Source organism: Agelaius phoeniceus, chromosome 3 (assembly GCF_051311805.1).
Source record: "Agelaius phoeniceus isolate bAgePho1 chromosome 3, bAgePho1.hap1, whole genome shotgun sequence".
Lineage (NCBI taxonomy): Eukaryota > Metazoa > Chordata > Aves > Passeriformes > Icteridae > Agelaius > Agelaius phoeniceus.
This window is the reverse complement of record NC_135267.1, coordinates 71,094,677-71,156,423: the sequence shown is the minus strand read 5'-3', so window position 1 is coordinate 71,156,423 and position 61,747 is coordinate 71,094,677. Positions and strand designations below refer to the sequence as shown.

At 39.7% G+C, this 61,747-nt stretch overlaps 1 protein-coding gene across 1 annotated transcript; it reads right to left on the bottom strand.

Moving 5' to 3' along the window:
• Positions 1 to 16,970: 16,970 nt before the first annotated feature.
• Positions 16,971 to 60,356, bottom strand: NID1 (nidogen 1). Its single transcript, XM_054629504.2, has 20 exons — positions 60,119 to 60,356; positions 53,345 to 53,644; positions 52,000 to 52,229; positions 50,932 to 51,359; positions 49,861 to 50,010; positions 48,366 to 48,617; positions 47,046 to 47,246; positions 45,072 to 45,317; positions 43,969 to 44,112; positions 42,753 to 42,881; positions 39,796 to 39,939; positions 38,946 to 39,068; positions 30,917 to 31,141; positions 30,138 to 30,310; positions 28,040 to 28,166; positions 23,985 to 24,156; positions 23,032 to 23,189; positions 21,603 to 21,726; positions 20,302 to 20,414; positions 16,971 to 18,831 (listed from the first exon to the last, which is right to left on the bottom strand). Exons 1-20 carry the CDS (start codon positions 60,323 to 60,325, stop codon positions 18,710 to 18,712), a joined length of 3,768 nt encoding a protein of 1,255 aa, XP_054485479.2. The 5' UTR covers positions 60,326 to 60,356; the 3' UTR covers positions 16,971 to 18,709.
• Positions 60,357 to 61,747: the final 1,391 nt, after the last annotated feature.

Sequence of the window (61,747 nt, the reverse complement as noted above, 5' to 3'; positions counted from 1 at the left end):
TTTTTACTGGTTAACAATCAACACGCCTCAAAATTACTTGGGAAAACCTTGTCATCAGACATTATCTGGCCACATTTGAAGAACTCCATATCCTATCAAATATATACCACAGGCTGCACTACTGTATTTATAGAACTGGGATATAGAAAGATTTAATCAGGGAAAAAAACCCACACTCTTATTATGGCTTGACCAATTCAGAAATGACAAAGTCTATACTCACACTGCTCAAAGGATTGTCTGACGTGCCCTGTTTAAGGGAAGATGCTGCAAGATGAATTTCCCTTTTTGCACCAGTTTTTAATTTTTTTTCCCCTGCAGTTTGCTCTCTCAGCTGAATGAATGTAAAGACATAGGACACTCAACTGAGCTGGGCATGCCTGTGATGATGGATGAAGGGACTGGGTGCCAAAAGCTCGTACGCAGTGCAGCACTCTTGGAGAAAACCCTTTGTGAGAGTGCCACGCTGTGAGGCACTGCCTGGGTGAGGCTTTTTCAGGACAAGGCAGAGCATAGTGGATCCCCATGTTCAGAAAAAAACCCAACTCATGTTGGAAGGAATGCAGAGAAAGATGCTGGGGGTTTAAAACTATCTTATAAGAGGAGAGTAAACCAGCTAAGCTTGTTTCATTTTAAAAAGTCTGTGAGGGCATATGATTGATTTTTGTAAAAACACTGAAAAGGGACACAAAGAGGGGGAAAGAAAGGCTTAAAAATGGCATAATATTGGCACAAGAACACATGGCTGTAAACCAGTCACATACAAATTCAGGCTGGAGTTTGGGGATTATTTCTACTCATCAATAAAGTGATGCACTGGAACAGACTTCCTGTCAGGAACAGTAACTGGAAAAGCCCTAATCAGTTTTAAGATGAAGCTTAATAAATCCTTTAAAAGGATAATATGACAAGGCTGCCTGCAATGGTAGACAATTGGATTCAGTTTTGGAAGATTTCTCCAAGTACTAAGCTCCCAGACAATTGCTAAATGCTATATCAAATTTGCTAAAGTCCATGCAATATAAAGCCTAGAAATGTGTACTTAATTCAGTTCGTGGCTTAAAAACATTGCTATTTCAAAGTGTCATATATAAAAATTATTTTGCACAGAGAAGGAAATTGAATGGTGCAATAGTGTAGAGACAATCTTAAAAACCTCTGATATTCTCAATTTGTATCATCCCTTATTTCCAAATACTTAGATGATCCTATTATTGTAGTGAAACCTTACATCATTATTTTTGCAAGGTACTAGTAACTATCCTCATTATTTTGTGACTATAATAGAAAACATAGAGGGCTCAATTAATTCATTAATTAATAAAGCATGTTGTAATGCCCTGAACTACTCCATGAGAAAGTTCTTTCAAATCACTATGCTCAGAATTTGGAACCTCTCCCTGAAACACTGGAGTGGAAAAACAGCTAGGCCATCTACCTCAGAGTTTTTCAAACCCTGGCTCAAGGACCAGGCATGACCCTCCAGAAGAAGATGTTTTCAAATATTTTGGGGTTTTTTAACCACATTGCCATTCAATTGGCTCAGCTACATCAACAACCTGACTATCCCTGCTTGATGAAGGAAGGTGGATGAAAATCCTAGGAGACTTGAAAGGCAAAGGCTCTCTAAAGGTGGGACAACATTCATTACAACAGCTTCTTGATAGGCACAGTGGTCAGTCCTGAAAAGGTAGCCTAAGGAAGATTTTGGAGTTTTTTTCCCCTATGATTGGAAAAAATAATAGGGGGATAAACACAAGAAAAATACATTTTACAAAGTTTCAGTGATATCAGATGAGTCACAGACCTGAACCTTCTCCCACAGTCCATTCCAATGGCTCCACTGTGGTGTGGCTGGCTGATGGGCAGGTGCTCTAGGCTCTGCCAAGGCTGGGGACACATTGGTAACCCAGGACACTGGTGGCCTTACATGGCAGCTGGTCCCAATGGGCAGCCAGGCAGATGGACTGACTGACAGTCAGGAGAGTGTGCTAGGAGAAAAATCAACATTTTGGGGGTTGTTGAGCATTTACTGGAATCCATTTTCACAGCAATTTGCTTTGTTGGAACTTTGTTTCCACAGGGGGCTAGTTAATGAGAGAATCACTGACTAGTCCCAATGTTACTGCTGGCAGTGGCCAGTATAGAGCAAAACAAAGTTTTTTTTTCACAGGTCTGAGCTCCTTTCTGTCTGAGTCTCTCAGATTGTCAATGTTGAGGTTCATTTGTAACATCTTTGTTCAAGAAAACTAACAGCAAGTGCTGCAATATATATTACTGATAGAAATGAACTAAACTTTAATTCAGTTCAGCTTTTCAGAAGACTTTTTGTGAAGCACAGGGACCCATAAAGACTGCATAGGGCCTAGATGCCTTAATGCAGAGTCATCTCAGTAGCATGATAGCTGCTGAGAGCTCTAAGACAGATTAATAAACTGATAGCAGCTTCCTCAGAACAGCTTTTTTGCAACCACCCACAAAGTCTGTTTGGGACAGTGCCAGCCCAAGGGGTGCCTCATCAGCATCTTTGGCCAGATTATGGCTTGTCTCTTTTTTCTGCTGCTCTTTTATTGGCAATGGGGAAAAAAAAAAAATCCCAGCTGGTAGTTAATCTTTCTTTTGTTCCATACTCTACTAACATTTTACTTTCTGAACCCGCTGTACTTCCCGATGTTACCATTCAAACTCACGATCACCACAGGTTCTGCAGGGAGTGTGCAAAGTTACATTCCTTTGCAGTCGAGGAACCACAGCAGAAGCTCTGCGGGTGCAAAGCCTGCCCAGCTTCTCCCTGCTCCAAGCTCAGCCTGGCTGCCCCTGCTGCAGGTTTGGCAGGATCCCAGCTGCGGAAGGTATTCTGTGTCCATACGCTACCACCTAGTGGTACCTATGCTCCCGCACTGAGTGCCGTGGGACAAACCCCCGGCAGCCTGCTGGGCTCCCAAACTTCATCTCACGGCTTCTGGGCAAGTCTGGAGCAAAGGCACTGCTCGTGCTCTACCCAGGCATGGCTCCTGCAGCACCTTCGGGCTAACAGCAATGTTTCCCTAGGCTGCTATGAGCAGCAGCATCGATTCTCACCATTGCTCTTTTATTCAAATTGGCTGTCTGTCCCATGGAGAGCTCTGCCCAAACCATCCATCCCTCCTGCAGCACACAGGGCTAAATCTGTGTCTGAGCAGAGACCTTGAAGGACTGCCTCAGTAAAACTTGCTGCCCTCTCGAGCTCAGCCTCCCCTTCCAGGGTTAAGTAGCCAGCTGTGCTGTTGATCTGTGAGACAGATCCAAATTTCAAAGTGGCTCAGGTCCTTTTGGGCAAACTACAGCTGTGGCCATCAGCTGCCTAGGCAGACACCCTGTGCCTGCCCTCAGGAGCAGGACCCTTCAGCCACTGTACACAACCAACACAACCCAGCTTGGGGAAAGGAAAGAAGGAAGGGAAAAGCAGACACTAGGGCACACCTTCAGCTGAAGGGTTTCTTGTTTAACACAGCACCATCAAAGTTGTTCTACCTCTGTTCTTATTTTCAGGCCCTGGACTAGAAGGTGTGGAAAACATATTAGGCTAAAGACACTAACATTTTAACCAATACACATTTTTGAAGATTTGAGAATGTTACATTTTACTCTGATGCTATGCTTGCCCTGAGAAACCAGACAACAGGGGGTGCTTAAAAATATTCCCCAAAACACAGAGATGAAGAACATCCCACAAAAAGTGCTTGCTGTAAGACAAAATATTACATCTGATTCTGCTCCCTGCTTTATCAGTGTGAATATTTATCAGTGTGAATATGTGTTGTCATCATATTGCAAAGCTCCCAAACCTTCTTGGTGATTTCTCACAGGCAGCTCCTCACAGCTCTGACTCCTTCTTCCTCACAGCACAACCAACAAACTCCAACTCTCCCCTCACTCAGCTAACCCACTCTTTTGTAGCACTCCGCTTCTTATTGGACACAGCTGTAGCCTATTAAGGGCAGGCCTGTTCCTAATCTTTGGTGATTGGTACAGCTGCAACTCCTCAGGTGTGAGACTACCTTCTGCACTGTCTTTATTTTCTTACATTCTATCCCACCACTAATATGCCATTGCAGAGCACTCATATTTCATGCTGAGATGAGGCATGTGAGTACTGACCTTAAATATTTCTCTGACTGAAATTCCCCCTTTGCTTTTTGTTTGCTAGTTAGCAGATTTTACAGTTGAAAATACAAAAGAAATGTTAATTATCCCACCAGCTTAAATATGTAGTAAAAATGTGCAATAGTGCAAAACTCTATCTAACCTCAACTTTCTTTGGAAGAAAACTTTGGAAAAACTCTTGACATTTTGTTTCAGCTGATTTTGCAACTTAGCAGCTTTTCACCAACAAAGGATCACAGCCCACTAGCTGGGGATTGTAGTGAGGTATGGGATGATTACTGTTTAGCAGTTCTTTATGTAATGTATTTCTAAAACTTCCTGTTGCCTCTCCTACGTATTTCTTGTCCTTGCTCCAAAAACATTCACAGGCTAGTTCTATACTAGAAGAAGACTGATTTCCTACTTCTCTTCTGGTACTTTCACACTGCCTCCCAGGTTACCTCAGAAAAACCGTCCTCTTGCAAGTCACCAAACTCACCACTGGTAAAATTTAAAAGAAGGCTGTTCCCTAACGCATCCTGCTAACTCTGACCCAATAACAGAGATCTAAGCACCAAAGACAAGGGACACAATTTTTACCTGGTTTCTGTTCATCTGGCCCAGCTCCAGCCTGCTGTATGATACCTACCTATCATACATCTTGTTTAAGCCTGTAACCCACCATGGATGATGCTGTAATTTTTCTGATGTATTTATCTTACATTCATATGGGCTAGAATTTAAATCAAACCACATCAGACAAAGCTCCTCATTGCCTTAAGTTTGAAAACCTTTTTTTAGGCAGCAAAGTTATGCTGACAAAGCCTTTCCCCAATCATTAGTTTAGAGAAGGGCTGTGAAGGGTCCCATTTGTTTAAAATGCAGAAGTGCCCAAAAATTTCCCATCTCCTGCTCCTCCATCTTCATGAGTCAGGACTTAGCCCCAAAACCTGTGTGAGAGCTTGTTCATTCAGGAGTCTCTTGTGTCTAAGTGAGGAACAGACAGACTCACTGAGCAGGCAGCAGAGCTGTGGCTCATGACTGTCCCTGCCAGTGGAGCAGCCATCATGGGCAGGTTTATGCAGCCTTTCTCCTCCTGCACCTCCTCACATAAGACCAAGGCTGCATCTGCCCTGTTTCTGACAATTGGCAATTCTGTAGCCCTTCTCATATTCATGGTCTAAATTTGATCTTGGCAACAAACCCATGGGGTGAGGAGCTCTTATTTTCCCAATTTCTGAGCAAAATAAATGAGCAAGTCACATTGTCTTTCTGTCTCAAAACTATCAACAGAAAAGGTTTGAATGCAGAGCCTTGTGCTTAAGCTTGGAATGTGGCATGCTCAGCAGTCTCTTTCACACTTGACTTGCATAAGAACTAAGATAATATTTCTGAAACTGCCAATTATTTCTTTTCAAGCCTGTAAAAGTTTCACCATGCACAGCTTGCAATTCTGCACACCATTCAAGCAGAAAATGCACCCACAGGAGATCACAGAGCAGAGGCATCAGACAGATCCTTATCCAATCCCCAACAAATGCTGCAAAACTTTAACCCACGTGATGACCCCCTGACCTCTAACTCTAATAGGCACTAACCACCAAACCTTTCTCCTCTCTAACAACTTCTGCTCAGTCAGTGCTAATACTCTTAAATTCAGAGTGGCTACTTTTAATCCATAATTAAAGTATGCTACTCATATTTCACACCTGTGCCTTAAAACTGTTTCCCCAGGGCTGTTAGCTCTATCAAATCACAGCTTCCCACAAATCTGAGTTCTTTCAAAAAACAGGGAATGCCAGCAATTGGGCTTCTCAGCCAAAAGCAGCATCAAAGACAACTTTGCTAGAGCTGCACAAAACCAGGCAGCTGCCAGTGAGATTATGAAGGGAGGATGGGTTTGGGGCAAGCTTCCTGGGCTGGAAAGAGAGAGAGAGAGATGGTGGTGGCTGGGTGTGTGAAAACCTGCAGCTGTGTAAGACTGCTGGTGTATTGACACTTCCCAAGAATGTAGAAAAGGTCATTCAAAGTGCTGGCAGCAAGTCTGGGCACAGTGCTGATGTGGCCCTGGGTGGTCCCACAAGGACTGGCTGAGGATGGGCTTTCACAGGTGCCTTGGGAAAAAGTGAAGGAGGAAAAAATTCAACATTGGGATGTTTAATACTTGATGCTGCAGATATTTTGTTCCTAGTGCTAATGGGACTGATTAAACCATTTGTGTTTCCTGTGTAAAGGAATGTAAAGCTATGTTTTAAGGCTTGGAATTTTTAAAGTTATGCTTGAGCTATACTTCATAAAGGTTTTAAATTTACTTCACGAGCTACATAGATCTCAATTTTACTTGTGGTTCATTTGAGACCCTGGATAAAGCAGGACTACATCTACTGGGATTTCTCATACAGGATTGTTGAAGCAAGATCCCTCATTCCTTCTGCTTTTATGTGCATAACCTGCCTAAAACATTTACTTCAAGACAGAGGTTAGTGTCTCAAATTTTCTGTGCAAAGCCTAAAGCTCTGGTAGAAGTTAAGGGTCTTTTCATAAAAGAGAATGAGATCCAGCTGTGAAGTTTCAAATTTCAGCTCCTCTTCAAACATGGTATTTGGACTGGAGTTCACAGTTCCTAAATTGCACTTCCCTGTTTGGATGGTCTGAATTAGCTGGTCTGTTCTTTAGGACAGCTCTTTTTTGTTCTCAGCAGCTTTGCTATTAAATGCCAATTTAAGACATTTCCAAGCAGTGACCTTGCCTTTCACTTAGGTCTTGAAGAGAAAAGGATTGTCATAGAACGAAGTCAAGGAAATACATTGCTAACAGGCAACATCTATTTCTGTTGGGAGACGGGTCCAGTGAGAAAGGCACAGGCTTTGTATCAGCTTCCTGTGCTTGCAAGAAATACATATTTTAGAGAGGAAAGGGATGAGTTTCAATTTTACTATTCTTCAGTTTTACCTTATTTTGACAAATATTTATCCCTGAGACCTTGCAGATCTCAAGAGAAGAAAGTACTAAGTTCTCAGCTTTAGTAACTACTAGCAGTACATTACAAGTCAATAATGAAGGCTGAGATTTGTTCTCTATTCTTAAATTAGGCTTTATTATGCTACAAACAAACCAAGAAAAGGAATCTACACTATCAGCCAAGAACCTCCACAACTCATCCATCATGCTGTGCTAGCCAACAGAAAATGAGTTACTCAATATCTTATTTGCAGTGTAGAAGAAGAAAAAAAAAATAGTATTTTGTTTACAAAAAATGGGGAAATGGCACTAAAGCCTTAACAAATGTTTGCTTGCATAAACCATATCCAAAATAAACACTGAATTGTCTTTTGCTGTTTTAAGACACTGCACTCTCCAATAACCTCAGAACAACCAATACATGAAGTTTTAAGCAAATATTAGGTTAAACACGTGTTGCAAATACTAAGCAGTATTTCCTTGCTGAGTTGCTCTAAATATTGCACTCAAATAGTTCATGCTTTTAAATCGGAACTGACAAAAGGAAAAAAAAACAAAACCCCACACCAAACCCAACACCCAACTCACACCCAAATAAAAATCCTATGCACACTTAGGAACCAACTGGCTTTAAATGCTATACTGAATTCCACACATTGGACTACTCCTAATCAAGATATGGATTGATCACATGCACTAGAAAATCATTTCAAATGGTAAATACCCTCTTGAGGGCTGCAAATTACTAATAGATTATTTGACAAGAAACTGACATTTAATTTCCTGAGTTTTTGAGTCAGTACAACAAGGAAATTTTTTGTCTGTGGACACAAAGATCTTCAGAAAGAACCTTCAGAGCGCTGTAAGCATTTGAATAAACCCCAGAGGAGGGATCGACGTGATTGTAATCAGATTATTTTTGATGTTCTGCCACTAGATGGTGTCCGGTTACCCGAGCTGCAACCACAGCTGCATTAATCAAAAAACAAACTTCAGACTCACTGAATTCTCAAGCTTACAAGCTTTTGCTGATGTTTTGGGTAAGGTATTTTCAAAGGAGGTTTGGCTTTTCAAGTCTTAGTTTTGATCTCTGTATGGTCTTTTAAATGGGAAAAGATGAAGTCTTTGATGAGGATTCTTGCATAAACAGAAACAACAAACTACAGAGCACCTTGACTGCAACCAAGGGAATGTGAGCCAGGCTTGAGCAATGCAAAATATCTTTCCTAAAAGTAAGGGGGAGAACAAAAAGGAGAGCAATGCAAAGTCCAGAGGGCAAAAACCAGCACCACTGTCCAACTTAGCAAGCATCAAAGGACCATAAAAGTCAGTTTGAAGAAAAATGAAACCCTTCCTGTGTGTGCTGTGCAGCTTGGTATTTGTGGTGTTTTACCTCTCCTTTGAGAGCTACTTCAGAGTTGTTGAGAGGAAAGCTGCAAGAAAAGGAAAGGGTATGAGGGCACGGAAGAAATGTGGGGTCCAGGCTTGAATGTGTAGTGGCAAAGAGCATTATCTGTTTTACCCATGTAATTAAACACAAGGACAGAGAGCTGCAATGCTTCTCTCTGCTCCCAGATCTGCTAATAAAAAAGGCACCAGGGGGCCTCAGTCATTCACGGGCAAGGAAACCACATTAACTCTTTACTTGCTGAATTAATACACTTCCAAGACTTCATTTAAGCACGAGAGAAGTAACAGAAAAGGAGCATTAAAATTCAGCTACGTGGAAAATTGCAGTAAAATGACTAGAAAAGTGATTTGAGCTCGGTCCTTATCTGTGCATTGCAAGTTTCAAAGTATGGTTTTATGGTGGAAAAATAACAAATCGCCCTTACTGCTATCAAAATGGGGGATGGAGGGATTTAAAATTGAGTTTTTAAAAAGTGTATTTGAGACTCTTTAATCAGCTCAAGTGTTGAGGGTGTTGGGAGCTACCTGTGCTGTGTGTGAAGGAAATCTAGTCAGTGATGAAACTCATGAGTTCAGGGATGTTTAGCCATAATTTAAGAGAGCCCTCTTTGAGCTTTTCCTCAGCGATACTGCACATACAAGCACAAAGCAGACTCTTATTCTACAAGAATATTACAAATCAGTGCACTCACCACAATTTCTTTTCACTGATGTCAGTCAGGTTGCATGTAGTCTCTCCCACACATCTGGAGCTTGTAACTTAGCACACTTGAAACCATTCAACAGCTGCCTGGCAATAAGATTAATTCAAAGTAACATTTTCTACAGAATTACTTGAATTTTGCTTTCTTTTTTTTTTTCTCTAAAACACAAGAATTACAGCCATTTGAGCACTGTAAGGAGACTGCCCAGCAAAGTAATAGGGTTGTGGGATCCAATTACAAGCAGCCTAAAAAAACCCCAAACCTTCTCTGATGTCCAATCTATTTTCCATTTGAGGCAGCTGCAGCTGGCTGCATCTTGGGAGTTCAAGGCAGCACACAGATCCAAGATACAAAGAATAAAACATTGTTCTCTTGCACAACTCTGGGAAGCTTCTCAAGTCATGAAAACAAACAGAAAACTGTACTTGAAGGCTCTCCCTTTGGAATTAGTGACTTGCCTAACCACCTGAAATGCTGAATCAGAAATTATTGTAATTTAAGTTATACTGGGCAGTTTTGCATTAAGAAAATTATACCTGAGCCATGTGCAATGTTATAGCTAACTTGAATATAATAAACTGTAGTTAGATGGCTATTAACTAATTATACTAATACAGTAGTTAAAGTTTAAAACATTAGTCATGTTTTACAACTAGATGGTATACATTGGCAGTAAGGAATAAATTCTGAGGTTTGCCAGAAGGTATACTGCACTCAGAAGTATTTTGCTGCTGAATATTTCAGCATCTCATGACTGGACTCACTGTCTTTTAAACATTCCACAAGACCAATGGCAACCTAGAGCAGAACAAATGCAGAATCTGAAATACAGAGAGATACAGAATATAAGAGATCTCATCTCCAGAATAGCCTGCTGTGATACAGCAGCAGTTCTTCATTTTCCAAACCCATGATTATCATTCAGATTTCTATATTAAAATCATTATTTTATTCATATTATGCCTTGTTAGTAATTAAAATGAATATTTAATTTATATGTTTCATAAGGCTCCCTTTCCTATGAAAACATTAATCCCGACTTCAACATAATATCAATCATTTTGATGAAGGTCCTTCTTGTCCTACTGATTTAGTCCCCATCCTGCATTTGCAGCACCTGTAACTTGCAGCAAATTCTGAGGGCTGTGCTTTTGAACTTCATGATTCAAGACTGCGGCCTGACAGGTGAGCTGCTCACCTGATACCTATGTCAATAGCCTTGCTTTTAAACCACCTAAATTATGGAAATTTTCACATCCTACCAGTGAGCTTAAAGCTGCTGATATTGCCTTGTACCAAATATCTATAAGCAGACAGTAATTTGGCACAGAATGTCTCTTGACACTGAATAATGCTGTTAGCCATCAGTGCTCAGTGAATTGCACAAAAGGAATGAGGAGCAGATCCAGAAGGGGTCTTACTCATCATAGCTGCGGCATTGAGACCTTCATATCCCCTCCTGCACAGTCAGTCACTACAAGGTCCAAATTTCACCTGGTGCATACGCAGCTCAATAGTTTGACCCTGTCTAGGGCCCAGCAGAACTTCAGAACAATCACCTGTTTGTGTGTCTCACAGCACCCATCCCAGTGAAGCTCTCTCTAAGTACTCCTGCCTTCCTGTATCCAGAAGCCTTTCAGCTGCAGTTTGACACTGGGAAGACTCCTGTGTTTGTGTCAGTCCTTCTAAAGTTGAAGTTTGGTGGATTAATTCCCCTCTCATACGGGGTATGAATACAGCTCTCATTTTTCAAGGCTTCTCCCAGTCCTAGGGCTTTCAGGGGACAGGGGTTGTAGTTCAAAGAATTCAGTCGAGCACCAGCAAATGCACAAATAGCTATTTTGTGTGCTGGAATAGGGCTCATACAGGACAGAAATGCCAACAGCCATGAAGAATAACATACTTTCAAAATGACCAGGAAAAGAAAGGACACCAACTCTCCCAGCTTCCAACATACATACTCTCCAAAGGCAAGCTTGGTGTAAAGTCTTCTTACCACCTAAAGAAAGGGCCTAGAACCAAGCCCTTTTGGGGAAATGACAAGCAATGGCCACTAGCCACATCAAAGGAATTTCCCATTGGACTTGGACTGAAGTGGTTCAGGGCTGAAATGCTGCCCAGAGAGGCTGTTGCATCTCCATCTTTGGGGATTTCAGCAGCTGACTGGACAAGGTCCTAAGCAATCTGCTCTCACATGGAAGTTGTACCAGCTTTGAGCTGAAGACTTGACATGCTCCTTACAAAGCTGCCTTAAATCAAAATTTCTCCATGAATTTTCTAAGAATGTGTATAGTTAACAAACTGGAGAAATAGTACCATGTGTATTGGTAATTTTATTTGCCTTTTGAAGCCAAGGTTATTGAGGGTCATGTGTATAAAAGCTATGGTTCTAGAAGAAAAAAATATTCTGGATAAAAATTTGTGAAAGAAACTCTTCCTGTGTGTTTAACTGTTGTACATTTGTTGCTTATTAAAACAACGTCTGAAGAAGGGCTTTTTATATAAGAACATGCTCATTCTCCTTTTATGATTCTTCATTAAAGTAAAAACCAAGCTCAAAATGAAAGAAATAAGAATTGCATAACTGCAGGAACATAAATTTGTCACAGCACCAGAGAATGAAAAAGAAGCTAAATTTTCTTGCTCCATGAGTAATAGAATAATATTTCAGAACAAATGTGCAGTCTACAGAGGTTTTGAGACCCTAATGTCATTTCTCACAGGCAGTCAATCTAACAGACAAAGTAAGAAACAGACAGACAAGTATGAGTACCACCAAGTTATCCTTGAAAAGCTTGGATTCCAGGGAACACCCAGCGAGGACTGAACTTTCACAGGGAGCACATAAATCCCACAAGAGAAGCAATTACCTCCTTTCTGTCTTAATCAATGGGTAACATTAAAAACATTTACTGGCATATTCCAGGCTCCAGGTCCATAAAATTAATCAGCAAAACATAGCAGAGAGATGGGTACCACAGGCAGCTAGGGTGAAGCACATGAAGAACACAGACATCTGTCATTACTGAAAGTTTGCCTGCCATGACAGAGCACAGACATGTCTGTCTGGAGGAGATACATCATGCCAAATGTTTTTGGCCCAGATCCAAATTCACTTTATTTAATAGATACAAGAGACCATATCAGAAGTCATCCTCTGACTTATTAGCTGAGTGTAGCAGTACAGAATCTAGCAGACATGTCAGGATTTAGGCTGAAACACCTATAAAGCAAAACCCATGGGTTCTTCAGGTTAAGGTCAAATAAAAATGCCAGTGTGGCCTGTCAGTACAGAAATCTATCTACAGAAATCATATAAGCACAGAAATAGATTGCAGTATATCAGCCTTGTACTGTTTTCAAGAAATCAGTGCCATGGTCACATTGTCACTTGGGAAGCAAAATCCTGGCAGGATACTCTGCCTAGAAGAGGATGAAATGTGTGGCTTGCCATCTCCTATACGCGTATGCTTGAAATTACAACAGACCACTAAAAATAAATTATCAATTACAATGCCATCCCTTAAAAATACACAAGATGCATTTTCTCAAATATTAATCACTAATAAGACTGCTGTAATTCAACACAAGGGGATGAATCTCATGCTTACAAATGCATCAATGGGGACCTCTGGATTCAAGCTGCTGGATAGGTTTACCAGCTTCTTAGCACACTGGTACTTTGCTGCTGTTTGGTATTAAAGGAGGTCCCTGTAACACAGCTGCTGTACAGTTAATATGCACAGACACTCATAGCTAGAGGACCTAGTCCTAGAAAAGGTGGTGCAGGTGGGTATTAGTTGGGAGTACCAACTTGAGAGAGCAGCTGCACCATGAAAAGCCAGCAGTGGCTCACTAGGGTTATCTGGGACTGTGTCAGAAATGAGGGAAGTTATGCTCAGTATCCTGCTCTCCCCCTCTGGTTGGGAGCTGGATAGACTATTACTGTCTTCTGGCTTATCTAGTTAGGTGTCTTATCTACAGAGAACAGAGATGTGAAAACAACACCTCCTGCTCTTGGTTTTGCCTTCAAACAGAAGGGTCTGAAATCAACAGTGCCTGAAGTGCCTGGGATAGTATGGTTCAAGTGGGAAAGGAAGAAACTGGAAAGGTTTCTGAAATCCAGTGTAACACAGTTACTCTGCATCTGAGTTTCCCACCCAGCTGAACTGACTGAAAACCTCAAGTACACAGTACAACCATTATCTTGCTAATTGCTTACCCAACCTCCCAAACTTCACACACTTCTGCATCCACTGCCATAAAACCTTCAGCTGCCTTCCACAACATTTTCCCCTTCACTATAACCCTGGGAAGATTTCCCCAATGCTGCTGTGCAAGTTACTGGGTAAGATCCAGAAGCACCGTGTGCCACAGCCCACTGACATCCGTACAGCTGACCAATTTCCTCATGCCGAAGGCCCTGCACTACACAGCTCCTCTGTGTGCTTCCTGTGTGTTCCAGAGACCCCATGGAGTAGGAAACACTGCCTGCTTGGAGTGAGCAACACCACCACAAACCAAATGGATTCTGGTGAATACTGAAGACTCAGAAGCCAAAGGCTGAAACACAGCATATCCTAGTTATTTGTGGGAATGGCAGTTTGTCCCCATTCATCAGCTCCAGAATCCTGGTCAAAACCCCCATTAAGTTACTGCAGTCCCATCTGCTTTGCCACAAAGCAGCAGGGAAGCTCACTCACTGCATTCCACTGCCAGCTGAGCCTTTTGTGTGTCAAGCAAAACTCCAGTCTCATCAGTATCATCAATATGTACATTTGTAGGACGCAATACACTGACCTTTCACCAATTTTACTGCCATGCTGTCCTAAACTTATAAATAAGATAAAGGACAGACTTCAATTAGACTAGGATTTAAACAAAGAAAGTGATTCAATCAGCTCATAAACAATCTCCTGCCACATCCCAGCTGGGCACTCAGGTTCTGGAGGTAATATTTCATTCATACAGACAGGGTAAGCAGGAGTCTTCTCACAACTGTATTCCCTATATCCATACCTGTTTCACATCCTGTTGGCTTTTTTTTGTTTTTGTTGTTGGCTTTTTTTGTTAGTTTTGGGGCTTTTTGTTTTGTTTTTTGTTTTTTTCCTTCCCAGCAAATTCTCCAAGGAATACATTATTAAATACTACACAAAAGCCCCCAGTTTGCATTTAACCATAGGTTAAACTGATGCATTGTGACACTGCCATGGAGGGACCATTATCCTTTAGTAATCATCTGTCATTCTTAATCATATGCAGGCAAGTTAAAAATCTAATATGTTGTGACAAAACTGTACTAGTGGATAACTGCAGACTAAGCTGTTTGTCAGCCTGGTACAACACACTGGTCAGGATGCTGAGCTTCAGAAAGCCACACTGAATTTTCACCATGAGGAAGGTTATTTGCAAGTTAAAAAGTGAGTTAAGTTGGGGTTTTCAAACACCCTTCAGATGGAAAGGTAACCAAACCATCCAATTAAGCCATAATGAAGCCACCCCTACTTTCAGTAGCTTCCACTATTTCTACTATTTTCTATTATTAGAAGATTGGTAAACATCATTAATAATCTTATCAGTAAGTGTTTTCATGTGTGCTGGAAGATCTGAACAGATGCATTCAAGAAAACATTTAACTTACCTCTGGAATAGCTCTAGGAAGTATTTTGTCTTTTCTTTAAACATTGAAGGAATTGTTCTTCATTCCTGGAAAACCTGGGAATCTACAGATTTTTGTAGCAAAAAACCCATGAACTGCAGTTACACAGAATCTTTTCTTCAACCAGAGACCGATATGACTACCAGTCCCAGCCTACCAGAATAATAATAAAAATAATAATAAAATATAACATCATAGTTTCCATTATCTCTTTAACCTCAAACAAAATGTAAAAATACATCTGAAATCGACTTGCTCCTGAGGCAAGTCTAGCAACAGTTAGAAAAAGGACAGAGTAGGTGAATTAGACCCAGGTCAGCAGGAGAAAACCCTGTCTTACAGAAAGATACCATTAAGTCTCTGGGGTTAGAAGAAGGAAACCAAAACTTCAGTATTTTCAGCATCCAAAATACTTGTGAACTTTGAAGTGGAAAAACATGATAGACACAGGAAGAATATCCTCAAGTGGATAATGCTAAATATGTCATCAAAAATTGACATTCTTGGCCAGACTGATTAAAATAAGAAACTCAACACCACTGATCATTTTCAGAGGCCAAAGATTTAGCAAGATTCACTGAGAAAGCAAACAGATAGAGGAATAGAGAACTCTGGAGTGCCAGCACACAGAGACCACCCAAGCACCACCAGCATAGCTGGCTATTCAAGGCCCACCAGTTAACAAAAGGTGTGAAGAAAACTTGAGGGAACTTCAGCAGACACCCATCCTCAAACAGTTCTGTTGGGAGTTCTCAGCAAAGGCAACCCTTTTTCTCTGCTGTTAAACACTGCTTTAAAGCTGGGGCTCTCACCCTGGTACTTGCCTGAGCCGTGCCACAGCCAGGAGCTCCATTGATTCAGGTCCTGGCCAACTTCCCAGTGTGGCTGTGGGCCTGTCTCACCACAGTGCACTTGGTTGGCAATCACAGATCCTGGTCACTATGCCCAAACCTGATTATGATCTATGATCCTGACTCAGTTTCCCAGCTTGACATCAGACCTACCCTTTCCACTGCAGATTTGCTTGGTGTTCTGGCCCCTGGCTGAACCCAGCTACCCTCACTGGCACTGTCAGCCTCACTTGGGGTACAGTGGGACTGGTCCATGACTGGAAAGGCCACAGCTACTACTGGCCTCCCCTCCCTGAGGGAACAGCTTTACCCTTGCTGCACACTGGCATTGAGCTACACAGTTGAATTTAACAGAAGCATTAGATGAGAAACAAAACATCATGCTAGAGTTTTTAAAAGTTCCTCATTTCTAGGGACTGGAATGCTGAAGTTGCGCAAACTTTGAAGTTTTGCAAACTGCCACATCTACACCACTGACATGGATCTGCTGAAGCTTCCCCTCGTTTAGTGCTATCTACTCCCAGATATGATACCTGAGGCTAAAAAACTCACTCCACTGTAGTACTGTTTCTCTCTTTGTGCTACAGACTGCTCAGAGGCTCACACAACAACACTAGAAGTTCTGCTGACGTATATTTTCCTTAGCATCTTTGTCATTACTGATTGATTTGCATAGCATTAGTTGAGTAGTATTTAGGAAGTTAACAATCATCATAATGCAAGAAGAAACATACATTAAAAAAAATAAAAATCAATGCATACAGTCCAATTCCATGTGCAGTCCCCAGAAAAGATCACCAACAATCTCCTGCTGTAACTCCAAATGCCACCCTTTGGATCCCATAATATTCTCCTTGCAAAGCACCCTATCACCCAGAAACCCAGTACCATTTGAGCATAGGGATAAATTCTACCCCTTTTTATTCTCCTCTTTGTTCTATATTTTCACTGTTAAAAGTCTGAAGTATGGGATAACTGAATTATGCTTACTTGACCAAAGGTTAACAAGAATTTACAACCAGCAAAAAGATTCAGCCAAAACAATCTGAATTGAAGGCCCTATATTCTTCAAGCACTCTCATATATATTTGTTTTGAAGTATCCTACTGCTTCCAGAATACAAAGCCCCAAAAGCAGTTTTTTTCCGAGTGTGATGCTGCATCTTGGAAGAGAATTACCATATGAGTTAGCTAAAACCCAGAACACAACAAGAAAATATATTTGAGACACCGTATATCACTTCCTTCTGCAAGCACAACATTATTTTGTAGAGAAAATAAAAACCAACCATTTTTATTGACTGTACTGCAGATACCTGTACAGAGTGTAAACTTTAATATTTCACCAGATATGTGAATACTTCTGGAGAAAGAGTTATTAAGCACCTTCATTTCAACAAATTTTTGATATTTACAGTAAGACATACCTGATTAAGTGTATGAATAGAATGAATTAAGAGTTATAAAAAGTTATACAAAAAGATCTTTAAAATGTTTATATGTTTTGTTATTTTATGATAAATATACAATTAAAGAGGAAGACGTCACACAGTTAAGACCCAGAATTGGCTCTGTTTAAAACTGTCACCATTGTGTCTGAAGAGAGAGTGAGGAAATGGGGATGGTTAGCTTACTGCTCTGATCATGACACACAGTGAAATGTGCTCTGGCAGAAGCCTCACAAGCCTGTTTTGCTCTGCTACAGGTTGGTTTGCAGGCAAGCTTCCTTCCCAACACAGTGGGGAAACCAAACTTCACCTCCAGATTTGTTCTGCTAATTTGACGTATAAGAGTGCATTTAGATTTTCCCTCTCCAAACTTACTGGTGATGACGAAAACATCAACTTGACTTTGATTTTCAGATCACCATTTTTGCTGTTACTGAACACTGGCACATAAATGGGGCATCAGCATCTCTTCTTCTTTTAAGCACCAAACCAGAGGTGAGCTTTTTGAAAATCAGATTTTAACTGCCATGGTTTCTTATGGTCCATAAAAAGGCATGGCATGGTTTGCTAAAGAAGAAAGATTACTAAGATAGAATTCAGAGACCACTTTGAGGCTTATAGGATCAAACATAGAAATACTATTTTAAAACCTCTCAGAAAACAAATGTGACTATCTCTTTAAAACCCCTTGTCTCCCAATGAATCAACATCCATTCTTTGATGACCTATCAGCAATTATTCAAAATATGTAAATTTTGTTTAGTGGATTTTAGGGAACTACTCAGGAATCCACCTCAAACAGAAGAAAGATAAATCTCTTAAAATCTAACAGAAACTTCAAATATATCCACTAAACTGCGTTGATTATCTATAACAAATCATGTGCTATAGAAAAGGATCACATGAGCCAGGGTGAGAATTATAATCCTTACAACACATGGATAAAATACTTCTGTAGTACAGAAGTCAAAAGTTGAGATTCAGGTTTTTGAAGTGGAAGGACTGGTAGTGAGACGGAATGTGGTTGGGCAGTAAATATGTGCTATTGCTGGGTATTCCCCCTCATCTGTTCAACCTTGTGACCCCCCTGATTATTTCTCAGCTAGAGATAATCCCAGCCACAAATATGATGGGCCAACCATATCACTTCTGCAGAAAACTGCTGCTCACTCCAAGGTACAATTTAGTCTCAGGATTTGAGTAGTTCCATTCTCGTTACTCTGTTCTGTGTTTATTTACTTCAATTTTGCCAAGAGACACATCCTCCTTGTCTGGAGCAGATGCAACTATGGCCTCCACATTTACATTTAAAAACAAAGAGATAATTTTAGAAGAAATAAGGTGAATTTGGATCCAATATGGGCAGCTCTGTCTTACTTAACAGCTACAAAAAACAGCCTCTGTGTGTGCGTGTGTGTCTGCATATGTGCATAGTGGCTTGCTGTCAGCAGCATGGAGCACTTATCTTTAGGGCCTAATTGTGTTGATAGGAGTGAATTGTTTACAGCACATTTCCAAAAGGTGTCTGCTGCTCTAAAGCTTATTTTAATGCTCAGTTTCTTTCTATACAATCTACTCCAACTGTGTTGTCAGGGCAGCGGCAAGTGCGGCCTCCTGGGGTAGCCAAGCAGAGGTGAGTACAACCACCATTATTCACAGTACAGTAGTTATGTCCTGGAAAAGAAACAGAGATGCAAAACCTTAGAGAAAAGCAAATGCACACCCACAATAAAATCTGAAAAAGACATGCTCAGGAGACGTTAAGATTTATGGCTATGCTAGGGAAACAAGCCATAATGAGATTAGGAGTAGAAGAAAACTTTGCTTTGGGGAGATAAGAGTCACCGTACCCCTTGTGTCAACTTGACATTCACATGAAAGAAAGATCAAGATATCAGAGTGAAAGAGGCAGCATGAATCAAGTGGGCTGTTCCTAAAATACCCCTCATAAACTGACCACATGGTCACAGATATTAGAATGAAAGAAAGTGAGTGAGTAAATAGAGAAGAGCAATGTGGGGACAAAGTCCAAAATGCTACAGAACATCATCCTCAGATACCAATCGTACAAAGACAGAGGAATGATCCATGAAAACAAACACAAATGAATTGGGTGGTTGGGAAAGTGTTAACATTAAAGAGTGAAATGAAAGAGAAGCCAGAGCCAGAAGTAATGGATCAGAGAGGAAAGGCATCCATCCAGAAAACCACTTGAAACAGACGTAAGACAGAGAAAGAAATTACACCAAGATTCTGAATATTATAGGTATAAGCATATACTCTCAGAGCACACAATATTGTTAAATTTTACACTCCCTACCAAAATGGATCAGTGAATTAACTAGTAATAACAATATAACTGATTTCTTAATTATGACATTTGTATCTATTTTTAAGCCCTGAGCCAAAACCTCCACTAAATTGTTTTTTACTGCATATACTGAGTAATTTGAAGAGAAACTATCCTAAGGGGTTTTTATAGTCCCAAAGTAAAAATAGTACAACTCCTATAATTCCAGCCATATTGTAATAAAAAACAGCAAATGCTTTCTCTTGCGATTTGCTAAGAGCAACATAACTGCACAGTGATACTTCTTCATAAAAACAAGTTATATTTCAAGGGTATCAGTTTCCTCTCTTCCTCTTTTCAATAGCCTATCTGGAAAACTTCACATTCAACAGAGCAGAAGGGCCAGCTCAGTCCAGCCACTCTACCACCTGCTGTTTTCTGAACATTCCATTTTGAAAAACACTGGATCTTATTAAGGACATCTGGAAGACCATAATATTTCAGTAGTTTAAACTTAATCAGTGAATAAGGCCCTAGCCACGAATATAGCATTCAGTTTAGAAGATGATACATTAGCATTTCTGCCAGGTCAGATGCCCACCTTAATCATACACATCCTTTGACAAAGGGTAGAACAGGCCCCTTCTGCCCCTCCAGTCCTGGTTTCACGTGGGAACAACAACTGCTTTTATGGAAAAGAAACTTTTAATTTCTTACTAAATAGAAATCTAAGCACTAACCTAAATCTTCACTACCCAAATCGGTTCACAGCTTGTAAATGGGAGCTGCTACTAAGCTCATTTATACAGTAAAGTGTTACACAGCTGTAAAAACTCAAGAATCATCTGGATTACCTCCTGGGCACTGAGCAAAGGCTGTGGTGATTCCATACAGTCGTGAGCGCTTGTGAGGCTGGAAGTTATCATTTTCTAATGAAATGGTGCGATCCACTGCTACAACAGCATCCCTGCCATGTGCAGAAGAAAATATACAGAAGTGAGATGAAGGTGAAAGTATAGGGGAAAACAAAACAACACAAAAGAAAGCCCCCCCCCAAACCAACAAAACCCCCAACCAACCAGACAAAAAAACAAAACAGAATGTGGAGAAAAATTTGAAGTTGCTTTTTTTTTACAATTAGGAAGAGATACCAGAAGTAAAATCCCCCAGGACATCACCTTTCCTGGACAAACCTAGTATGTTATGACCGTCACTCTAGGCAGAAATTTATCAGGGAGACACCTTAATAATTTTGAAGGTATTTCCAGTACAGCACAATGTACCTCTACAGGAGGGATGCATGTGTTAGTAGTTTTGGCACACTTTTCACATTCTGCTCCTCTGACAAGTATTGTGGTATAGCTGACATTGCAGCTATTAAGCATAACAATTATGGAAAACAATGAGTTTTAGGTGGAGCCTGATCTCCAGAAGGAATATAGCTAGTCATAAGCAATCCTTCCTTCCTAAGTATAAAAGGTTAGTCAAATGACAGACCTGTAGCATACGGTTCTTCAAGCCTGTTCTAGAATAGAAACTAACATCTGGGAAATTCTCCCACAGTAATAGCTACTGCTTCTGCAATTGATAGAGGCATTTGGGTAAGTTTTCTGATAGAGCCCATAAAACCATTTATATCAAGTAAAAATATTTATTTTGAAATGCAGGGACTGGATTTTTTTTTTCAGAAGTTAAAGTAAACCTCTAAGTCTTGTTCATATGGCAACATTTTAGAGCATTTGCAATAAAGTGTCATCAAGATAGTGAACACTTTTTTTCCCTTAGTTTTGATTGAACATTCATATAATAAAGGGCATAGAAAGCTGAGAGTGATGAAATATCTGCCCTCTACAATGCAGCTGCTGTAAGAGAAACAAGTTACTGCCCACTCCTTTCCCAAGAATGTTCAGTGTTAAAAGCATTTTCTTCAAGGACAAATCACTATGCTAAAAAGCGAAAACTCAGTTAACTGGCAGCATCAATAGGTCAGCTCTACATATCCACTCCACCCTGCATCAGCTATTGCCAGGAAAGCAACAAAACAGGAATGTGTGAGAGGTCAGGCATGAGAAATGCAGTATATACTTCAGTTTCTACCAGGGAGAAAAAAAAAAATTATAAAAGTACTCCATAATCTCTTTAGCAGATAACGTACCTTCTCCAGTCTGTATAGTATAAATTCTTCCCATAGCTTGTAACACCAAAAGGATACTGAATCCCTTCAACAATCTTTCGTCTACCAAGCTGATTAGGGTTCATGCATTCCAGCCTCTTGGTACCTGGATGTAGTGAAACAATTAAGCCTTTGAATCAGAACAAGAGAGCTCTCATCAGGGATGAAAGACAAGCACAAATATGCAAGCATGAACAGCGTGGAAAGTCCTGGAAATCTTTCAGTGCGCTGCTTAGTCAAAGCCTTCCTCCGTGTCACATGTGTGCATGTGCCAAAAACTGAATGGATAAATACTCCAGTGCTAATGCTACTCAGCACATCACTGAAGTTAAAGAAACACAGATGTCCCATGCAGCCATGGCCAATGCTCACAAGCTGAGATTCCTGCTATGGATTCCAGAATCCTCGGGTTGGTGTGGAAGCTGACAGAAGGCTTCCTCCATTCTGGAGGGATACTTCAACCATTTACTTGGTTCCCCTCCTCTGGAAGACATTTTTGAGAAGTTTGGTGAGCATGTTCCTGAAATACTTGTTGGGTTGGGCATGAAGGTGAGACTGCAGGAAGAACATCTAACTCATAGATGCAAATAGGGTGCAAAAAGGTCTAGCTGCAAAGCCACTGCAGGCTGGGAACACTGCTAATGAATGTAAACTGCTAATGAATGTAAACACCTGGAGGTTTTTCCTAAGTAAAGTGTTTCAGAATTAGACAAAAAAGGAGAAGATGCAAATGTGAGAACAAGACTGGAAGAGAGAGAAAGTAACTAGAGATAGCAGAAGGTTGAAGGTTGGAGAAAGTGTTTTACAGTGAGAAAGAGAGCCTGGCCATTTTAATTCATCCAAAATTTGAAAGGTGACCTGAAGTGTAAAAGCACCTCCACAGGAAGGCATCCCTGCCAGAGTCTACAGGGCGAAAGACAGCAAGATCCCAAAAGATAAAAATTAAATGACAATTAAAAGCACACTTCCCCTCTACTCACTGTCACAAAACTAACAATGGGTTTGTGGCAGAACTTTGATCCCTTGATCTTTTGTGTGCATTGCTTTTTCAAGACTTGCTTCAGTCAAATATAAGCCAGACTTGGCCTCAGGTTACAGGCCTTAAAACAATAGTGCCAGGATGACATTCTGGAAGGCAGATTAGATAAATCTATGGTTTTCCCTAGTCTTAAACTAAGAACTTCTACAAAGCCCTAAGCACTACGTAAAAAAAATAGCCACATACAAGACATAAAGACATGTATGTTAGAAAGTTATGTGATCAGAATTGAAATCCTTCAGCTTGCACACACTCTCATGTGAACAGCAATGAATAAATTATTAAAGCCAGAAGCTATGACTGTGCATAATTTCAGGATTGGATATGCTTACACTACTACTATTACAAAGAAATATTTTAGCCCTCCTTTACCTGCATCTACCCAGCACAGCATTGAGGAATAAGGATCAAATGTCAGTCCATTTGGTAACCCAAGATCATCTTTAACAAGAATTCTTCTATTTGTGCCATCCATGTATGAAGTTTCAATTTTAGGAGCTTCTCTGTTCCAGTCAGTCCAGTACAAGTTTCTTAGGAAGAAGAAAAAGGCTAGAGTTAAGACAGGGACTTATCTCAAAAGATTGGTGTAATTAAGAAAGTGCTAAGAACACATAACTAACATACAGCCCCTAAATATTTAAATAAGAAGGGCCATATTGCACTTTGATATAGAAGTCAAAAAAGTGTAGTAAAAGCGTAGCAAAAATACTTCCCTCAAAAACAAAAGGAGCAAGCACTGACATAGGAAGAAATGCTTTCCTTCCATTGTTTAGCTTATGATCAAAATGCCAGCCAAAAAGACTTGAAACATTTCTGAGGGCCGTTCAAAATGTACATCCACATTTCAAGTTCTTCATCTCACTTCCCATCATGTCTGCTCAGGCTAAAGAAAGAATATTTGGCATACATTTGGGACCCATTTGAAACAATATTTTTCTTTTCAGTGTACCAAGTAAGCAACAATGGAATCAGAATAGTTTATCCTCAGCAGAGATCCCCAGAGAGGGCCACTAACTCTCTGATGTTTTACTATTAATAGCCATTTTTTAATGGTAGGATGTTTTTCCCTGGGATGTACGTTCTGTGCCTAAGAATATGCACGGCTCCTCAATGGCGTCTTTGTTGTTTACTCCTTAACACTCACACAATTTACTATAAGATGGAAGTCCCTGATGCTTGACCTGAACCCAGAGCCTTACTCCATCACTCATCACCATCCTCACTCCATTATTTAATGACCTGGGTTCTGCATGGAACACAGGTCATTAAATAACCAGATAAATAAAATCAAGCTTTGCACATGTTTCTTGACAACACATCCATACCCTCTCACAGGATCCACAACAATTGCTCTGGGGTTCACCAAACCAGTGTCGAAAAGGATGCGACGCTGCCGCCCGTCCAGCCTGGCCACTTCTATTCTATCCAGCTGAGAGTCAGTCCAGAAGATGTTGCGACCTAGATGATCTACAGCTATCCCTTCAGGGCTTCCCAAGTCTGCAGGAGAACAGAGAAAAACATTCCTAGGTATTATATTTATTCCCAATACACTCTGTCAGCCTCAATGCTGCATAAGGATAACCTTTAGAAGAAATAAGTTTTCTTCAGCGTTCTGGCTATGGTCCAACAAAAGCTACTTTATATCAATTGGAAGAGGAGCATGCATTTTACCTGAAAGTTTAAATACACAAAACTATCATAAAGACATAAAATGAGAAGTTCCATGCGGAACAAACTTGCCACACAAAGAAATTGTACTTGGAGGGGCAAACATAGGAGTTTATAACAGAGAAAGGAACAGCAGATGCTGTCAAAATCTTATTCTACCATACTTAGAAGGCCATAAAATGGATTTTATAACCCTTAATATTTCTCCTTCTTTAGTACCAGCATACATGACACCCCTCTGACAACTGAATTTATGCTAAGTGATGCAGCAATTAAACAAATCAAACTCTAAACACTAGAGACAATGTTATTAACTAACTGATGCAATCTAGCTCCAGTTCTTTGTTTTTGCAGAGCTATTCTTTTTGGAACACATTTTAGCACAGTATGAGCACAGTTTTTCTTGGACAGTTAGTTGTTCCAAAAGCAACAGGAAATAGCAGATAATGACCTTACTGCTCTAGCATCAGTAATTTCTAACTTGGATGCAGGATGCAGAAAAAAATTATAAAGCTTAATTCAGCCACTATGAGAAACTGCTCTGTTTTTTTCAAGGTTCCATTGAAAAAGAGCAGGCAGGCTGTGAGGAATTTAAGGAAGTCAAAGACAAGTTTAAAAAAAAGAAGAAAGTCTATTTTCATTCAATTTCACTTCCAAAAAAAAGCAAAGAATTTTACATGGTCACTTCCCAAAAGAGGCAAAGTGACCCTTTATACCAGCCAGCTGTTTAAAAAAAAAGCACCTTTCAAATGCTGATCTACACACTGAATGGAATGTAGCCCATTAGCCTTCTTTTAATTCTTAGGTTTATTCACTGACAGCCATTAAACAAACATTATGTGACACAAGCAACCTTTCTGGAGAAAAGGCACTTGGCCCAGAGCATCGGAACCTAGGGCTCTCTAGACTTCGCTACTGTGATGTTGCTGTGAGTAACAGTTGCACAATAGTTCAAGCATCCTCTGCTCTCCCACTCAAGTGGATTGCACTTTATCTGCACACATGACATTTTAAGTTTATATTAATTGCTGAAGAAGTGGAAAGGAACAAACAAGATGTATCTTTGGTTCTGACTCACAGCTCATGGCCAGAGGGGGAAGGGTGACCAGCAAGAAAGTAAATTTTAATCAGGCATTTCTTTACTTCTCCTGAGGGCTCTTGGGCACACTTTAACTCAGTTATACTGACTTCACATTGATGGTCTTTATTTCTCTAAGTGCTTCTGTGGAGCTAAACCTATCAGCCACAAGAAACCACCTCACATATACTTCAGACCCTCAAATGATCCTACTTCTTTCCTTGCTAATAGCAGAGTCTGCTGAGGGTGGCCTCATTTTGAGTACAACAGTCCCCAGTGTCTGGGATCAGAAAATTACTGACTAAATGGTAATGGAGGAGCTCCCAGACTCTTTTAGGAAACAGGAGACAGTAGCAGGCAAAAGATTTGCTGTCACTGATTCCCAGGAGCCCCTGCTCCCTGAGTAGTTTCCTTGTTTCAATTTCCTTATGTCAGCTATATGTAGGAGATTTAGAGAAGTCTTAAAGTAAATGTCTCTTCTGTGTGGTTGATAATGAGCCAGAAAAAAACTATCCCCCATGAGGGAGGGGTAAGGGAATATTTCAAAGCTTCATTTATCACCAGTGTTTCCAGAGGCACAAATATGTTCCTGCTATATTGTCATCAAGCCTGATACAGTCACAGGCTCTGTCCCTGAGGGCACGTTTGTACAGACATGCACAGCTGATAAGACTTTAAGCAATTACTGCAAAGGAAAGCTCTGCTTCCTAACCTGCTGCCACAGCTGCAGAGCTGAGAAAGCCTCCACAGCTGCAGGGATAAAGGAGAACTGGATGGGGCTCCACAATTAAACAGTGTTTCTGCAAAGCAGCACAACTTGGATCACAAGAGCTAAAAAAACCAAGCAAAAATGTAGTACATTCCACAGAAATACTCATTAACTGAAGAAAGCAGCTGGAGCTCACAGGAGGAAGAAGGCAAAGATCAAAACAAAACAAAAAAATTCTCATAAGTCTTCTGAGGGGGAGGCATTTTCCTATTTCATGAAATTTGCAAGTTTCAGTTTTGGCCTGCATAGAAGATATGCATTTGAATGCGGAATATCAATACTTTTTGATCTGAATCCTTATTGAAATGTCCATTAACATACAAAAACTAAAGTGCAACATCTCTCCTGGTCTCTTCAAGAAAAGTATCCACATCCTATGCAACCAACAGAACAACAGAATTCGTGAGAAAGCTTCATACACACAATATATTTTGTAGCAGATAAAACTCATGAGGTTTCCATGTGGCATTGAAACATCTTGAATTACCTTAAATAATCAATCAAATTTAGCTGAAAACCTTCACAAATAATTTTCAACATTTTACACCAGAATTTTAATTCCTACACACACTCTCATTAGACAGACATCCATATCCATATAAAGTTGTTTGCAATAGTACCTTTCCTCATTTTTAAAAGTGCAGATTCTGAAACAAAAATCATTAAAGCAAAAATCTCTTCCCTGCAGAGTTTCTAAGTTGCACAGGCAAGCATAGGATTGCACTGCCGGTTAGAGTCCCTTTCATATTAAATACTTTGGGAAGGAAAAAGAAGTCTTACAAAATACCTCAGCCATCAAGTGGTATAGAAATATGAAGCTCCATAACTGCTGGAATGGTTAGGGATGGCCTTAAGCTCTCCCTTTTTCCTTCCTAGGACAATGCTAGGATCCAAGCCATCCCCATCTATCTGCTGTCCCTAAGAGCCTGACTGGAATCTCACAAACTGACTATTCCAAAGCACAAAGTCTGGATGTGTAGAGAATCAGTGTCTAAAGAAAACGAAATCAAATTAATTGCAGACCTTTATAACTGGCTGATCATTTTTCTAAAATAATTTCATATGTTTTTTAACAATGTCTGCAAAGAATTCAAAGCAAAGGTGACCTCTTCCAGTACCTTGACTTCACAGGTGTTCTAGGATCTTGAGGACACTAGTTTTTAAAATGTGCCTCCAGCAACTTTTGCTGTTGTTTTTTCTTCATTAAAAAAACACCTCCCCCCAACCACTCACTTTTTTCTCTAAACCTGTCCTTCCCCTTAGCCCTTTCCACTCAATAACAGGGTTTAACATCCAAGATGCATGGGCTTGCACTTACCCCTAATGAAAATGAACATGGACTACAGTGAGCAGGAGTCTTGAAGGAAAGAATGCAAGAACAAGACAAAAACTGGATAAGCACTAACTCCACAATACCCTCTAGTCTAATTCTCAACTCCTTGAACAACTACAAAGGGTAAAAACCAAACAAGGTGGCTTTACTCACTTTCCATGCTCACTTGAGTAGCAGGTATGGGAAAACCACAGCTGAAATGATTTCTAAGAATTTTTCAGCTGTTTGATCCCCAAGCCAAGGAAGAGAGAGCAGGAGTTCTTTTCAGCCTCCATGCTCACCAGCCCTTTCTCAGCAGAGCAGGCAGCTAACAGGTAGAGTTCAGGAGAGAAAAATAATACTACATGTCATAAAATCTCAGCTATCCAGCACCTACCTAGCTTGCCAGAACAAAAATCAAAGACACTGTCTGATGATATTCCATGTTAATGAATAAACCAAACTCTTAGTCAGCTCAGGCAACACCTAGGAAGTACATATTACTAAATTCAAGTCCAATACCGTTCCTAGAGAAAGAATTTTCTGCAGTTACCTGTTTTGATTATGGTTGTTGGCTCCCCACCATGCAGGCTGGCCCTGCTGATCGAGGGGCCACTGATGTCTGTCCAATAAACCATCTTGTCCATGCAGTCATAAGCAACTCCAATAACAACTCTGTCCTGTTGGACAACAGGCAAATTAGATCAGCTTAGGATAAACAACAGTTACTCAGCAGCAGCATTAATTAATGCTTTTAAGTCTCAAGCCTGAAAAAAAAACTTCTTGAGGAAAGGTGGGAAATGGGGAGGAAAGGGCAAGTAAATAATTGGGCAACATTGTCAAATATCTTTAAAAAATACTTCAAGTTAAGGTCCCTTTTAACTATCAGACAGCATTCACCATTATTTCAAAGAAGCATTGGAGATACACTGAAAAGTTTGTTTGACATCTACAGCTTCACCTGCATACCCATCTAAAAAAAGTTCAAGTTGACATTTTACTGTGTCACCCCTTCCTGTACCTTTTTCCTCTCATTCTTTCCCTTTAAGGGGGAATAATGATTTCCATCAAATCTGGCTTGCACTAACATCAAAGTCATGCATTATGGCTGTGCTTCCTATGTAGCACCATTGGACTCAAAAAGTTCTAGCAAAGTAAGGGTTTAAAATCAAAGTTAGCTTAAATAAGTACTACATAAATCATTGTGGTGGAAACAATATTCTAAGTAACAAGAAACATTTATATGCAGTTTTTCAGGCAGAAAGAAGGTAGGACTAGAGTTTGAGTTTAGAGTTCAAACTCCCTTCCCCAGGCAAATCAAAGGGACTATCAGGGTAAAGCAACAACTGCACATGGATTCCCAAGTCTGTCACTGCTGCTGCTTTTTATACACAGCTTCTTAGAAAGAGGTCCCAAACCCATGAATTAAACCAGATGCACTTATTCATCACTGTACATAAATTCTGTGGGTTGCAAAACAGTATAAACACCTCTGGTACCACTTTGCAAATACACAACACAGACAACACAAAGTCAACAGTGCTAGCACAGACCTAAAGTTTCTTTTCAATCCAAAGTTTCAAGAAAGAATTGCAACTTAGGCCTTGGAAGTTCTTTTGCCAACATACTTCTAAGTAATTAATTTAAGTTAGATCAAGTAAATAATGAGACTAGGTAACAAGTATTCAGAATCATGTCAACTTCAGCCTTATTACACCATTTTTTATACTGCTTTTAAATTTTTTTAATGTTACTGCAGCAGAACTTTACATAAGGGACAAAACCGTGATTTTGACCTTACCTCACAGCAATTTATGGTGCTATTTAATGAAGTGAATCTGTGCAATTTAGCCAGTATTTGATTTACTAACTACTCGGTATAATATATAAGGAAAAAAAGAAAGAGATCAGTATGTTACTTTATATTGCCATTTATTATAAATAAAGCAACACTGGAATGAAAAAAATCCTAGGCCTTGGGCAAAACAAATGAATGCGATGAAACTGCCAGTGAAAAGGGCTTGCATGTGACACAGGTGGTGGAAAAGAGAGATTCTCAGCATCAGGAATTCATTTTCTAGGAAAAAAGATCTCAAGATGGTAGTAACAAGCACGGGAAAAAGATCTACCACCCACTGGGCTTACACATGGGGAAGGAAGCAAGAAAAAAAGGAAAGAAAAATATATGTGTAGCCAAGAAGTGGAGACAACTGACTGAAAAAAGCCAGGAATAGATTAAGACTTAGGAAAAAACTTTGACCAAGTAGGAATGGAAGAAAGAGCCTTCTCCACCTACTGATACTGTAGGTCTCCTAAACTTTTATATGGGAGTCAGAAAGTCAATAGAAGTATGAATAAACAGTAGTTTATATGAAGGCATGTGAGATTAGATTTTTGTCTTGTCATCTTGTCATCTAAATTGTTAGCCATTCTTTAAAAGGAAATTATTTTTTTCTATACCTTAGGTTTAAGATTTTTAACTAGTCAGATCAGGAAATTTCAGTATCAAATTGGCAGGATACTGAAATTTTAATGAAGAGTAAAAATTGTGTTTTCAACTTATATTATTGAGGTATGCAGACAAACAGTAGCTTTCATCTTTGTCAGGAAATTTTCTAAAAAATATGGACTTAGTATAGTAAATTACTTACTGGAATATGCAAGAGTGCTTTTGCACCATTTTTCTTCATATTGTTTCCCTCTAGTGGAACATGTTCAATTTTACCACTTTGGGCAAAAAGCAAGTGCGTTCCTGGCGGCAGAGGTACCGTGTCTGGTCGAACAGAGGGCCCAACAACAACAGGGGGAGCGGCTGTGCTCAGACCTTGTTAACAGAGAAGGAAACAGATGGGCAAAAAATTAGTCTGTACAGCACAACAAGGTTCCTTATTATTTGCAGAGACACAATTACAGTCAGACTTCTAAGAAGGAAACAGCCCTATAAGCAGACATTAATAACTATAATCAGATGCAGAAAGCTTCTGAAATTTTCCCCTTGGCTGACAGAGAAGGAGCAATTGACATAATAGGTCTTTTCATGTTTGCCTCTGTAATTGCTCTTTGCTTCAAATGTTTAGAAAAATCTATCTTATTTTGCAGCTGAAGTAAGGAAGACGTAGGAAGAAACATCCTTCATTTCCTGAGGACAGTCAGCCATTACAGCTCCCAGAGGGCCTCTCACTGTTTCAAGGCAAGGAAGAAGCTGGAAAACCTTATTCAGAAGCTTACCACAGCTTCCAGATAGACTGGCTGAAGGAAAAGTGTGTGTTGGGGTCACTGAAGGGCATGAGGCCTACCACAATGGGACAGCAGAAATGTGTATTGCTCCAAGCCAGTGCTGTATCTCGGGAAAGGACTAAGCCCCGCCTTTGGGAGACAGTGCACTCAGATGAAGAGATACTCTCAAGAAAGAAATGCTTCAGCCACTTACATGGTGGTCGGACTCCTGGACCGCTTCTGGTGCCATCAATCTCATTTCCATCCCTATCCACACACCAGCAATATCCACTGCCAGCATGGCACTGTGTGGGTAGGTAATTCCCATGCTCATCACACTGGGGAATGAAGTGACCAACTCTTACATCCCTTGGGAAAAAAGCACCTCCACTGCCAAGAGCTACTTCCCGTTCATGCTGGCATTTGGTCTTTTCTACTTCTGGGGAAAAAACCAAGAGAACAAAACAAACCCCAGTGAATATTTCTGTTTCAGTTAATAATTACAGTCCATTAACAGTTAGCATACACTGACCACCTACACACAAGAATTCTTACCTCTAGTGGAACATGACATTGTTACAAACCTTGAAGGCATGTGACTTCAGAAGAGCTTCAACCAGTCTGCCCTACGTAAGTGTGACACATTTGCTTTAAACTTATTTTATCTTTCACTGCCTAGTTTGAAAGAGAACAAACAGGTCACCTGCATCTTCCTTCATTGAAGGGTCATAAACAGAAGTTGGAAAACACCTTGAAGCAGATGAGCAAGAACATTCTGTCTGACTTTTGACCCTGCTGTCTACTCACTGGCAATTATCCATGGGCCCTAAAATGTGGCTAATTAGATAGACCCTACAGTGGCTGAAGGTTTTTTTGTAATGCTAAAAGTCGAGATTCCCTTCAAAGCCACAAGAGAAAACCACAACACGAGGCAGATGCCAAACTCTCTACAGATCTTAGGAGATGAAGCAATTAATTGCTATGATGTATATTAGGTTTTTAAAGTTCGGTTATGAAGTTCGAGCACTCATTTGATTCTTCTGGATCTAAGAAAGAAACTGGAGGGAAAGGTTGTCCGCTCCCTGGCGAAGCACAGAGAAACATACCATAGACATTGGCTACATCACATACATATATATTACTGCAGAGACTACAAAGGAAAGAAAGTTTTCAGATGTCAAATCAGGACATTCAGGGATCTGGCTCTTTATGTTTCAATTTTACAAAATAGTCTGAACTAAAATTTACACCTTCTTATTATATTATCTATCATGCAGTAGGGAAAGTCATCTGGATCAATATATCTTCTAGAAGCCAAAGAACTTAATGAAATTAAAAGAATACAATGAAAATAATATATATCCTTCTCCAGACAAAGAAATCTGGCTTGGTTTTACCACACACTTGAGATCCCTGGGAGAGAAAGACATAATTATGGGAGAGTATCCTTTGCCTGTCAATGATTTCTACAGACATTTAGAAATACTTAGTCCAAACTGTCTGCTGAAGTGTCTTTAACACTACAATTCCATTTACTCCTTTACTTGTTTTTACACTGCCAGGATTAGGACAGGATTTGTTTTTTGTGGCTCAGACTAGACTGACCCCAGCTGAGCAAAAAGCTAATCCCATGCATCTACAGACTGTTGTGGTGTAAATCTCTGTCCTGTAAAAAAGAAGGGAGGTTTTTATTGATATTTAAACCAGTTATGCAAGCAAAAGCTTTGGACAAGTTTCATGCACCTGGACATAATTAGAGAAACATAAATGACTGGAGAACAGCTCACTGAACAACTGCAATATTTGGCATCAGTTTTAATGTGGGTGGTGGAGAGCCTTGAATCAACCTACAAAACCAGGCCCTGTGGGAAAGCCTCCATTATCTGTCTCAGATTTTGTTTTCATGTATTCAGTGTCCTGTGCAGTATGCAGGTAAAGGAAATGTTGATTCCAAGTAAACAGATGGCTTTGCCACAGTTTTTTTTATTCTAAACTTTCATTAAAGGCAGTGTTCACAGAAGAAAACAGGGGGAACACTGAGTATTGGTAAACTACTCCCCATGCATATTTTGTCCAGTGCAGAAAAAAAAAAATCCTAATTTCATTCCAATCAGCTTTGAGAAACACTATTAACTCCTGCTCAGTAGGATATTTAAAAAAGGTAGAAATTATTCCTTTTCTTCTTTGCATCAGAAACCCATAAAAATAGGGTATATATCAACAGGTTACAATTTGTTACTCAATATTCTATGTGAATTATGGAAAGGAGGGTGTATACAATCCCAGGTAGGACCCAGTGGTTACACATAAAATATATTAGTGTTATCAGCAACTTGAAATACCAATATCTGTTCTAATTTAAAGACAATGGTCTTGATCACTGCAAGTTCTCTTAAAAAATACAATCAGAATTCCTGAGTAAAATCTGCAGATATTAATGTGAACAATCTCACAAATGGTCTGCTTATGCACTTAACAACACCAAAGTCAAGACACTTGTCAAACAAAATAATTTTCAAAATTAGTATTGAATTTCTAGAAGGCAGAGCATATGGTTGGTTCTTTATAAAAACCAGTCAATGCTGAATTTTTACTTACATAAAAATATTTGCAAATACCCTATTGTCACTCACTTTTAGGAATAAAGGTGTATTTTACTACTTTTTGGCTCATGAAAATCCCTTATACTAGTGATCACTTTATTAACAGTATCAAGTACAAAAAGTAATCAATGTCAAACAGATATTCTGAAATGAAAGAAAGCCAGGGTTACCATGTTCATCTATGCTGAGTCAATAATTTTAACACATCTTTCAACATTTTGTTTTGACTCCCTAATAAGAATTTAACCAGTATTAAAGCTTATAAATCAAACAAGTGACTAAATTAAATGATAGTTCAACCAAGCATTTGGAATCCATTCTCCATTTTTTTTCTTCTTATCTCTGGATCATGGCCGGGATTACTATGCTTACAGCTAAGAGGCACCTAAAGAAATGTGAGTTGAAACCCAATCCAGTGTTGTAGCCTGTGCAACAACGAAGGCACAATAATATTGGATACAGATGACAGTGGGCTGGGATAAATAGTCTGCTTACACTGCTTATACTGTCATACCTTTTACTCAGTGATGGTAGGAGAAGATACTCTGATTTTGCAAGTTTTAAATAGCATTAAATAACTCTCTGAAATTAGTCTAGCTATGACAGAGTTTGAAAGATGAGATTGACATGACAAATAAAGCACATTTCCTACTTTGATGAGCTAACAGCAGAAGCTAGACAAAATGAGTAACAAGAAAGGACACATATTTAGGTAGATGAGATTGACATGACAAATGAAGCACATTTCCTGCTTTGATGAGCTAACAGCAGAAGCTAGACAAAATGAGTAACAAGAAAGGGCACATATTTAGGTAGCACCAGGGCTACTTCTTAAGCCAGCATCCAGACACAAACCTAAGAGCCAGTGAATTTCCTTCACTAGAGCAGCCTAAATGTTGTTTCTTCATGAGCCTGCCTTTAACATAAGTACTGTTGTATTGCGTCCAGTCAAGACTCTTTAAAGATACAGAACGATTAGGAGAGTTCTCTGATCTCGTGATTGGCATGAAGAAAAAGTCCATTAAATACAACTGGTAGTGCCAAGAGCAAATATCACCTACCTGGTGTAATGGTGCTGTTACACCTACTGCACCTGACTCTAGCAAATGGAAAACAAGCCACACCTGTTTCAAGGCTCCATATACAGGGATTACTAGCCCTGATTTTCAGGAGGTTCTTACCATTCTTGAAACCCATATTTGAAATGCAAGGCAAACGATCATGTCAGTGATGATAAAAATGGTTACACCAGGACTAGTTCATTCTGCTAGAGATGAAACAACCAGTAAAAGCAGGACCTAGGTAATCGTTGGTGATGAAAAAAAGCAGGGGGACCATCAGCTTTTCATTAACAGCAGGATCAAGTTACAGTATTTTTCAGTGTATGAATTTAAACATTACCAATCAGCATCTGCTGTAAAATTAAGTAAAACCCCATTCTCCCTGTGTTTTGCTTCAGTCGATGCTTGACTGCTGAAGGTAATACACTGGCCTAATAGCTTTGTGTTTTCCTATGGTGCACTATTTATGCCCATATGAGTGTATAATTTTTGAAACTAAGCACTTAATTTGGCAAATAATTAAAAACTGAAAGAAATCATCTGAGTCAGAAGTCAAGAGTCATGAACTAGTGATATCTTCGGTAAATTCCCATATTGCCTTAGTATTGCTTGTAAATTTCCCTATTAAGAAATTTAATTCCATCATTTGGATTCCAGAGGAAGATATACAACCATAGCTTGCATCATTTGTAGACGTGAAACAGGCCACATGAGAACGACAGGATGTAAATGTAGAGTTACGCTTCTTGGAATAAACTGCGTAGACAAGCCGCTAAAGATTAATCTATCTTTGAAATTACAACCCAAAAAAGCTATCAGCAGATCACAGCTCGGTGGTGTAAGGATTGTGAGAGGGTATAGAAAATTATGCAGCATATACACAGGGAATATACAGGCATAGAGAAGAGTAATAGGTTGGGGAGGTGATTAAAGAAATACTGCATCCAACTCTGGCAACCACAGCTCAAAATAACAGCGAGAAATTGAATGAGTGTACGGAAAAATGCTCCTAAGACAGAAACTGTAGAGCAGAACAGAGAATTAAGGTGCAATGAAGAATTTGTGTCCCATGGAACACAGTACAAGTCAGACTAAACACATAGAATGGTGCATCCTGAACCTCAGCTAAATGATCATTTTTCAGAAGAATCAATTTGTATTTTATGAGTATTAAACTTTTTTTTTCAGTTGATTAATGAATTACCAAAAGAAATCTGGAATTTAAAAGTCACTGAAATAGATTATGGATAAAAATGAAAATGGAAGTAGCATGAATATGGAAAATGAGATGAAAAACATACATGTACATATTTCTCACATATGTGAAGAAAGAAACAGAATGGAGAAAAAACCAAATAATTAAAGCCATAAACAAATATTCAAGGAATTTTTAGCCATAGATGATTGCTCTTGTAGCAGCCATGTAGAAAATTACTTATGGACTTCTCTTAAAAAGATGGAAGCTGAATAAAAGGATGAGAAACTGAGATGTATGGACTTCTCTTATTCAAATACCTATACTGACATTTTTAATTGCTGTCCTCAGATACTGGAGAAAAAAAAATTAAAAACTCAAATGAAAAAGCTTCCCTTTGTCCCTTCATTTTCCTTTGTAATTCCTCACTTACAGTTTTGTCCTGGTAAGTGTGTTTCTCATGTGAAACTTGTTGCACACAGATGATCAGACAACAGCTCTTAACAGTTCCTAGTTCCAAGAATCCAGGCTTGTTTCTGTTTAGTAAACAGTGTCTGGGGTCTGCAGGGGTAGAAACACTCAGACATCTGGTTTTTTTGAAATGGAAAAATGAAGCGTGAGGAAATAATGAAGTACAGGCTTCCTTAATAGCTGGGAGCAGCAGGACATTCCAGCATCATTAACTCTTTCATTAACATGCCCATTCACTCCTACAGAGATTCCCATGTCTGTGACTCAAATCCATTTTTCTTGTTAGTCTGCTTGTTTCAAGAGTTGCCATTGAGACTTAACAGTAGGTTTCATACAATAATAAAGACACCAAACAAGCAAGTAATTGTACACATGGGTTGGAACTGAGAACAGCAAAAAGAACTGAGTATTTGGATGAATGAAACTTTCCATGCTATAAACAACCAGGAAAAACTTCAGTTACTACACTGAAGCTTATTAGATCAAAACCTCAAAACCTTAGTGCGTAAAAAGGGGGAGAAAGGGTCTCTAATTACAGCTGAATACAATACAGCCTTCTCTGCAATCTCCATTCTGAAGCAACTCCAATGCTAGAGTAAACTAAACTACTTCTGTGAGGCTTCAGAAAGTATAGCTTGTTCCTGTCCCTGGCAATGATTAACTGATGGATCTATCCATTCTAGAAGCACTAAAACTTTAGCAACAGATGACACCCCAAGGGCAGCTATTGTTCTATTAACTCTAAGAAGGGAGCAGTCGCTAAGTTGTAAACATTGCCATTGCTGCAGACTAGCTCAGCAACACAAATACTTTATACTTCAGTCACAATTCAGCAAAAGTGGGACTTCTTATCTACTGAGATTTTTGATTTTTTTTTACTGCTCAGAACATTTAATGAGCAAAGATAATTGATACTGTGTTTCTAAAAGCCTGTCTTCTACTGGTAATACAAAACTATATTAAGAAGAATATCAGTGAGGCATATATAAAGACTAACAAAGCCTGACAGATCTCCACTCATTAAAACAGTAGAGACAAAACTCTTAAAAATATTTTGTTACTGTTATTAAAATTGTGACATGGAAAAATCCCTATTCAAGACAATTGTGTTAAGCACAGAATGTGAAAAAGTGTACAGGATAAATAGGAAATAAAGTAACTACAAAATAGTACCATGTGCTTAGCAGTTGAGTAGACACCCTAACAACTGCATAAGAAAAGGTGTTAAGAATAACAAAACAACCCCCTACTTAAGCAAATCATCACATACACTCAGAAGAAATTGTGTGCCTGTAATAAAGTTAATTGGTTGATTGCAAATATCAGTCTACCAAACCACCCGTTTCATCTACAAAGGCATGTGGCAGACATGAAAGTAATGTTTTTGCCTCTACATTTCTGCCTGAAGAACTGGAAGCTTTAAGGTTTCATTTGCTTCAAGTTATTCACATCAAGTTTCTTCTCTAGTAGAAATCATTTTGTTTTTATCAGCTGGATAGTTAGCTAAATATTTTGACACAGGTCATAAACACCAGTTAATTCCTCATTCATCTAGCACTAAAATGAAAATACACATGGGAAATTGTGTATGAAATGTTAGTTAAAAATTATATGAAAAGATGGACAAAGTGGTGAAAGCTATGCCTCAGAATTAAACACCAGAAATCCTCCTGAAATTTATCTATGATTTAAAAATCTACAAGGACTGGGTGATTTCACATAACGTGTTACTATGCACATGGTGAACTGTCATGTAAATATGATTTAAAACTAGAATCAGCTTTGTGATGTTTTTTTCTCTCCTCCATACAATCCTTTGCCTTTTGATTTCAAAAGCTGAGCATCCAATTGTGGGGGGGAAAAAAAGTCAGAAATTCAGAATTAGGGAATATAGAAGCAAAATAAAAATATTAAGTCTCAGGTAGTAACATCATACCACACTGACAAGCACGTTGAAGCAAGCACCTCCACTATTAAAAAATAACAGAACAACCCAACCAAGACACCCAAACGCTTTCTTTCCTTCTGGCTCTAGGATATTCTTGTGACTCTTGACTGCACAGTTTGAGTTTCAGTCTCTTGAGAAATGCCCACCAGCAAGAATTTTAGAGGAAGAAGAATTTGGTTTGAATATACTGAGAAGTTAGGGTTTATTTCCTGGCTGAAAGATTCACCATCTACAAAACCTGAGTGCTGTCCCATTGGTTTGCCATGCTTTTGAATTAAAGTAAAATAACACTATCTTGTGCTACAATGTTCCTTCCTCTTTCTTTTTTTTTTTTTTTAGCACACCTTCAAGATGAGTTTTATACTTCAAGCTTCAAAGTACAATGGAGAAACAGAAGTGTGAGGGTAAAGAACTTCCTCCTAAATAGAGAATAATCTGGATAAATACAGAAACAAGTAAGTGCCAGCTGGAAACGGTAGTCTTTTTAGACCACAGGCTGTATGTGGCACGTAGGCATCTAGATCTTACTGCAGACGAGCCTCGTGACTTTGGTCTCATTTTTCACTTTTCTCTTGTAAATATTGCATTCATTTGCATTGCCAACAATTCCAGATATTTTATGGTAAGTGATTACTGAGTATGCAAACCAAATCATCCCCACAGTCAAACCTTTACACAAGGCAACTTCAAAAGATAGTATCAGCTTGGGGTTGAAAACTGCTGGGGATAGAATAAACAAAGCATAAAATGGGACATTGAACAGGACATCGTGAAAAAGTGATAGCAGTCAAGATACAGTTTTGACACAAGCTTGGTAAAGTCCTAAACTTGAAAGACTTGAGAAGAACAAAGACAGCAATGTGGAAGTAGGCACTGTGTTTCAGAAGGGAATAAAATTAAGATACATATCCTCCAAATCCCAAATTATATTTCTGGTCCAACTTTCAAGAACTATAGAATTTTACCTCCTAACACACATCGGAAACCATCCCCACGATAACCTGCCTTGCAGTGGCAGCTGAAGGAGCCGGGAGTGTTGTAGCAGAAAGCATCTGGATGACAACGGCCCTGTTGACATTCATCTACATCTGTAAAAGAAAAGATCAGTCTCAGGTGACTGCTCCTTCTGATGGACAAATCAGAGTGATGAAATAAAGTACAAACCTGTCACATTTTCAGGCTCCTATTTTAGGGTAACTGATTAGACATACAGACAGTTCTTGGGAAATACATCTAGTACAGAAATGCAAGGGAGATAAAAAAAGGGGGCCAAAGAAGGGGAAGGGGAAGCATGCCTGTATTTTACATTCTCCATCCCAGCAAATCCCAAGATTCCCTTATTCTAAAGGGTAATAGGCAATATTAACTCACACAGTATTTTAGACATACATATCCATATTTCGTGAAGAAATGACTTAACATAGCAAGAGAAATAGGATTTGGTTAGCCATGTTTCCAACAGGTAATTAGGTAAAGCTCCCCCACTGCACTCAGACTGACATGAAACAGAATGCAATTTTTTTTACATAATCAGAGTATTATGTTTCACCATGTTTGTAATTTAAACCAATACAGTGCAAACAGTTGCAGCAGACAAAGGTCTGCAGCTGCAGATTCCTGCAGTTGTCTCATCTTGGACCTTCTATGAATCAAACATTGAAGAGAAAGAGAAATCCTTAATAAAAATTTCTGCCTCAGGGACTCAGACTAAGAAATTTCTTACTTGAAATGACAAGTAGATATAGGACACAGCAAATACCAGCCCAGGAGTGCAATGCAGAGTATCAAAGTGCCACAATAAATGGTGCTACCCACCCTCACAGGCTCGCCCATCTCCAGAGAAGCCAGGGAGGCAGGTGCAGATGTAGGCAGACCCTCCAGTGTACACACACTGAGCACGCTGAGGAATGTCACAGTTGTGTGTGCCCCTCTGGCAGTGGTTTACCTCATGGTCCACAGCTGCAGGTTAAATGTGTAAGAGAGGAGATGAAAATCCAAACTTTCCTTCACAAAGTCTAAGCCTCATAGTAAGTTCATACAAGAGAACGAACAACATCTGTGAAAGATTACAGGAGAGAAAGGAAACAAGGAACTGAGGGGTTTTTGCTCTGGGGATTTGGATTTCTTTCTTTTTTTTTCCTCTGAAATCTCCCCTTTCAGTAGTGTTAAATCTTATTAATGTTTTACAATGAATTGACTGTCCTCAGCACCTCACAGGTGCTTGTTAATATAGAATGGGGCAGAAAAGCTAGATAGTGACAGATCCCAATATCCATATCAGCTTTGGTTGTGAAAAGGAGTCCTGAATGAAGAAATGTAAGGCATCACACTGAGCTAACTCACATGTTAGCTAAGTGGCCAGTTCCCTGCACTGGCAATTATTTAGATGACCTGCTACACTAACCTAGTACTGACCCAGGGCTGCAGTCACTTGGCAACAAATAGGAGCTGTGACTCACTCAGTGGGAGATAAAAACATTTGTCAACTGCTGGAGAGATCTGGGACCAGACCTGCAGCTTTTCATAACTTTCTCATGTTGACAGCTGTGGCTCTGAAAGCACTGCACTACTTTGCACATAAATTGTTTTACGAAGTTGCTGGAGCTCTGCCTATGCTTACCTATAACATCAGAGAACAGGGAAGGAAATCATGGTACTTGAAATAGGAAGAGGTAAAATACTACAAAAATTTTGGGCCTGAAAATAGGGTGTCCAGTGTGTACATCTAGGAACAGAGTTCCAGCTGCTCTAACACTGAGGCTGTCTTTACACAATTATGACAAGGATTTGAAAGGGGGCCAAGACATGAGTCTACAATGTTCATTTCATCACAGCACACAGATGGAAACTACCACAGTGTCAGCAGGGAAATAACAAAAATCTTCTATCAGAGCCATATCTGAAAACACTCATTTTTTCTGTTTCTCTGGAGGAAATGACATCATTGTTAGAATCATTAATATCTTTATTTGATGAAGTAAGTTTCAGATTAAAAAGAAATTCATTAAAAACAGTATTATAAATACATAAGGTAAGAGCTGGACCTCAGAGGGAGTCTCCAAGTCTTTCTGTTTCTGATCCTACAAAAAGGAGGACAAGATTTATTTACAACTCTCTTATAAAGCTACTTAGTGAATCACACAGCTGGTATGAAAATAAAAGGCTGGTTCCAAAGGAGCTGAGTCAGAGCTGCTATCCCAGAGAAAATTGCAAAAGCACAGAGGGTTGCTGTTGCCCCTTTTGGGGTTCAAATTCTTGGTAGGTTATAAGACCCTCCACCGTGAAAAGATTATCATGACATTTATTTTCAATCTGTTGGGAAACTAGAGTTTATCTTCCCTCTCTTCAGCCTTAAAAATGCAATTTGTTTTTGGTTGAAGGAAGGGATCAAACTGAAATCCTTCAAGCTGGGCAAGGAATTACTTAGCACTTGCTAAAAGTGGAACATCAGCTTCATGGGAAAGTGGTAGAGTGAAGCTGGTGAGGTCATGGCTGGAGGGAAGAATGTTCCCTTTCAGGTCCAAGTCACAAAACTTCGGTTGGACATAATGGAAGGAACATAAAGCTGCTCTTCCACATCTCACCCTATCCCTACCACTGGCCTTGGTAGAAGGAGCTGCTTTTTCTGACTGTTCTGTGAGAAAGAGAATTAGGGTGCACTGTGACTTAGGGAACAGACATGAATTGTAATTCATACTGGAGCAGAGAAATTTGGCTTGTGAGAGAGTGCAATACACAGCATGCAAAGTCACAAACTCCAGGAAAGTAATGCTTCTCTCTGCTGTAAGATGAAGGGTCCTCACTCTTTGCTGAAGAGCAGTCTTTGCGATAATGAGCAATGACCTGGATGCATTAGCTGATCAAAGGGTAGCTAAACTTCCACCACAAAGCTGTCACAACAGAAGCAAAAAATCCTCAGCTGTTATCACTTCTTTCCAAAAGAAAGAGGAATTTCCAGCCATACTGGTAGTATAAAGTTTCCAGCCATACTGGAAGAGTGTGTATAGATTTTTTTTGGTACAGAATTACAGATTGCAACGAAAAATTCTAACAAGGAAAAAAAAAATCTCCATCCTATCCTGACAGTTGCAGCTCTAGAGGTAGAGTCATTATTCCTTTTTTGTTATTTGTCATTATCTCTCTTTTATCTACCATTTGTGGATTCCTTTTTCCAAAAGGAATTTCTACAACTTGAGTGAAAAATGGGGCAAAGAGGAAAAAGAAAAGATATCCCTTTTTAGGAGAACCTTAGTCTAGCAAATAGAGATTAACTCAGGCTTCCTCCAGAAAAAGTTGTTAAATTACAGAAAAATAAACTAGTTTAGGTGACAACTACTGAATTCGATATTTAATGGTCCATTTAAAAAGCTAAGAGCCAAATTGCAAATATTTTAACAGTGAAGTGATCTGAAGCTACAACTCTTTTTCATCATGATAAATTATCACTTTGGAATAAGTCTGCAATAGCCAAGACACATTGGTTTAGAGCTGTACACTATCTTGTCCAAGGGATGAATTTGTAACTGAAATCTCATCTGTTAAATTGAACTCTGGATTAGACATTAGCAGCAAAACACAAATCCCCAAAAAGTCCAAAGCACAGCACCTAGAAAATGCAGGAAAACCCAGTAATCATGAGCTGCAGCACAAAGTCCTGAACCCCACTCATGCTAAAAATCAGCACAGATCATGAAGCAGAGTTTTCTATCCCTGTGAGATGGATCACAGCCCAAAGGCTGGTGGGCAATGCTTTTGAGAAACATGAAACTCACCAACACAAGTCTGCCCATCTGCTGCAAACTGGTATCCCCCAACACACTCGCAGCGGTAGGTTCCCGGCTGGTTGTTGCAGTCTGCATTGCTGCCACACAGCCCTGGCTGTTCTGAACACTCATCAATATCTAGGGTGTTAAAAGGATCTCAGTTATTATAAAAATGCATTTAATATGGATGCCAGAAAAACAGAAACTGGGGAACTCCAGGTTAATAGCCGTCTTCTGTACTTCTGTCTATCCATGGCTTGGATAGACCATACCTCTTAAGAGATATTAATAACCTGAAAATAAGTTTTGAGGTAACTGTTACCTCAGTTAGTCTGCACCAAAAAGAAGAAAACAACCCAGGAGAAGTTCTATCATGGAGTAATAAGGGGATGCCACAGGAAATTGCAGAAGAAAGAGAAGCCAAAGAAAATGCAACCTTAGGTGATCAGAAGCAATGATAACTACTGGGGGAGCATGTACTCTAAGAAAGGCTTCCCCCTTCATTATCCATTGACATCTCTAATCCACTGCTGCCCAGCTCACAGCATCAGAGGTCTGGAAGGGACAGAGTGATGCCATTGTTTTCACTAGCAAGTTGATTAAAAGGTTGGAGTGGAAGGAGAGTTGTGCTTTGGGTTTTAAAAGCCCCAAAACTTTTTTAGGTAATAGGAATAACACGTTTCATTAACACACATTTTTTCTTGAAAACACTTATTAGTGCTGTGATTTGATTGCAAGGCAAAAACCAAACACACTAGGAATACAGAGTAGAACGAACTGGGAAATATGAGTCTTTTGGAACAGAAATGGATTTTCAAAGTAGATTGTGAAAAAGATAATTTCAATGAATTGCACATATCTGTGCTCTGTCGCATGTGCATTTCCTATTTCTCATCTCCCTTGAGAACTTTTAACCTAGCTGACTCATTTTAACCAGAACTTACAATACAGTAAAGTTCTGACAACTAAGTTCCCACATATTTTATAAAAAGATGAACTGGGTGGGAAAGATGCTTTGCAAGATAGGAAAACATACTCTTCAAGACAGACAAGCCTGCTTACTTTGATTATTGAGATACATAGCCCAGCAACCCTCTAACCTTAAAATCAGCCTCTCAGGGCAGTTCATTTTGCTGGAATGGCTAGTCCTGAGGGTCAATATACCCCAAGCAACATAAATTCTACACTAGCTTTCATTTTGCAATGTGTTGAAGTGTTTTGATACCGTAACAAACGTTTCCATCTCCGCGGAAGCCAATCGAACATTCGCAGAAAAAACGATTCCCAGTTCCTGGACGGCACACAGCATTGGTGTCACAGTTATGAGTGCCAGTGTAGCAAGGGTTCCGGTTAATATCAGCTGAACCATCTGGCAAGAGAGACCATATTTAGCCTTGATGACTCTTGTCCAAGTAATAGCACTCAGTTAAGGCCAGGAATGAGGTTCCAGGTTTAATGTGCTTATAATGCACATTAAACAAGGAAACATATTTTTTGCATCAGGAAGAAAGGGCCTTGCAGGTGATATCTTAGATATGTATTTAATAGCACCTGTATTCCTTGTTACTTGTACAGAGGACTACTGAGTTTAAAAAGAGCCACAAAAACCTCGCTAAAAAACAAGATAGAAAGAAAATTCATTTTCCAGTCACTGACACAAGACTCAAAACATGATTCCCAGTAGCTTGGTTTGTTCATTTAATGAGCAGAACTTTATTTTATAACAAACAAAAGTGAACACAACCTGGTTTTATACTCATCTGGTGTGCATTTTCAAATAATCTCCTTGCTTTCTTTCTGATATTAGTGGAAGCTTGGACAGCTCATCTAAAAAATACCTTTCAAAAGCAGCCTACAATTCAAAGATAAAATGCTATGTTTCAAGATAAATTATAGAAAATCATCCATGGTAAATCTCATTCCCCTCTTTTGCTCTCTTCTCTCTTTTAGGGGGGGACAGCGTCCCCCCAGAAAAAATGAATAGAGGAACTACAAATAAGGTAAAGATGAACAACACACTCCATGCATCCAAGTGTAAATAGATTCAAGGTGGTGTATTGAGAGTATTTCAAGGAATTAGACATAAACCCCAGTGACTTTCAACAACACAGCATCACTTAAATTCTCTTTCTCAAGTAAAAATAAAAATTTTCAATAATTCCATTTCTCTCCTTCACTGGTGGATCTGGACTGCTACTAAATAATGAAGTTAATTCATGTAACTCATTAACACCCATGTAGGGCAGGCTAAAAAAAAAATGGATGACTGCTCTTAATTGCTTACAAAAGAGAAAAGGCAAAATTTGTATACCTATCTAAAATACGTACCACTGATGGGGCCAATGGAATTGCTCATGGCGTATCGCAGGATCTGCTCATCCCTGTTGTACAGGACAAACACACTGTCCACCGAGAGCTGCTGAGTGGCAGGAGCAGAATGGGGGGAGTCATCATGGATGCATTCATCAAAGGAGATGGTCTGGCGCCACTGATAGGCACCCATGTAGGTGGCAGCCACTCCATCCCTTTCTGGCTCTGTCACCGTGTACTCCCTCGAGGACGATGAAGTGATCACTGTGACATGACAGCAAACACACTGATCAGAGCAGAGACTAAAAGCACCCTGTCAAATGCTATGCAAATGGGAATTTCAAAGGCTAGAAGCTGTGAAAGGGGATGCATTTCCATGAAAAGGAACAAGCACTGGAGTATACTTTGTTCTCAGGATCACAGTTTTTAGAAATAATTTGATATATTTTGACATATTTAAAAAATTCAACTTGGTGGATTTCTACGTAATGAAAGGAAAATTCAACTCAGCAAACTCAGATTGCTTTAGGTTCCTTTTCAGGTCCCCAAGCTAAGGACAGTCATCTCACCAGCCTAAACTACACCCACTTTTTAGTTCATTGCAGGCTACTAGCCTTGGATTTTAACAGAGCCCCGAAGAAGCTGCATGTCTGAGAGCTCCTGCATGCTTCACAATAGTTTTCTATACTAGGAAAAATTGTGAACAAAACTCTTCAAAAAGATCTGGGCTTGTGGATCTTCCCACTGTAGGAAGGGTCCTCAGAACACCAATATTCTTTGTTTGGACACCAGAACACACCTATATCAATCCACTTGCAGCAGCTGGCTAAAGCTGGATTTCTGCTAAGTCCATTAGATATGCCATAGGACAGCAGATTTGCAGCTGTTTGAGTCATCTCCCTCCAGCCCCTGACTTTACCACCATGGGAACAGCATTTCTGCCAAGTAGACAACTGTTCTGTAAAGCAGATACTGTCCAAACTCTCAAGTTGTTCAGCACAAAGCAGAAGCTTCCTGCTGCTTCCACTTCCTCCTCCTCCCAGTCCAAAACAACAGGCAAAGCACAAGCAGGTTCATTACTGACTACCAAACTCAGACATTAGTGAAAATAAGGCAGTGATGATGTAACCACACTATTTTCTAGCTCTAGCAACCAAAAGTGCACCCTTGGAGAAAAGTGCAGTATCTCCAGAATTCATGTGCACGTGGGTGCACCACAGGCTGCTTCATCTGTAGTATTCATCTCTTTGATGGCTGGCTGGCCATCAGGAAAACTCCAACCTCACTTCTCCACTTTCTGTATTGAAACACCCACCATTTTATCCAGGAAGAGGAAAGCAAAATAATTAAGCAAAACAAGATTGTCCTGTAAATAGTGAATGAAGAATGGTTCTCTTAGGAAACCTAGGATCTGTGAGAAAGCAATTGAGAGAGAGGAGTACTGAAGAGACAATGCAGGAAACTGATAAGGGAATTAAGAGGTAATTTCCAATTGGTTGTTAAAATTCAGCTCAAATAATACTGATAAATGCTTGCAGAGTCATTGTAATGAAGTTCACGTGAGACACAGTGGTAAACAATGGGTTTAGTCTCAAAGATCACAGCTCACTTAATGACATTACCACAAAAAGCTATACACCAGTACAGGGCTAAAGGGCTGTGGATTTACAAAGAAAACCTTTACTCCTTGTACACTGCCATCAACAGCATAAAAAAAAGGTCAGCAAAAAGGGAAATAAGAGTGTTTTGCAAACAACAGTTCAGAGAAAGTTAAACCTGTACGTTTTTGATGAAAATATTAGAAATATTTGCACTGTCCCACTCAAAACCCACCTTCTTTTGATACCTTTTCCTAAGGGACAAAATGCAACTTTCTAAAAGTCAAAGGGTCCTAAATACACTTGTTAAAAAAGTAATAAAAGAGTGTTTTTCAGATTGTCCTAATCTCTGCTTCGTGCACTTTCTCATCATTTCATCCTTATGGAACCTTACCAGAGCTAGAGGTGTGGTAGAGTTCGGTGTAGGGCTCTATATGGACTGATGCCCCAGATGGGATCTCAGGTATTCTGCCCTCCATTTCTGTGCTGATGGTGAGGTGACCATGTTCATCAATGCCACTGAACTTCTGCTTAACAACCAGCTTCTCATTGTTGCCAAGAAAAGTTACTTCTGTTTGCCGTGTAAACTCACCACCTAAAGAAAGATAATTGGTTTAACAGTAACTTAATAGAGGTTTCCAATTCCTTCTATTCCAAATATGGCTTCTAATAGATAAAATATAAATTACTATTGTCTGCAAGTGTTGATGTAGCACAATTGCTAATATCTTGTGATTCTAATGAAATAACTTTCAGAGGCATACTGATAATATACTTGGATACTGCAAGCAAATTTTTTTAAGCACTGCACATAATAAATCATAAATCCTTGCCCTGAGGCATTCTTTTTAATAAAATTAAAAAGAAGTTCTGACTAAGCTAATAGCAGTAGGCCTTATCCTACCATTTAAAAGGACATTTTAGAAAAAATTTCCATTAGGAGTACAGAGAGTTAAAAAAAAAAAAATCAAAATCCAGTACATCTGTTTCCAAATCAAAACCAAGTGGAATGTATGTTGTAAATTTCAGAACAAGCTTCAAACATACCAAATCCAAGAAAATCCCAAACCAAAAAGTTGTGTTCAACTGAATTTATATTACAAGTCTGTAAAGGATCAAATTTTCAAGAGAAACACATGTTCTGCTTGAACAGATTGAATCTACAGCTTGAATTCACAGCAGCATAACCAACCAGATTTGGCCTTAATCTCTTATGAAAAGCTCAAATTGTGAGCAGGGGTTTCCCTCAAACTAGCTAACAGTCATTTGCATGTCATGCAGCAGCTGTTTCTGTTAAGTGCTTCAGACCCTCAGGAGGTGAGATTACTGTTTCTCTTTTGCTTGGTTGGTACAATCAGAGATTTAACAAGTTAAAGCTCTTGAAGACTTAGGAGAAGCTTTTTATAGTAACTATGCACACTCTAGTAACAATTCCCCCAACAGATCTTTTTTAAAAATCACTTTCTTGAAGAGAAACTGCCAAGTCAATCTTCTCTCTAACACAGTTGTTGTACACTGAGAGTAAATTAAAAGGTCCATTGTCTATGTATTGTAAACAAGAAAAACAGTGAGAAATTTGATTACAAAAAACACATTTTGCAGCTCAGAATAGATGTGTGTTTTCACCCTATATTGATTCTAAATACAGATTTCTTTTCTATCAAGATAGAGGAAAGCATAGCAATTTTGAACATTATTTTAATTTAGAAGTTACCAGTAATGCTGAATCCATTTTTATATCCTTGCTGTTCCACAGCAAACATCCATCCTATGATACCTCCAATAGAGGCAAGAGGTAGTAAAGAATACCCCAAAGTCTCTGGGATTGTGCTGATAGCAGTGTAGGCACGTCCTTGGTTCATCACAACATAGGAGTGGAGATCAGTGTTCTCAAATACAATTGGGACAGGGTTGTTTCCTACAAAGATTCTTCCTCTGACCTTGCCGTTGACTCTCTGAGGAGAACCTGGCAAATAATACAACACATCAGAACCAAATAACAGCATTCTCATACTCTCCAAGGAACATGACCAGAGTGCTTGCAATGTTCAGTGCTTAGTGTTGAAATAAATGGCAAACAAATACTCAGAGTTCAGACAAGAAATTGCCACGTGCTCACTTGCTTATATAGTCACATGCAAGTGTCTTGTCTTATGTGGATGATTAAATGGTCAAATTTGCCTCAAGAGATGGTCTTTATCATCATTGAAAGTTCTGTCTGCAAAGATAACTTCATAACAGTGTTACAGTGTATCTGGCAATAAGTGGCAGACAAACTCCTTAGGATCACACTTCATATCAATATACACTGAATGCAAACTTGTTCATTCCCTGTCAAGAGACTAATGTCATTAGGCATGAGAATAATTTACCTGTTATTCTAATCTATTACATTTCTTGGCTCTGAACTACTGGCCATTTTGAAGACTGTCAGTGTTATACAGAAGTAGCTATTTTGGATTGCTAATTTTCTCCTGTTTATAATTTTCTACATGGAACTTTTAATTTCACTATTATCAGATCCTTCTTTTCTTTCTATGGAAAATCCAATTTTATGAACTGACAGATAAGTATTAGGTTTTGCTTTCCTGGTTTATAAAACACAGTCTTGCAGTAAACTATTTGAGTTGCTGAAACGCATCTGTGCTCTGAGCCAAATCACTATGAGGATTACAAGTGTATACATAAGAAATTCCTTTATGGATTTTACACGGGAACAAAGTTTAAATGGGTATTTAACAGAAATCTGGCAGATCACCCTTTAGTAAAGCAGCTTAAGAATCAAAGAGGAGCCATGCTCTTTGGTTCAACGATCAAAGTTAATTTGCTCATCACTTTGAACTGCCCATTTCTAGAGTGAGGACCATATCAGATTATAACACATTGGAACTTCATTACTAATTCTAGGAAATACCACTGGATGTTATGTTTTCTTTTAAATTATGTCAGTTACAGAAGAAGTTTATTTTTTCCAGAAAGTCACATTAAAATGCATAAAGCCTATAATTGACCACTCAAAATAATTTGCTTCACTCAAAAAACCATTTTAAAAAGTAGAGCTCACTGATTCAAATGCCTTTCACTATATCCCAGTGAGAAGTCTTTCAAAAAGTTTTTATCAAGTCTTTTCTGGAATTGAATACAGGTCACCTCATTCAAGACCTCCATATGTAATTGTTGCTTATGTTTCTAAATTTCAAACCAGTTACCTTCTGCTACACACTGTCTGCCATTTCCTTTGTAGCCAGCAATACAACTGCAACAAAACCCACTGGGATAATCCTTGCAAAGAGCGTGAACAGAGCACTGGTGACGGTTGTTAGCACAGGTCTCTTGGACATCTGTGTGGTAGCGAAACACTGTGGAAAATAAGACCAGACATTTATATTTCATGCAGTTACTGTGGTATTCACATATTACTGGACTAGTTTAAAAGTATCTCTGGGCTCACTTGATCAGATTTTTATTTTCTCTTTAAGGAAAGCAAACTATTGCAATTGATATTAGTTAACCTTGCAATAGGCAGACAACTTCCTACTACTTTGTAGTAAACCTCAGGGCTTCAGCTGTCTTTTGTTGAATTATTGTCTATTGTTGAATTATTTAGTTGGAAAACTGTTTAATTCTGACTTCAGCAGATCTATATTTACACAGATCAGTTAAAATTCCTGTCAAAGCTAAACACGTAATTTTTATTTGTCCTTGTTTCTGAATCAAAACAAAAAAGGGGCTTTTTAACTTTAGAACAAAACGTATCAGTACAGTACCCAGGACCATGCAGCAACTGATGCACCCTATAATCCTAACTGTTTTACCTTGTTATTTAATGAAGATCGCAATTCTCACACCTGCCTCAGGAAACAATTAACATCTGGGCTGTCAGTCACACTCCTCTGAAATTTCTAGAAGCGCTTTATTAGAACTTAGAATTGTTAGTTCCACCCTTCTAAGACTTGAGGCCATGAAAACCTAGCCAAAAAAAATTACGACAGCTTCTATTCCCAACCTCTATTAAGTCATCTGTATTCAGCAACATATCTGAGAAAGGTCTGTGAGCTTGACTAGGGAACTAGTTTACTAAACCAGCAAAAACTGCATCCGAGGTGACATCCAAATTAACTACCTCAATAAATAACACAAACAAATGACAGGTGTCCAGATTTTCAGATATTAAGCAAATGCGAAGGAAACATTGCTTTTTTGGTAATTTAATTTCCTTCACATGTCTTTTTTGCAGCCTGTCCAGGTTAAAAGAAGCTCAACTGTACCAAAGACCTTACCTATTCCAGTTTCATCAAACTCTTCCACATCTATGACTTGAGGTGGCTGTGGGGGGAACTGCTGGATCCGAAAGTGGCGAGGTGGAGCTTTTGCTGTCGGGAAATTTTGAGGACTGTAAAAAGACTCAGTTGAAGGTGTTCCTGTTACATCTTGGTATGAAGTCAGAAAGTCTTCTGCAGCTAGCTGAGGAACACTGTATGTGACAAGGTGCTGATCCTCTTCAGTGCTGTCTGTGCTACTTGTGATATACTGCTGTGTTATTTCAGTGGAACCATAGTCAGACATAAAGGGCTTAGAAGTCATCTCCTGGTCTTCTTCGTTGGGCTCTACGCTCTCCAAAATATTGCTGATGTTGGCAGGCATGATACTGTCAGATGAGCTACCAATCTCGAACACCCAAACGCCCTGCTTCCCAGCATTGCTGCTTCTGTCAAAGAGAAGCACAGGCCAAATAAAACAAGCTGTGTGGTATTTCTAGCCTACACACAATGTTAGCCTTCACTGCAAAGTGTCAGGACAAAGCTGTCTAATTATCTTACCTACATTACATACTTACCTACAGGTACAGTTTATTCAGCTGTGGAAAACCCCTGACAGTTTGGGTAACTTTTTTTCTCCTCATCCAAAACACTGTTGAGAATTTCTAACTTTCTTGTCTCCAAAGAAGATGAGATCAGGAGAAGATTTTAGGGCCACAAAGATCTTGCTACCACTTACTAAAACTTTCTAGCTCATTCCCTTTCCTGATAGTTCACTCTTTCTTTCAAAAACACAACTCACAAAAACAACCTGCCCAGGATAGATTATGAAGAGTTGAAGTCTAAGTGATACTACTTATAGAAGAACTAAGTATACTGGAATTCCTACCAGTAACAATGGGAATATGGACTTTTAACAAATTCCACCAAAGTCCTCAAGGGGGTGGATATTTATCACTGGCAGATCTTGTGACTTCCCATGCAATGGCTAATGGGATCTTATTAGTTCTCATTGATTCATGCTACATTTAAGAAAACCATGGAACTCTGATGTTTTCTTGAGGAGTTTAAACAAAGCAAAAAGCATACTTGACAAGCTTTCTAATGCTGTCTTCATCTTCAGCAATGACATTGTAGGATCCTGGGTTTTCCCAAAAGTAGTAGTTTGTAGAGGCTTGACTAAAGCCAACGATAGCAGGAATATTTTCATTGTCCTTCTTGGAGTACGTGCTATAGAACTGCAAGCTATCTTCTGGATAAAGGAAAATAGCATAGGAACTGGAATCAGAAGAGGCTAAGACAGCCTGGAATGTGTTTCTCTGTGGAAAAAAAAAAAACACACTTTTACTCACATCAAAATAGTTAAGAAAAAGTAATTTTTTCTTTTTAAATGCAAAATGAAAATCAGAATTTTCATTAAAAAGAAAAATTTATCAAAAGTAAATTAAATCTGTAGGAAATAGTCAGATAGGCTGCCCAAAACATAACAACTTTAAGTTCTGCAGTGCCATAGGATGCTATTTCATTTCCTTAAAATAACAGATGTGGTAGACTAAATAAAAAAATCTGTAAACAGAATGTTTGAAGTTCAAGCTTCATGTTGCTCAAGTAATTTCCCACAGGAACACTACTGCCTGCTGTAGGAACCACTGGGACAGCACCTCAGACATCAGCTGTTCATTGCTATCAGGGTGCAGTATTGTTACTATAAACACAATGCTTGTGCCAAGTTCAGCAAAAGAAATTGGATGTTGACATAAAAAAATGTTTTAAGTAATGTTCTCATCAACTTTGATAACTATAATACAGACTTTATAATCAACTTTTATAATGGTATACAAAGTTACATATCCTTGCAGGATAGTACCTGCATGGTTTAAAAAGGGGAAAATGATTTGTGAATAATAACAAAAATAACCTTTAGCTGTTTCTTAACCCAATACTAACTACAAAACATGAGCTTTTGCTAAATGCAATATCATCTGTTCAAAATGGGCTTAAGTTCCTACTAGTCCATATAGTTATCTGATTTCACATAGTTTGATGTCAAAATTACTTAAGAGTCTTTTGAAAAATGCATGCCAGCAGGATTACATTTCACAGAGAGAGGTCAGGATATTCTGGTTCAGTTATTATCACAACACATTTAACATTCAAATAAGAGTCATTAGGAAACAACTAAATCAGCTATGTAGTTTCAAGCATTATCTTTTGAATTAATAAAACATTATTAAAAAAAATCTCAAGTAAAAGTTGTGGAAACTTCTATTTTGCTGCAGCCTTTTCGATGATGATGTACATTCTTAGGTCCGCAGAATTAATTTAAACACACAGAACTTCAAGCCTTCAAAGCAAAAGGTTACAGTGTTACAACAGTGTAACACTTTAGCTGAGCATGTGTCCAACATGACTTAAAGCTCTGATTAACATTCACCTTTTCTTCCAAAGCATGATCTTCTCCTGGTGCCTGGAAAGGAGCCACAAGCTTCCAGGTAACAATAACAACACTGCTGGGATCAAAAGCAGTCTCAGGAAAACCTCTTTTGATATAGTCTGATGCAAGTTGCAAGACATCTGAGGATGAATCTTCTCTGTAGTACACATTTCCACGTCCATCTGTTGTGTCCAGATCAGCCATAAAAGGAGCAATAGCCCCAAAACTCACTGGGAATTGACCAAGGTATTTTTCTTCACTTGAGGGTTCATTCACTGCAATAATCCCATTAGTGGTAATCTAATAAAAAGATGAAAATTATAACACAAATACTGTTCATACAACTGTCTCCCACACATGTGCTCCAGATCACAATATTTTCATTTTAATTCCAACAGAAATTGAATCAAAAGTCAGCTTTGTATTTAAAAAGTAACTGTGGTTTTTAAGCTTGTGTGTTTTTTATCCCATGTCGGGAGTCCTGAGATTTCAGTTGCCCAAAATCAGAGGTCAACTACACAGATGGAACAGCCTTTTTTCCCTAGATAAAGATTTTAGCTATTTAAATTTCAGACACCTATTGTCTCTTCTAACAGGGACATACATAACCCTCCCACCAATGCTTCAAAAGCTGATAGAATTTCTGAGCAAAGAATAAATTCACACATAGATGCCAACCCAAAAAAACTGCTCCATGTTTACATATTGTAATAGCCTGGGTGAAAGTCTTTTGGGAAGACATACAGATTTCTCTTTGCCTGGCCAAGGCTGCTTTGGTTTTCACTTCACTACAGCCACCCTCCTAGGAACTTCTCTGCTACTGTGCAAGGATTACAAGCTGCTGCTCCCTCTGAAGATATGATGTGAGCACAGAGCACAGCTCTTATACCAGAGGCTACAGAGCCTAAGAGACAGAATTTCCACAGCAGATATAGGCCACAGGATAAATTCCTTTACAGCTGAGTGCCCTGACACAGTCTGATAGGAAAATGGGTCTAATACTTGAAGGGGGTTGGGGGAAGGAATTTACATATGTAAGTGAAACTCTTGGTCTGCAAATGCGTAGGTACTGACTCAGGGAGATGCAACCCATCATTGAGATGAGGATTCACAGTCAGCCACCTCTGATTAAAACTGAGGTAAATACATACATATATAGGTGCTAGGGCACATCCAAGTGTGACAGCCAAACTCCACTGGCAAACCAGAGCTGGCTCTCACACACAGAAGAAGTGAGCAAGACCTTGAGGGTCTGCACAAAGTGCTCACACACAGCTTTTTGTGCCTGGCCCTTCCACCACCTGTGCTTGGCACTGACTCAGCCATACTGAGTCACTGACATACAAATCCACCTCCAAGTCTTGGACTTCCTGCTAACAGGACACATCTGGCTACCTGCAGGCAGCCAGGTGCTCACTCTAGAGCTGCTGCCACATACACAAGTGACTCAAAATGGGACAGAGGTCCCAGAACTGTCATTATAAGCTATGAAATTAAAACTGCAATCTCCCACAGAAAGGATTCTTGTAAGTCCAAGAAGAACAAACTGTTGCTGGATCTCTTTACACAGTCAAGATACTGTCAACATGATAAAATCTTTACAAATGCCTAGAAGTGGGTCAGAATGGCTGCTGACTCAAACTCCAAGGCCACCTAGCCCAGTAGCCTGCCAGCTTAGAGATTCAGCAAAAGAAGACATGCACATACTTCTCCAGTGTGCCTCCAACTGCATCTACCTCCAAGGATTCCCTGTGGTTTGACTGTTTTTCCTCAGTGGATGTCTTTCTCATATTTGTTGAGTCTTCCGTTAACACATACAAACTCTAGGCATCCACAAAATCCGTAAAAAGGAACTCCACAAATTTGTGACTCAGGTCTCTCCTACTTTTGTTTGTTTCCAGTCTGGCTTCCACCTACATTTGATGGCCCTAATTTTTGCATTGGGACATACAAAAATCCTACCCAGTCTCTCCCGCTATGTAATTTCTCCTCCAGAATGACGACCCCCAGTCTACTCATGCACTGCCTGGCTAAGAGCTGCTCTCTGTCTTGAATCACTCTTCATTGTCTCCACATATTTCTTCACCCTTTTCCACTCAAATTTGTAAACAAGGAGGGCAGTGGGAACCCCACATATTCTTCACAGAGAAATTGTGGTCTATGCAAGCCCATCAAGGAAGCTGGCTACTAGTGCCTTGGCAACATCTTTAAAATCTGGACCACCACTGCTGCTACACACAGTAAATCAGAAAAAAGTGTAGTACAATCATGATACAGAGCACTCCTCCGGACACAAGAAACACTTATGCCTTGAACTCTCCTTTGGCTATCCAGAGGGACAGAGCATGTCACAGACCAGTGGTCAGTCAGCTTGGTGTATAACTGGATAATGCTTATCACAAACCATTAGCTAAACTTGGCAAAATAGTTCCCACAGTAGATCAGAATTTATTTTAAAAGTGCCTCAACATATGCCGACTGTATTTTCTGCAGACGTACAATTTCATTTGTAGCTAGAGCGTAAAATACTAAAAAGTTAAGATTGTGTAAAAAAATAGGTGAGTTGGCTTTATGCATGAACAGTATCTCTAAGGTATATAAGCAGTAAATAATCTGTGCAAACACGTTGGGAAAGCAGGTCATGTTAGAAAGGGGGAGAAGAAGCTGAATGTGAAAATTTTTATCTACTCATTCATGACTTGACAGTGACCAAAGACCCTAAGGTGAGCTATAGATCTGAGGAATAAAGAACTAAAAAGACAGCATGGATTACCTAATTACAGACCCTGCAACTGGAGTTGGATATATAAGAGAAATCTAGTCCAGAAAAGTTCCCAGAACTCCTACAACATCTGTACACACTAGAAAAGGCTTCATATTCCTGTAAAACAAAGCTAGAACATGACCTGAAAATAAAAACCCACCAATTATACTATACAACTACTGGAAGACAGGATGGAGAGTGGTGGACATTTAAATCTGTTTGCCAAGAACTTTTAGCAAAGAGATGCACTCCGTCTTTAAAGTTATAAATTTAGTGGAAGTTAAAATTTTCCTTCTGCTTTCTTACATTTTTTTGTACACAAACAGCCCTACCCTCTCCTAAATCCTCTTGTGAGAGATGGCTGGAGTTTGAAGTATTTTAAACAAATTCCATGGTGTTCATAAGATCTGGTGTGTGTAGATTTTGCAGCTTCATGATCCCCCATTTATGGCAGGGATTAAAATAGCATTAAGAGAAAACACAATCAGGAATAGTTAATACTGCAGAATAAAGAAGAAGCCAGAAGAAATGGCCCTCCTCTTTTCACCTCCTAGTGACATGCATCTAGCTATACCTTTCCTATTTGCTAAAAAATCTAGTGTAAAAAGTAAATTTATTAAGGAGATGCAAACCTCATTTTTTAAAGGAGGTTTTTAAGTGAGACAGTTCAGCTTTAAGGGAATGTTTCTATAACCCAGAAAACATTTGCAAGCCATCACATGAAAATAAATAAACAAGCTGCTCAATTTGTGCAGTGATTTTTAAAGCAAAAAAAGAAACTCACCAATAATGAAAAAAAAAGGTTTTCTCTTTCAGATTCAACAACACGTTTATATTGACAAATACAGTGAATACTCCTTTAACTTCACCCTGCTTCTTTCAAGGTCACAAACATAGGTTTAAGTGTGAATCCCAAAATAAAATGAAGTAATTTTGGGTAAGTACTGGGTTTCATCAAAGCATCATTCCTGTCAAAAGGGAGAGGGGGGAAAAGAGGCCTCAGGTGGGCGTTGTCTAAAGACAAGCTTTAGAGTAGTCTTTCCTTTTAGGGTATAACACTATTTAAATTGACAGGAACTAACATAGATGTATTTTTAGCATGTTAAACTTCTGGATTACACACATAGTTAACATACATTTGTGGTTTGTAGCAGAACCAATAACACACACACACACACAATTATAGGTCCACCTCAAAAAACAAGTGAGAAGAAGAATTCAAAGTAAGGAGTATTTCTGTTAAAAGAAAAATTGTATCTCTGTATGTACAACAAAAAATTAAAGTTTCTAACAAATGAGGCACTTTCTCCCTGTTCAATGAAGAGGCATGTTATGGACTTGAATATTTCTGAATAAAAAAATGTTTAGAAAATTCGAATTTATTTTTATAATGAAGTGACAGTTGACTTAAAGCAACAAAGCTTTCCAATACAAACATGACCAACTATTAATTTAAGGAGTTAATAAAAGTAAGGATCAAAAAAATTGAACCAAGCTTGCATTAGAGGTGTCTCCATTCTTTTCTAAATGGAGGTAACCCCTAATCCTTCAATTTTTCCACACCAGTGAGTTTTAGCGTAAACTGAAAAAGCCTTAATAGAAGTGTGCTATTAAAACAAAACAAATGGAATAGTACTGGTTAGTGATAGAGTTCAATGCTATAAATTTTACAAGCAAAAGCACCATATTGAAGATTACAACATGTGAAAGTCTGTTTCCACTTATATGAAATAAAAGTGTTCTCTTCTGTCTGTGAGGGAAGATTTTGTTGCCAGGGATTTTATGACAACTTAGTACTAAACAATCACTTCACAGAACGCCTTGCCTTTCTATTAATGTGTGCAGCTAACTTAGCTTCTCAACTGTCAAAAAAGATAGAAAGAGAATCCACATAAAATTTCTACATAAAATCACGTGCACTAAATGTTAATTGTATCAGCTTGATAATATTTACTACTAACTAGCAATACATTGGATACTCCAGCCAAGCAAGATTGTAGAGCTTCATAAATACACATTGCAAATATACAATAAAGACATGTATTGTGAAAATGCATTAAAAACTGCTCAGTACATTTCCTTAACAGGTATGCTTCTCCTCTCCCTACCCCCATGAAGTCTGTACTGTGCTTCTGTTCTGCAATGCTTGCACATTGTTCAGTGCAAGAAAAAGCCTCTGCATAGTGTATAGACTGATACTGAAATGCCATTCATTAAAAGTGCCCATTCTTAGTACTGAGAGATGCTGGCAGAGCCCTGGAAGGGATTTGGAAATAGACACTACATGGGTATTCTTTCAGGCAAAAACTAATTAGAACTGTTCCTGTTTGAGGGCAGGGCAAGTAACAGGTCATTAAACTAAAGAAACCTAGACTGGTAAGTCAATTTACTGCTCTTTGAAAACTCTGTCCTGTCTCTGTGGCTTACCTGACATACTACTTGTCATCTTTGCTTCTCTGTGGCTGAATATACCATCCACTATGTTTCAAGAATATTTTTGTGCTTTTAAAGGCATACTTTTTACTTGGTTTGACTAATCAGTGACCAAATTAGAGTACAGAAAGCAAGACAATGAACTAAGGGTCAAACTGAAGTCTGAACTCCACCTAATACTTCATCTCAGTCAGCTTCAGTGAACAACACCCGTTTTCCACACAAGCATAACCCAAATCCCTCAAAATTTTAGATTTCAGATATGATGTCAGGATTTATCTAAGTAGTGGCAGTATGGACAATGAAAAGGAGTGTAACTTAAGTGTCAGCACTATTACACCTCAGTGTAGCATAAGCAAGTTATATCTTGAGTGAGTACCCATGAAACAGACTCAAGTGCATGGGAATTACATCAAATTTTGAATGACTGCAATCACATGGAGCTCTAGTTTCCCAAGTGTCTCCATGTAGGTTAATCCACTGAGTTGCCTCTTAGATCCATGATACTAAGCCACACTGCTTTATCTGGCCAGGGAGGTGAGATAACATTTACCAGATTAATACACTAAACACATTGTGCCTTCTCTACAAAAACCTTTCTAAACATGCTGCTCAGCATGTTCAATTGCTAGCATAGGTGGGGCTTAAGGGGAAAGAGGCAATGATAAAGTGTGCAGTACCCTTGCAGTATTCTGAAGACATGCTGCCATTTTAAACTGTTCTCCTTATGGCTGCTTTTGAGCAGCTCTGCCCCAGACAATCTGTTTTCAATCCCACCTCCAAATACTGAACACCCTCCCCACCAGCTATACACATGCACACAGCACTCTGGGATGCAGATTCAGCTGTGAGACATGCACACAAGGCTGAGATATGCTTGCAGCCCAAAGCCTGCAGTTACTATGGATATGGACTTCCTCCTCTTTGATCACTCTTATTGTCTCCACATATTTATTCAACCTTTTCCACTCTATAAATTTGTAAACAAGGAGGCCACACATATTCTTCACAGAGAAATTATGGCCTGTACAAGACCATCAAGGATGCTTTAAGACACTCAAAGCAACGAACGCCTGAGAGTGCCAAAGACATTGAGGAACAGAAACATCTCCCAGTGCTTAGAGGTGCAAGTCTTCGACAGGTTAGGCTGCTGGTTGGACACCCCATTTCAGTTTTGTGACTCTGGCATGCTGAAACACACAAAGCAGACCACAACGAGGATGTTTCTGAGCTGAACACTCTGTATGAGTGCAGAAAACGCCTGGGGATGGCACTCACTCCGGCTAATCGAGTGCATTTTCTTTGCGCTCCTACTATCTGTTGAATTGTCTCCCAGCGGAGGCTGTGCACCTAGAAAAATCTGCCCAAGCCATAGTGTGAGAAGGGAATTAACACGGCCCCGATATCTGACTGAACACAACTGGAACAATTAAGTTCTTTGGGCCGACCTCTGACCTCGGCATTCACGCAACCCACACGGAACCCACAAGCACCACGGCGCACCCACCCAAAGCTCCCCGAGGAGTGCCCAGGAGCGGTTCCGACCCGCGGGCAGCCAAAGGGGGCCCCACACTCACATAGAGGGAGCGCACAGCCGCGCCGTAGAAGTGCAGCGCCGTGCCCAGCTCCAGCGCCGCCGAGTGCACATCGTCCCCGGGCTCCAGCGCGGCATCGCCGCGCTCCTCGCCATGGGGCAGCAGCTCCAGCGGCTCTGCGGGCAGCGCCAGGACGGGCAGCGCCAGGGCCAGCAGCGCCCAGCGCGGGCAGCTCGGCGGGGCGCGCATCCCGGCGGCTCCCGGCACCCGCGGCAGCGCCGTCCCGCCGCTATAAGCGCGGGCAGCGGGGCCGGCGGAGCGGGGGGGCCGCCGCCAATGGCAGCGCGGGGCGGGCGGAGCGGCGGCCCCGGGACCCCGCGGCCGCTCCCACAGCCCGAGCGGGGCTCTGCCGCAGGATCCGCCACGGGGATCGCCCCCGGGAGCAGAGCGGGGTCCGCGCAGCCCGCGGGGACCGACCCTCGGAGCGCTCCGGGGGCGCGGGGATGGGAATGCTCAGCCGCTCTCGGGATCAGTGTCGCCTCTGGGGCGCGAAACTCGCGGAGTGAAGTCGGTGCGGGGCCGTAGGCATCCGGCAGATGCTTTCAAAGCACCGCGGCTCTCCGCCAGAGCCAGTGGGGTTTCCTGCGTTAGCTTGGAAAATGTGTGCTCAAAGCGACTCCAGCAGCCGCAGTACTTCCCAACAGCCAGAGCACCGAGACCAAATACCAAAATCAACATGAAACAAAAATAGGAATCCCCATGCTATCTTCTGAAATAGTTTTGATACCAGGTGCTCATTGTCGGGGGAAATGAATAAATGAATTGGAACGTGTTTCATAAATTTACACCATCCATGTCAGAATTGCATTTGGTTGTAAGACAAAACTAAAAAATAAGTAAAACAAATCTACAAACAAAAAAAATTGCTGATGATATGAAATACAGAGAAAATAAATATGGTATATGTAAATATTTTACTTCTGACTATGCCTTCTTGTTTTATAGCATAGTCCTGCTCCCTTGGAACACTCAGAAGCAAGTGAAGAATGGTTATATTTCATATATTTTTTCCTAAAGCTACCAAGTGAGGACAGCAGTATTTAGGGATTAAATCTTGGCCAGTAAAGAATATGCTGTGATATGTCCATAGAAGGTTTACAGCAGATAACCAGCTGAAGAAAGGCAGCTGAAATGCTACCCACATGCTTTTTGCATGGCTTTTTACCTTAAACGCTTGTGCTTTTTTTTTCTTTGTAAGAAAGTGTGATTTTGCATTTGGCAAATTGCAACAGCACAAGACACTCCTGGGTAGAGCTATAACCATGCCAGCCTAAAGGGGAAACACATCTAGTCACCATTATTACTAACATCTATTTACTACTGGGTTCTGTATGTCAGTGAAAACAGTCACTGAGACAAAGTAGCATGGAGGTCCGGGAGGAAGATGAGTCTGCTCTCCTTGACATACTCACTGTACTTTCACCTGCAACTTCCTTCCGTGTTTTCAGAGCTTCTAAGACAGTAACTGGTGGATTCATGGAATCCATGGCTTTATACAACCAGGAATACGTGGCTAACCACTGCCACGAGAGCAGCCTTTTGGCTGGATCACCTCCATATCTGAGCATAGACATACAGACAAAGATGACTCAACATCCAGCTAAGGTATCT

Coding starts and splice junctions, on each gene's coding strand:
- NID1 (XM_054629504.2), bottom strand. CDS start 60,325: ATGCGCGCCCCGCCGAGCTGCCCGCGCTGGGCGCTGCTGGCCCTGGCG. Junction 50,011..50,931: donor GTTTGATGAAACTGGAATAG/GTAAGGTCTTTG, acceptor TATTTTCCACAG/TGTTTCGCTACCACACAGAT. Junction 20,415..21,602: donor TACTATACAGACTGGAGAAG/GTACGTTATCTG, acceptor TGCACATGGCAG/GGATGCTGTTGTAGCAGTGG.